Consider the following 62,278-nt stretch of genomic DNA (forward strand, 5'->3'; position numbering starts at 1 on the left):
TGGTCTCGCCATAAAACATGCTTTGAGATTTAGTGAGCCTTTACATGCCTTAGAAATTTTTATAACATTTGAGGGTCTGCTCACCTTTGCTTGGTCGAGCAGATCCTAGTACGCTAGGCTTTTGGTCTTGCCATAAAACAGGCTTTGAGACTTAGTTAGTCTTTACATGCCTTAGGAATTTTTATAATATTTCAGGGTCTGCTCGTCTTCGCTTGGTCGACCAGATCCTGGCACGCTTGGCTTCTGGTCTCGCCATAAAACAGACTTTGAGACTTAGTGAGCTTTTACATGCCTTAGAAATTTTTATAACATTTGAGGGTCTGCTCGCCTTCGCTTAGTCGAGCAGATCTTGGCACGCTTGGCTTCTGGTATCGCCACAAAACAGGTTTTGAGACTTAGTGAGCCTTTGTATGCCTTAGAAATTTTTATAACATTTGAGGGTCTGCTCGCCTTCACTTGGTCGAGCAGATCCTGACATGCTTGACTTCTGGTCTCGTCATAAAATAGACTTTGAGATTTAGTGAGCCTTTGCATGCTTTAGAAATTTTTATAACATTTGAGGGTCTGCTCGCATTCGCTTGGTCGAGCAGATCCTGGCACGATTAGCTTCTGATCTCGCTATAAAACAGGCTTTGAGACTTAATGAGTCTTTGCATGTCTTAGGCATTTTTATAACATTTGAGGGTCTGCTCGTCTTTGTTTGGTCGAGCAGATCCTAGCATGTTTGACTTCTGGTCTCGCCATAAAACAAGTTTTGAGACTTAGTGAGCCTTTGCATGCCTTAGAAATTTTTATACCATTACAACTAACTGAAATTCCTCATCGTTTCATTAATTACTGAATTCAACTTACACGAGATTGATTTAACATAAAACGAATAAATACAAGAGCAAAAAGAAATAACTTTAAAGCATGAACTAGTCTTACTGAAAATATTCCCTGAGGTGTGCTGCATTCCAGGGGCGTTTCACCTCGTGGCCATCCGCGTGGATAAGCTTATAGGCTCCGTTTGGTCCAAGTACTCCTTGTGTCGAGTCTTTCGTGTTCTGATTCACCCTCCTTAGCACCCAATTGCTGACCTTGAATTGTCGTATACACACCTTCTGGTTGTAATACCGAGCAACCATCTGCTGGTAGACGGCTGATCGCTTCGATGCTTGCTCCCTCATCCCGGTCAACAAATCCAGATTCAAGCACATCTAGTCGTTGTTTTCCTGCTCATCGAAGTGATCTGTCCGGTGCGTGGTCGTCCCTATCTCGACCGATACAACAGCTTCATGTCCGAAGGCCAAGGCGAACGGAGTTTCGTCGGTTGCTGTTTTGTGAGTTGTCCTATATGCCTATAATACACCTGGAAGCTCATCAACCCATGCACCCTTTTTTGCTCCAAGCCTGGTTTTCAAAAGCCTCTTGATTATCTTGTTGGCTGCTTCTACTTGTCCGTTAGACTGAAGGTGAGCAGGCGAGCAATACTTCAGCTCTATCCCAAGGTTCTGGCAGAAGTCCCTGAAGTTATGGTTATCAAACTACCTGCCATTGTCTGCTATCAGGGCATAAGGGATCCCGTACCGACAGACCAAGTTTCTCCATACGAAGTCAGTCGTCTTTTTCTCTGTGATCCTGCTGAGGGCTTCTACCTCTATCCACTTCGTGAAATAGTCTATTGCTACTATTGCATGTGTTGCTGCCCCTCGTCCCTTTGGCAACGGCCCAATTAAATCAATTCTCCATTGAGCAAATGGCCATGGTGAGGCCATAGAAGTGAGCTTCTCTGGTGGCTGGGTAGAGAAATTTGTAAAACTCTAGCAACTCCTGGCTTTCTCCTGCGCATCCTGGTGCATCGTCGGCCAGAAATATCCCTGCCTTAAAGCTTTGTGGGCAAGGGACCTCGCGCCAGAATGGTTTCCGCAAACTCCTTCATGTACTTCTCTTAGTACGTAATCTGCGTCGTCTTCATCCAAACACCGAAGGAACGGTGGTGTATCCCTGCCTTAGAGCTTTGTGGGCAAGGGACCTCGCGCCAGAATGGTTTTTGCAAACTCCTTCATGTACTTCTCTTAGTACGTAATCTGCGTCGTCCTCATCCAAACACCGAAGGAACGGTGGTGTATCCCCGCCGATATAACACCCCATCAATTATTGTGTACCTCGATGCCTAAGCTCTGATCTTCCGAGCTCGTAACTTATCTGGTGGTAATACCTCATCCCTAATGTATGAGATCATTGGGTCCATCCATGAGCATTTCTGATCTATCCGCAGCACCTCCAAATTCTGCTCGATGCTAGGGCTGGATTTCACCTCTAAAGGGACCGACTTAGGCAGTTTTGGATCTGCTACAGCTGCCAGCCTGGCCAGAATATCTGCTCGACTATTCTCCTCCATTGGGATTTGTATCACCTCAACGGCCTCAAACTTCCCAATCATCTGCTTGACTTTCTTCAAGTATTGTTCCATCTTCCCATCTCTCGGCTGAAACATTTCACTGACATGATTTGCAACCAGTTGGGAATTAGTTCGGATTTTCACCCTAACCGCTTTCACTGCCTTAGCCAATTCCAAGCCTGCTATTAGAGCTTCGTATTCTGCCCGGTTATTTGTGGCTGTGAACTCCAACCTTACAGCATAAGAGATCTTCTCCCCTTCTAGGCCTTCCAAAACAATCTCTACTCCAGACCCCTGCTCCTCTGAGGATCTATCCACTAACACCTGCCATCCCCGGTCTTCGTTGTTGACTGTAGCAGCATCCAGCTGGTCGAAACCTATTTCGGGCTTTGCGAATTCTGCCACGAAATCGGCCATTGCCTGGGCCTTTATTGCTGCTCGGGGTTTGTAACTTATGTCGAACTCACTCAATTCTATGGCCCATTTTACTAGCCGACCAGAAGCATCCGGCTTGTGTAGAGTCTGTCATAAAAGTTGGTTTATTATTACCGAGACAGGGAATGCTTGAAAGTATGGCCTCAGCTTCCGAACAGCAACCACAAGAGCAAGTGCCAATTTCTCTAACGGTGGGTATCTGGTCTCGACATTGAGCAGGGCCTTACTCGTGCAATATATCGGATATTGAACCCCTTCTTCTTCTTTCACCAGAACAGAACTCGTGGTATGATTCGATACCGCCATATATAGGAACAGCACGTTCCCATCCCGCAGTGTGGACAACAGAGGTGCTTACTGCAAATATTGCTTCAAATTCTGGAAGGCTTCTTCGCATTCAGGGGTCTATTATGTTTTCTTTTCTCTCCTTATCACTTGAAAGAATGTCTGGCACTTATCTGTCGCCTTGGATATAAACCGACTCAATGCCGCCAACCTCCCTGTAAGGCTTTGTATCTCCTTCAGGTTACGAGGAGATCTCATCTGTACGATTGCCTGGATCTTCTCGGGATTCACTTCGATCCCCCGATGACTCACCATGAACCCAAGGAATTTATCCGACTCGACTCCAAAGGCACACTTCTTAGGGTTGAGCTTTATCTTGTACTTCCTCAAAAGTCCGAATGTCTCCTCGAGGTGCTCGACATGTTCCTTCGGGTTTTTTGATTTGGTTATCATGTCGTCCACATACACCTCTATTGTTCTCCCAATCAACGATTTAAGAATTTTGTTCACCAACCTTTGGTATGTGGCACCCGTATTTTTAAGACCAAACGACATTACCCTGTAACAGAACAAACCCTGGTTAGTGATAAATGTCGTGCTCTCCTCATCCTGCTCGAACATTAAGATTTGGTTGTATCTCAAAAATGCATCCATGAAGCTAAGCAGGTCATGCCCGGCTGTTGAGTCAACCAGCTGGTCGATCTTGAGTAGGAGAAAACTATCTTTCGGGCACGTCTTATTAAGGTCTGTGAAATCTAGACACATCCTCTATTTACCATTAGCCTTTTTCACTAAAACAACATTCGATATCCACTCAGGATAGTTAACTTCCCGAATGAACCCTGCCTTCAATAGCTTCTCCACCTCGCCATTTCTAGCCTCATACCTCTCCTGGTTGAAACACCTTCTTTTTTGTCTTATCATCCGAGCACCTTTCTTTATTGCCAACCTATGGCAGGCGACCTCAAGGTCGATTCCCAACATGTCTGCATGTGTCCAAGCAAACCAGCTCCCGCTTCTGCTCATCTTTAAGCCTCGATCCGATTCGGATTGTTTTTTCTGAATCACCTTGTTCCAAGCTTACTATTTCCAGCTCCTCTACATGCTCATGTCTGCCATTCTTGGCTCCCACTCGAGTATCAAGTGACATAATCTGCATTGCTTCCCTTGATGCTGTGGAGTAACAGCTTCGGGCAATTCTCTGATCTCCTCGTACTATACTGACCACTCCATTCACCCAATACTTGAGAGCTAGATAATGGTTGCAAAGTACTGCTTTGGTCATCCTCAGAAAGGGGCAGCCTAGAATCATCTGGTAAAGACCCTCTTCATCGACAACTACAAAATCTAGTATCATAGTCTTTTCTGTTGGGGGGCTGCCAATTGTGATGGGAAGTTCGACCACTCATAGAGGAGCCAGCTTTCCTTCTCCAAATCCCTTCAAGGAGGTATTAGTATGCTCTAACCTCAGATCTACTATTCCTATTTTCTCCAGAGTTGACTTGAACACAACATCGACCGAGCTTCCCGTGTCTACCAGACTCCGGTCAAACTTCTTGCTAGCAGCGGTGGCTTTAATAACTAAGGCATCCTCATGTGGATATAGAATCCCTTCTTCGTCCTCATCTGTCCACATGATCGGAACTTGCCTGGTTCTTGCTCGCTTGGCTGTTGGGGTATTGAAGAACACTTATTTTCTAGTCATGGCATACCTAGCGTAGTTCTTCCTCGATATGTTGGAATCTCTGGCCAATGTTGGGCCCCCAATAATTACTCTTACCATAGGCTGCTCGTGGTTCATGTGCCTATCATTTTACTCCCCTTCACATGATGAGGCCACTATCAAGAAAGTCTCATCTACGAAATTGTCCAGGTATCGATTTCTCACCAAATCTTCAACATGAGTCTTGAGATCTCTGCATTCAGTTGTGGTATGACCGTGGGTGCCATGGAACTTGAAATAGCGTCCCCTATCTCTCCTGTTGGGTAGCTTTGTTATTGGGGTAGGGAGGTACAGTAATTCCCGTTCCTTTATAGCCTCATACACCTCGTCCAGGGGCATCTTCAAGGAAGTATATCGCCCATAATATTGGCTCTGGTCGATCATGTGTAACGCCATTTTCCTGTTGGTGCCGTTCTGAACTGAATGGGGGTAACGGTGCTTCTGGTCTACTTCCTCTACCACCATGTGGGTGTGGATGAGGATGACTATATGTTGGGTCATGCCTTCTTCATGAATCTCTGGCTGGTGATCGAGGAGGTTGCACTCTGCTGCGCTGATATTGGGGTGGTCTTTGATAAGGCTGGTAAGAGGTGACCCGGCCTCCTGCACCACTGCCTGAGGCATGATGATCCTTCCTCTTAATCGGCCCATTTCCTGGTAAGGCTCTCTTCTCTTTCCTCCTCAACCCTTCCAACTAATCTGTCTTAATCCGTGCCGCCTTTTCCTCCTCAATCTCTATGTCCCTCTTGGCCTGCTCGTAAGCGGCTAAATATGTCTAAATAGCTGGATTCCTCAAATTGTACCACAGCCATCCTATCTTCACCCATTCTTTCAATCCCCTTAATGCTTGAGAATGGTTGAAGGCTCCCAAATCGAGGACAGCACGATGGAACCTTTTGATGAATTCCCGAAGGGTTTCCTCCTCTCCCTGCTTCATGCTCGTCAGCGTCATCATATCATCCTCAGGCTCCTTTGTCCCACAAAACTGCTCTGTAAATTCTTGGCACATCTGCTCAAAGGATTTAAGGCTCCCTCGAGGAAGTTTTCGGTACCACTCACGTGATTTTCTCTCTAGAGACAGCGAGAACACCCAGCATCTTTAAGCTTGGGATCATCTTTGCACCTTAGTTATGTCGTTAAAGCGCTCTATGTGCACCAACGGATCGGTTCGCCTCGAGTATCTGAGGTCTGGGAGGCGAAAATCCCTCGAAATGACTGCCCTCATGATTTCTAGCGAGAGCGGGGATTCTCCATCCAGCATTATCCTCCAACCAGGTGCTCTGCTCCGTCCTTACATGTCATCTATTATCTGTGCTAATCTGCGCACTTCTTCTACCAGCTGTACGGCACGACCAGATTCACGTGCTGCGACCTGATCTCGCTCTTATTCAACATCATGCAAGTGTTGCTGGAGTTCTCTTTCCTCTGCATTCGCCATTCCATCATCGTTATCAAAGATTTACCTCCCTGGGGATTAATCTTCTCCTCTATGGCTTTCTCCCCGTAGAGATGAGTTACCCCCCTCACCACCAAATCTTCTGGTGGTCCGACCTTTCACTATATTGTCGTGCCCTGGTATTATTCCGCCATTTCTCACCCCTCCTCTTGAACTCCCCTTCGTTCACTTCTCAGCTCGTGTAGGATGGTTGTCAGGATCTCCATCTGTTTCTCCATCCGCTCATACATTGCTTTCTCCCGTGCTTCATTGGTTATCTCTCTCAACGTCACGGACTCGTTAAGCCTCAAGTCACCTCCTTGTGCACTACCTCCTCTTACATCCATTGTTCCCTCACTTCCTTTCCTCTTTCTCTCTCTATTAACAGAAGTTTTTTGCTCAGCTCCCCACAGACAGCGTCAAAATGTTGATGCGAGATTCTGGTTATCTGCTCGTCCTTGACCAGGATCTCTCCTCAACTAACTCTTCAAAGACTAGGATCTCTTCTCGTAAGATTTCCTCTCCGCAGACTCCTACGTACACAAAGACAGGTCAGAGAACGCCGGGTGTTTTCCCGACGTAAACCCTCCGATGCTCAAGTCAGAAACGTAGGTTTTGTCTTCTTAGGAAACAAGGCCACTAATATAATGGCTTTTTTATGATATCTCAAATAGAAAGCTCTCTTTTCTAGCTCTAATCTCAAAAAGTCTAACCTGTTTACCTTCGTTGGTTACCTTTTTATATGCTTCCTTTGACTTCGGCCCTTCCTGCAATCCACGTCCACCACCCCTCTCAACACTCGGAAGTGGGTGCGTCATTATCATAGTTGTGGCTGAGTGGACTTCATGCCTTGATTCTCAGGCAGCAATGCACGTCTTGCCAACCGTCATTGACCGGGGCCCCCCCCCCCCCCCCCCCTCTCAGCCTCTAGCAGGAATGGCCTTATGCTCCTAGCAGGAGGCCAACTCCCGCCATGGCCCCGTGGAGGGTGCATTCGTGAACGAGTAGAATATTCCTGTTCGGGGTCATCTGCTACTAGACTTCGGCTCAATATTCCTGTTCGTGGTCACCTACTACCAGACTTCTGCAGAATATTCCTGTTCTTAGTCACCTGCTACCAGAAATTTGCTCATCATGGTTGGTCTTGTCGAAGTATATCCCCCAAACACATTATCTTAAGAAGAAGGTTTCGGGAATACCCATTCCTCTCGCTGAGTATTTTGTCAGGGACTGTAATCTTTATGAGACAAAACCCTCTGAGATTTGGGATTCACATGGAAGACCCTTTTTAAATGCTGATGAGGATCTGTATTTCTTCACCCGCAAAGGAAGGATGCCGGTAAAGACATTGTAAGCGGCCATTGCAAAATCAAAATCGGCTCCAAGAAATGGTTTCGTTATGAAAAGAAAGGTTCTGAGGATCATGGGGCTTGGATCATGCATGAATACACTCTAGATTTGTCCAAGAATCAAGCTACCAATTATGTGCTTTGTAGGCTCCGAAAGAACCAACCAACTGGCCAAGATAAGAAGTACGGTTCTGCAAAGAAAAGAAAGTTAAATGATATTCAACACAATAGTAATCAATCTAAACAAGTGACAGATACTAAGGTGGAGAGGGTTTTGACCCACCAACAAAATCAGCAACAGAACTATGTGCACTATCAAGAAGTAAGTTGCAGCAATACTGGCATGATGAATGAGCAGAGCTTATCTGGTGGAATGGGCTTTGCAAGCAGTGTTATTGAACATTCTATTGTGACTGATCAAATGCAACAACATCAATATGAACAAATGACAGATATTGAGGTGGAGAGGGTTTTGACCCACCAACAAAATCAGCAACAGAACTATGTGCACTATCAAGAAGTAAGTTGCAGCAGTACTGGCATGATGAGTGAGCAGAGCTTATCTGGTGGAATGGGCTTTGCAAGTAGTGTTGCTGAACATTCTGGTGTGACTGATCAAATGCATAAACATTAGTGTCAACAGATACTAGTTCAGAATTCATAATGTCATTACGAACCATCTATAGAGATAATGATGAGTCATTTTGATAAGATGTTATCTATCCAGCAATGTGACTCCGGAAACAACTTGCTTCAAAGTGGAGAAACTGGTGGAGAAACCTTGGCCATTTCATTTGATTATGAAAGCAGCATTGATTATGAGTAGGAATCAATTCATCAGTTGCTTCAGTCTGACTTGGTGCTGGACTTAGAAGATATCTTGTTGTAACTGAATTATGAGAGAAATTTGTGTTTTATTAACTGTAATGATCCTTCACGATGTAATTTGACCATTTCGTCATTTATAAATTGTATAGCTTTATTCATTTATTTTGTTAATATGCATTGTATCATTTATATTGTTGATCTGCAAGTATCCCATCCTTGTACTTCTGTGGCATCATGCTGAATAACCACCATTCAATGTCAATATGATGCTCTCTATTGTAACTGGTGAATAAAAACTGAGAAAATTGCTTCATTGCATGTTCTGGTCGTAGTTTAATTTTCGCAACACTTTTAGGTAGGAACGCCATCTATCGACTAGGCTCATTATTTTGTACCCTACAAAGACTTTATTTGCAAGCTAGACACACCTCACATGCTGGAAATTTAGAAATAGAATGACGGAATTGCTTGACTAGCAAATTGACATCCATGTCAAGTAAGTATCTCATAGTTTATCATCTAACTATAGAGAAGAATTTGTGGGGAAAAACAAGAATTCAGTTGCAGGTAATCGAATTATTCCTTGGCCATGCGGCAGATGTTCCAAAGGGTTTGGAAGTAAATGCCATAAACGAGCGGACACAGTGCACTTGACCTGCTGCTGATTTTCCCAAGTGAAGCTGGAGATAGAGAAATCGTATTTAGTTAATTGTTAGAAAAAATAAGCGTAGCCAATTTGAAAAAAACCCAAAAATGTTTGAGTTAATTATATAAATTTCCCTGTAGACTACAGGTATTTTAATAATTTGTAGCAATTCATTTGTCACCAAAGAAACACATTTAATCAACTGGTGAGTCTTGTTCTTTTCTTTTTTTATATATTTTATTTTAGTGATCCTTGTTCTTTTTTAATTACCTTCACTCACAGTCAAGTGGCGCAAATGATAAAACACAGAGCTTTACTCTTGTTTCAATTGCAACTGGGATCAGGCAACTGGAAGCCATTTTCTTCTGATCATTTTCTTAAATTCAATAGTTTTTCTATACAACACGGGTTGATAGTGATACGAATGGATGCTGAAAGAAGGAGATTACCTCGCCACTCAAGAAGCCCGCTAAACATGAGAAGAAAATTTTTTGTCATGGGCTAGTTACATACAGTTAACATGAGAAGAAAATTTAACAACGTAGCTAGACTCGTTTGCTGCTGTGGTATTTACTGTGGCCCCTTTTTTTTGGGTTTATCTTTTTATATCACAGGTTTGTGAGTTGGTAAGTAAAAATGGGAAACGCAGACTTGCTTTTTCGTTCCTTGTGTCGGAGGCTGTGTCAGTTGTACTGGATCATGTATTTGGAAATAGCAAATGGGCTCCTCTCGCTGCATTTCTCCTGTCCGCATTTGGTTTTGCCATAAACATCTATGCATGTTTCTTGGAAAGAAGAAGAAGAAGCAACGTCAGAGCAATCAGATCACAATCTGATCTGCAGCTTGAGATAGTAGATATCGTGTTCTCTGCACTTCAGTTTATTGCTATATCGATCCATTTTATTCTGATGATATCAGATGTGAAGTCCAATTATAATGCATCTGTTCTTTTGCCGTTGGCCTTTGCTGTAACTGACTGTCGTCTTCGTTTTTAGAACCGGAGAAAATGTTGAGAATACTTCACTTGAAAAAGGGTTGGAGAAAAGGACAGCTTCTTTTGGTTCCAATGTTGTTGGAACTGCTTCTGTGAGAATCAGGCAGCTGTCTCAAGAGCTTAAGCGGTTGGCTTCATTTTCGAAGAGGCCTAATCCGCCTGCTCTGTTTGATAGCACCAAGTCTGCTGCAGCTCATGCCTTGGAAGGGTCTCAAGTTTCAATCATCAATCACGCACCTGTCAGAAATTTCTTGTAATCTGCCTATGTACGTCTTCACACAGCCCTTTTGGGAGCTTGAAAACAGACATTGCATAAATTGGAATAGCCTGCACAACTGCCTTCAGCAGAATCTCCTTGCCTCCCAGCGAAAAGAGCTGTGATTGCCAACCTTTAATTTTATTAAGCACCCTGGTTTTGACCATTGAAAAAAATTGATGCTTTCTCCTCCCCACCATAGATGGAAGACCAAGATATTTCTCATGGTGAGAAGCTACATTCAATTGAAAAAGAGCCTTGATATCCTCTTTGATGCGATTCTGTACACTGGGGCTAAAAATCATGGAGGATTTGTCAAGGTTAAACGACTGTCCTGAAGCTTTCGTGTGCTTGTCAGGGATTGCCTTTAAAACATGCATTCATCAGGAGAAGCTCGATATTAAACTATCATATGCTAAAAAAATAAATGAGTAATAGTTACATGATTGTAGTCGAAACCCACTCCATGAATTAATCTTCTTTCTGCAGCTTCATATGGTAAACTAGACAAGACATCAGCATAAATAAAAAATAAATAAGGGGAGAGGGGGCATCCCCGTCGCACGCCTCTCTGTGGATGAATAATGCCTCTGACTGTAACATTAGTTAGAAGTGAGAAAAATGATGAAGAATTGCACCGCATGATTAAGGCTACCCATTTACAAGAGAAACCCATCTTCACCATAGCTTTTGCGAGAAAAGATACTGATACAATTGTACTTCGAGAGGTATTTGGCAGGAACCTTTTTTCAAGTTTTCCGTTCAATGAAACAGATTTAACCAAATAGCACATCATTAGCATTTTTTTATATGCTCGTATGGAGAGAATGATTTTAGAATTTTTTTTTTTTAATTTTTCATATTACATACACTTGATATATGTATGATATGTGTGTGTATTCAGTTTGGTAATGGAGCTCCACAGTTGTAAAGAACATAAAGTGGTTTTGTGTTTGATTAAAAAAATATTATTACTCTCATTAGGATTGTGAATTGGTTATTTTTAAATTGTTCTTTTTATTTTTAAAATTTTCAATTTACTCAATTTTTATTTAAAAGACTAAAGAAAGGTTCATCAATCCAAGAACATATCTAATCAACTTGTTCGTCTTTAGTCTTTAGTCTTTTCTTCATTGATTCTTGGTCTTTTTTAATTGCGTTTATTCCCAATCAAGTGGGCACGAAGGAAAAAACGCAGAACTTTCCTTGAACATAACACACAACTTCACTCTTGTTTTAATTGCAGCTGGAAGCCATTTTCCTCTGATAATTTCTTTAAATTCAATATTTTTGCTACACAACAAGGGCTTACAGTGATAGGAATGGACTTTGAAAGAAGGAGATTACCTCGCCACTTAAGAAGCCCGGTAAATAAGTTTCATTCTCAACGGTGTCTAAATGTCGGACACCTATAATTTTTTTGTTGATGGTGTTATTAATTACTTGAGTTGTACTGCATTTTGTCATCGGCTAAATAGGTACAGTTAATACGAGAAGAAAACTTAAAATTAGATAGCTAACGTAGCTAGACTCATTTGCTATTGTAGTATATACTGTGCGGTTTTTTTTTTTTTCAATTTGGGTTAATTTTTTTATATCACAGGTCGGTGAGTTGGTGGTATGTAAAAATTGGAAACGCGGACTTGCGGTTTTGTTCCTTGTATTGGAGGCTGTATCAGTTGTGCTGGATCATGTATTTGGAAATAGCAAGTGGGCTCCTCTCGCTGCATTTCTCTTGTCCGCATTTGGTTTTGCTATAACTATCTATGCGTGTTTCTTGGGAAGCAGAAGAAGAAGAAAAAGAAGAAGAAGCACCATCGGAGTAATCAGATCACAATCTGATCGGCAGCTTGAGATAGTAGATATCGTGTTCTCTGCACTTCAGTTTATTGCTACATTGATCCATTTTATTCTGATGATATCAGATGTGAAGTCCAATTATAATGCATCTGTTCTTTTACCATTGGCCTTTGCTATAATTGCTGTCATCTTCGTTTTTAGAACGGAAGAAATAATTGAGAATTCTTTCCTTGAAAAAGGGTTAGAGACAGGACAGTTTCATTTTCCAATGTTGTTGGAACTGGAATCAGGCAGATGTTTCAAGAGCTTAAGCGGGTGTGTCAAATTCATTAGCGAGACTGATGGTGGCGCTGGTTGGGCAAATGTTGAGAAGCGATACGATGAAATTACGGCATCAACTAATGGGGTCTTGCCTCGTGCTCGCTTTGGCGAATGCATAGGCATGTGTACACACACACACACACACACACTTATATATATAGCATGATGCAACGTTAAATGTTGTGTATGATTTGTTTGTTTGTTTGTTTGCTGTTAATAATTTTATTTGTGTTAATGTTATGGCAGGAATGGACAAGGACTGGAAGGAATTTTCTGTTAACTTGTTTGATGCTTTAACTCGAAGACACAACATTCATGGGGATACAATCACTAGGGATCAGTTAAGAGAGTTTTGGGATGAGGTCAATAATCAGAGTTTTCATTCCAGGCTTCAAATTTTCTTTGACATGTAATGATTAATTCTTCTTTAATTTAAAAGGAAAAATTACAATTTTTTTTTTCCATTTTTTGGCATGTTCATTGCAAGTCATTCATCATTTTTGTTGTTTGTGGTGAAAAAATTATTGCAGAGTTGGTAAAAATGGAGTTGACAGAATCACGGAAGATGAGCTCACAGAGGTATGGCATGTTGAATAATTCCAAAAGATGCACTAAATTCAGTACTAATTAAGTTTGAATCATCAATCATGTGCTTGTCAGAATTTTCTTTTAGTTATTTTAATCATCAATTGTTATATATATCTACAGATTATCTAGGGATGGCAATGGGGAGGGGAGGGGAGGGGACCGATCTCCCCGTACCCATCCCCGATATTTTACGTATGTCCCCATCCCCTCCCCGTCCCCGTCAGAATTACTTGAGAGAATCCCCATCCCCTCCCCGAATAATAACAGGGGATCCCCGAGGGTCCCCGATCCCCGAATAACTAATACATTTTTTTTTCGATTTTGAGTTAATCATATTAAAATAAAAAATTCAAATAAAAGTAAAGTTCGAAATATATCTTACATTAATATCTATTACAAAAGTCACATACATTAAATTAGTAAGTAACGCAACATACAAGAGATACAAACTTATTTTACAAACTATCATGAACAAATTAATAGTCTAATACAAAATTGTTACAAATAAAATCAAATTTAGATTCAAAATTAACTTTTTCAATGGTGGTGTGGGCACTTTATAAATGTGGACTATTCCCTTTACAACACAATAGTTAAATCGGAGCAAATCAAAAGTAAATATTAGATTAGATTAGATTAGATATTAAAATTGTGATTCGCTGTGGGCAATTATAACATCTAAAATTAAATAAAAAATAGATTTAAGTTTAAAATATTTAAAGAATATCAAAATTAAAAAAAAATTTGGCTAATAGAATCTACTCAGTCTTTTTAATGTCCTAAATAAAAATTTAGAACTTTAATTAGCTAATTAGGCCTAAAAGTTTAATAATATAAATATTTTGATATTTTTTATTTTTACCAATATTTATAATTTTATAATTTAAATTTTATAATTTATTTACTAGTAATTTTAAAAAATTAAAATTAAATTAAAAATTAAAATGGGGAAATGGGTAGGGGATGGGGATTCCACCTCATCCCCGTCCCCTCCCCGAATAAGAAATTGGGTAAAAAAATTTCCCCGTCCCCTCCCCGAATAAGAAATTGGGTATGAAATTATCCTCATACCCTCCCCGAATGGGGAAAATCCCCGAGGGTACCCGTCCCCGTGGGGATTTTTGCCATCCCTAAGATTATCTGCCTCAGTGCATCTGCAGACAAATTCTTAAATACCCAAAAGAAAGCAGAGGAATTTGCTGCTGGGATTATGGAAAAATTGGATCCTTACTATCTCGGATACATCACGGTAAATAAAAATTTTAAAAAAATTATTTTAAAAAAATCTGAAGAGTTAAGCATATATCTTACAATTATATTGTTCAAAATTTGACCAGATAGACGATCTGGAAGCGCTTCTCGGCTTTGCCTCATACCCCCCGGTATAACTACCATTACTTAGTTACAAGCACCGGCGCAATCTTGAAGGCGGTGACGGATACTACCTGGCTTTATGGTTTTTCTACTTAAGAACATAGTTTTTACTTTAGTATGTACCTAAAGTAATATCCTCTATAGTTAACTTACCCTTGCATTGGGATCTTTAAAATTCAATATTGAAAAAGCAGTAATTTCAAATTAATAGAACACTGCTGAAACAGAATAATTTGATCATCTTTCAAATGACACGATCCCAATGATGATCATGTTTATACGGCACGTTCATTCCTGTAACAGAAAATAATTTGAGACTGCAGTCAGCTATCGCGATGATTGATCTACCGGCAATATTCACATGATTTCAAATGGACAAATTTATCCAATTTCGGTTCTCGCGCGAGCAATTTGACAGCTCCCTGAAAGTTTCAGCAAAACAAGCACTACAATTGTTCCTACACAAGTATGACCGATCTGGCTCCTGTATAAAAAAGCACGAGTCGGATTTTACGGATTTTACAGCCAGGAAATAGCAGGCAGCTCACACAGTGAAGATCAAAAGAAAATTTGTTTATAACATTCCTCTAATGGAGATGGACAAACTTTTCACCTTATTGTACCATGTATGAAAAAATAATTGTACCCTCTCCTCCGATCAAAATTCTACAATAAAAAACAAGAATAAAAAATAAGACAAAACTTAAGCCAAGTTTCCACTGCAAAGTTTGGGACTGTTTCTCACTCTAAGCGAGAATGATCTCGCCTATAAATTAAACTCATCTTAGGCCTCTATCTCATCTCATGTTGGGCCATTAGTAGATTTTTTTCTCATTTTTCTTTCTATTACCACTTCTGGTACAATTATATGATCATGTTCATCGTCGGCCTCCAGCAACCTTTCTCACAGCAGAAGGTAATGGGTCCTCATCATCAGACTGAATATCTCCATACTGCCACATCCCAATCCTAGCAGTCTTAGCTTCTTCCTGGAATTTTTCAAGATTCTCAAGGGCAGCCTGTCTGTCTCTGGATCCCCATCTCTTCCTCCTCTCTACCCTTGCAAGTCCTTCCTGAAAAATACATGAGGCGTAACTTACACAAACAAGCCAGCTTTATTTAGATTCATTTGCTCATTTTCCTAGAGAACAGTGGCAAGTTTCACATCCTAGAATAATTTTTCAAATGCACGTGCTCGTGTTCCTCAAATCAAAAGCCTATTTTATCAGAAATACCAAGTAAATCAAGGACTAGTAATCAAACCTGAACCATAAGAGTATTTATGCTAATCTCAGCATCCACAGCAACCAGAGTTACATGAAGAAGTGTCCCAGTTCCCTGTCCCTTGAGTTTTCCTCCAGAAGAATCCCTTTCTTCCACTAAGGCCCTAAATTCATTTGAACTGTTATACGTATGTTCATTCAAGAACTCAGCTGCTTCAGGACCATACTCATCTTCCAAGGCAGGAATCTTGATGTAGGCAAGGCTGCATAGCTGAGCAAGAGGTGGTGTCGACGATAATGATGGATCAATAGGCCTCAGCTTATTGTATGGAACCAACTCTTGATTTCCATAATCAATATAGAATACTTCAAATTTGTCGTTTACAGATTCAACCTTCTCCCGAGGTGCATTGACAATCTAAACATATCGGATCAGAGAGTAAGCAAAACAACACAGGAATCCAAACCAAGTTAAAATCTTGAATTTACTGAAGCAAGGAAGATGACAGAAGGCAATTGTCCTAATGCATGCAATAACGGAAAACACATTAGCATTGCATTGGTATCAATGATTTTTAGTTTTTTTAAAATTCTTATAATACCAACTACGGACAGAACTCAACAACCAGAATTTGAGTAACAGAGAAAATAAATTGCCAAACTTTTGACGGTCTTGATGTATCCATATCCAGAATTTAACATATCAAGCAACCATGACCAGAAATTTGCAGACGCTTAAGCCCCTAAATAGTAAATTGCTTTGCTTCTAAGTGAAAAGAAAAATATTAGAGCACTTATTTTGATTTAAATATGCTTCCTAATATGAGAGGGAAAAAAAGAAAAAGAAAAAGAAAAAGAAAAAGGCATTCTTTGCCACATTATCTGATCATGTTTTTGGTTCACTCTCATAAGCTTTCTAACTCCCCACTCGTACTTCCCACACCCACACATACATTCACTGAGATTTGCTTAAGATGATTATAAGCAGAAAGTCCTAAGCTTGTATAATCAGCAGGGAGTGCTATGATATCTAAGTTTTCGCTGTAGCAAATTGTAAGGGAGGTAAGAGTTCACTGACCATAGCTCGATTCCAGGAATTATCTGCACTAAATTGAGCAAGAACAATTTCGCCCTTCTTAGGGTTAAAAGCACCAATTACAGGAGCTTCTTGGAGATTCAGAGAAGCAAGTTGTTGCTGAACTGAGGCAACTTTCTGATCACCAACTTGCTGAACATAAAATTTTCCACCTCCCAAAATTTCTGTAACCACCACCTGAAAATAGAGGTAAGCAGGAAATCATTTACTATTTAGAACACAAGAAGAGGACAATACATGATGCAATAGTATCAAAATCACCTTTAGCACTTCTTTCTGTTTGCCTTCTACAGCTGCACCATTGGACACTTCCTCTCCTTCAACATAATTCTCCCATATCTGCAATAATATTTCAATTAGCAGAATCAACATAAGAATGAAAGCAAAAAAGACTTACACTATGATTCTTACCTTCAGTTTCTGTGATTTAGCAGATTTTTCAGCCTGTTCAAGAAGATGACTGTCTGGGATCCTGTCACTGCCAAAAGATGTTTGTAGCTTTGCCAGGCCAGCTTCAAGAAGAATCACTGCCACGTTGGTCCTTGACTCCCATAAAGATCCCAAGAAAGTGCCGGTTCTATCAACTGTTTCCACTTCAATCTGTATAGAAACAAATAAATATAGATTAAACTAAGTATGGAGAGCAACCGAGAATATTTAAAGAAGTGAAGTACCTCAACATCTCTCTGCAAAATCTTTTGTCTCATTAGTAAAAGCGCTTCATTTGAATAGCGCTCGTTACGACCGGGACATCGGACACCAGAGAATGAAAAGGCAATGCTACATGTTTCCTTGGGAATCAACACCTTAAAGCGGTGGCCACTGAGGACATATTCAACAACTGCAGGAATTCTCCTACTCCGTTGAAGGAACGGCAAAAAATCTCTAGCTTTCTTGACGGGTGCCTGTTAAAGACATTCAATTGAGTAAATGATAAAAAAGTCACTTGGTTTCGCGATTCATTGAATGAGAAATATTTTAGTTGATCCTAACCATAGTCAGGTCTTGTATGTGCATGACTGGGGGTTCCTTCGAAGAGTAACACCCTTTCTTCCCAGCTTTGGCACGTGCTTCAGCCGCAAGAAGGGCATCATAATAATTTGATCTTTCCTCAAAATCTCGATGGTTAATCACATTGCCAAGGCCACGTGAGACTACCAGCTCAGCAACATTCACTCCAGCAGGCTGGCCAGCAGCATTAGATTGGGCCACTGCCGATGCGTCATCACCCTCACCCTTAATGGGAGACAGGAGGAAGATTGATCCAAAATCAATTATTCTTGTTTCTGTAGCCCCCACAGACTCTTCCCCAGCTGGCCCTTTAGCTGCAGCTTGCCCTTTGGTCCCAGCAGGCCCTTTAGTCCCAGCAGGCCCTTTAGCCCCAGCCGCCACTGGTGCTGCTTCCACAACAACCTTCCTGGAATATTCCATTTGAACATTCACCTAAAACAAAATAAATAATAAAAGATTATTTATAATTTCTATCATCATTCAAATTATGTTCAAATGAATAATAATCCTTTCTTTTCCCAAGGAAAAAAATAATATATTTGAATCAAATGTAAGGAGAAAACAAGGACAAATTGCCCGTTAACCTTAAAGAAAAGTAAAATAAAGAAACTTCAAATTCATTCCAATGAATATTTGTACTTACTTGCCGGCCAATGAGCCGTGTTCTCAGAAACTCCCTTGCTTCCCTAGCATAGGCAGCTGGCTTTTCATCTTTACGAGGATTACCAATTTTGGGACACCTAATACTAGAAAGATTTACTCGTCTCTCTGCCAATGCATTGCCATATGGGATAGAATCATCAGCCACAATAATGCAGTCACCACTAACAACCTCCACAACCTGAGAAATGAATACAGGTAAATTTATAACCTATAATATAAAACACAAAATACTACTAACAAAGGGATTGTCTGAAACATATATTACCTTGCCTGTAAAATTCTGGTCGTGAATAGCCTTCGAATTTGATTGTGGTGGCACATAGTTTGTCCACATCCTCAACCGGGTTTTCTTGGCTTGAAGGTCAGCGGCCTTTAGCCGTCGTTTAGCATCTTCTTCCATCATATTTGCACTCCATTCAATATATTTTGCTAAGCCCTAAAGGAAAGACAGAGAGTCATATCAAATAATCTAAACCCATCATAGATAGTAGTATATTACCAAGCATGTAATGCTACTAAGTAACATTTACAATAAAGCAAAGCAGCGGCTGAAACGAATTGTGTGTTTCAGGGTATTAGAAGAAATTTTACTTAACTAAGAAAAGGCACCATTACACAATTTAAAAGAATAAACAAATATTATTAAATCAAGGCACATTGCATGTTCACAGCCACAAAGGAGTAGAAACAGGGGAATTTTGATATTTCCTGAACTGTCCAATAAAAATTAAACAGTAGAATTCAACATATTGGCTAGGCCCTAAGGAAAGACAGAGTCCTATCAAATAAGCTAAACCTATCAGGGATTTTACCAAGCATATAATATTATTACATAACAATTACAATAAAGTACAGGCAGTGGCTGAACGGACTTGCATGTTTGAGAACCAATTGAAGAAATTTTACATTAACTTAAAAAAAGCACCACTACCAACTTTACAGAATAAACAAATAATATTAATTCAAGCCACATAGCATGTTCAGAGCCAAAAAGTATAGAAACAGGAGAACTTAACATTTCCTCAGCTATCCCATTTCAACAAAATACAATACATACCACTGGCAGTAAACAATGAAATAGTTGGGCATAAATTGACAAAGTAGACAAATGGCAGACCTTGCCTACTTCTAAATATTTTCATTTTCAAAGTTGTCTATTTTGTCAACACACATATTAGATTCATTTTCAATATTTTCTACGTGAATTGGTGCACTTTTAAAGTGTCAACATTTCCTCACTTTTCATCATAGCTCCACATAATGGAGCATCTATGAGATGTCATGAACAAGAAAACACTCTAAAAATACCACCATGGAAGCTAGCATCAAACATCACAATCCTCAATTCAGCTACAGTATAAAGTTTTGCAAATATATACACGCACAACATCAGAGGATGATAAGATAAGAGTTTATGCACATACATTTTCCACGAGCTCCATTGCTAGGTCCTTTGCTGTTTCCCCATCAGGATAAAACACTGACCCAATCAAATTTTTGAATTTGTCAACACCTTCCAGGACAATACGGACCTACCAAAGAATCAATTATGAATTTAGGCCATCTAAACAATGTGGATATAAAGAAGACAACTTTATTAGAAATGCACATACCTCTCTATTCAAAACACGCATTTCCGTAAAATATTTGGCATCTAATGCAAATGGTTCGTCAGTGGATTGTTGTCCAGCTGAGGCTGTTGAGGCTGCAAGTCTCTGAGCAGAATTCAGAGGAGCTACTGCTTCAGCCGCCGAAACATCTCCATTGGTCTCCTCAGTATCTGTGTCGACAATAGCTGCAGGCCTCCTAGCCACAGCTGGAGCCTTAATTGAAACAGGAAAAATGAGAAATATAGACATCAAGCAGTACTGGTCTCGGAAGGCATAAAAAAAAAAGTTAAATAAAAAATTTACATGCAAACAATCAAGGGGCATCATGTTTACCTGGATTCCAGCAACAAAAACTTGGACAAACTGAAATTCTGGAAGCAGGTATACACGGAGAGTGCTGCCATCTCGAGCCTGCTCAACAATACCTTGCATAGGTCTTCCCTTGTTTGCATCTAACAGAGCCATAGCATTGAAGTTACTAGAATCACCAATGGCAGATGGTGGTAGGTTCCTAATGGAAGCCTCAGCAGCACCTGGTACCTATGATCAAGAAATGAAGACAGCTCATCATTTATGCATTAATTTAGGCAACAATTTTATTGCTAAGCCAGTCATTTTTCACTAAAAGGTAGACTGCTCACAATGCACAAGCCCAATCACATTAGACTCAAACTTGATGAAAGCCAAAATGCAACATCATTAATACAAATGATGGCCGGATTGGTACTCTAGAATCCTTGATCCTAGTTAAGCTATAGAAACTTCTTTTATTTCCAGGGTTCTTAGGAAAATTCTTTCATCATGCGTGCACCTAACTAAGACATTTTCGTGGTGATACTAATCGTTTCAGTATGTGCAAGAAAAAAAGAGACTAATAAACTTAGATCAAACAAGGATTAGGACTCTGACAAAAGTGATCATTTAAACTACTTCTTTAATGGAAAGTAAATCCAATAAGATAATTTTAAACATATAACATTATGTCCTCTACAAGATAATTATACATGAGATTTGATCCATTCATTTAATGTTGTTAAAAAAAATTCTGAAAAAGTAATTGACGGAAAAAATACTATTTAATTACCAAGAGCGAAAGAAACCATTTTTAAAATTTTATAGAATCAATAATTCTCAAAAACTTCAGCATTAACATGCAACTGAAAATATTGCACATCAAAATACGTTTAATGTCATAATGTGGTGTCTTGTAAAGTTTTTTAAGAAATTTAGGCTTTGAACATTTCATTCTTAATGCAATACTCCAGCATTGCCAAATATTTCTTATTAAATATAATTTATTTAGCCCTTTTTTTTTTTAATTTCAAATATCATCTATTTCAGCAAAAGCAAATATAAATGAGGTTCTGAGTTCATACATCTTTTAGTTTCTTCAAAATAAATTCAATTGCCACTAGATCTCAACTTTTTATACCCAAGGAACATAAGAAAAAAAATTAGATTTTACAATAGAATGCATTTCAGGAAGGGTTAAAAAGAACCTTGCTCCAGCGGCCAAGACCTTGTAGCTTTGCTTGCTCTTCGAGACGTAGCAGTTCTGCAAGGAAAGGACTTGCTTCCCCCTTCTGGGAACCCTGCTCCTTAACCTGCATATATCACGTTCAGCAAATAAATACTGAGGACCAAAACACAAGTCCAAACTCTCAAATCTGGGAATGGAAGGACGAACCTTTGCCCAGCCTTCTGAGACAACCAGCATTGCTACATTTTTGTCACCAAGGATGACCGTGCCAAATTCTCGGCCTATGTTGGGTACAGCATAATCTACTCGGAATGTGACCTCCTGCATTTGATACACTCACAAAAATTGATCTAGAGAGAAGAAAAACTAATGAAACTAACTGACAATGATAGTAGAAAATAAGAACCTTTCCTATGCAGAGCTTCCTCAGAAATTCTCTGCTGTCCCATGCAAATGGCTCATCTAAACCACCTCTGCGGGCCTAAGAATAAGACAAATTATCACAAAAAGGTTCTCTTAGTGTGGAAACTGAAAAATTCACGGAATAAAAATATTGTAATCCAAATATTTCAGAAAGATGCTACAAATTTGTAATACAACCAGAGTTTTTTTTGTTATTATTATGTACTCCTATTTTTAACTTTTTTATGATAACATTTGACAGCAAGAAGGAGTAGCAAGGTCAACAGTAATAGTAGAAAACCCAGAACTGTTTATAACAAGATGTTGAGAGGCCGCGAATACAAATAATTATATAATAGATTCTCACAAACCTATAAAATTTCTCCGCTGACATTTAACTTTAAGAAAAATTTCAGGTAATAAATTAGAGAATGTAGAATAGCACTCTAACCACATACAACATTGTGGATAGAGAATGATTACCAGCCGAGGTGTAATAATAGATGATAAAGTGAGAGTTTTTTCCCGTGGAGGTCCAGGATTCGGGTTGGACAAGGCTGTTATCACCAAGCTGTCACCAGATGGAACAGCTTTCACTCTTGCTCTGTACCATCCTCCCCCGGCTGCCGCTGGCGTTGCCATCTGAACAGTAAAGATCTAAACGAATTAATCTCTAATCCATACGTTTTTTTTTCATTAACAATATTCTGTGTATCAAATCAGCATCAGTTAAAGAAATAACTGAAAGAGAATATAAAAAATAACAAATTTAAATAAGAATGAAAATTAATAAGAGAAAACGCACACGAAGAACAAATTCATATCAGATCCGTAGCATTGAAATCATCGAAAGTCCAAAAACGCATTCAATTATTATTAAAACGACACGCAAAAACAGAACACATGAGATTGATCCTATCAGTCACTAATAAACAGCTCGATCTATCAATCGATCAAGCAAATAAACATTAAAGCATCGTCGTCTCAAAACAAAAATAACAGAAGGAATTTCAAAACGAGCGCGAATTGCATGCAAGTCTGTTACACGCACATTCATCATCACAACATTAAATCAAAACAAACAAAATCTCGAAAAAATAATCAAAACAATCAAAACCTGATCTGCGTCAAACAAAAGGAACACTAAACCAAAAAAATGAAAAATAAAAGTCACAATTCGTTACGTTACCTGGATCAGATAAAACGGTACGTATTGGATCTAAAGAGAGAGAGCAGAATAATGATAAAATGTAAATGAAAAAATGGAGTATTGAGAAAATATAAAACAGAGACGAGAGACGGATTTATACGGGAACGGGACGGCGGATCATAGAGAGAGGAGACAATGCGCTAAACATGGGCATATAAACAAGAGAGCAATACTGGCTGAGATGAATGTACCCTCCTTGTTTGAGGTAATTACGGAAATACCACAGAGATACAAATTCTATTTTGTTTTGGCAGAATTTCAAAAGTATATCTATCTAAATTCCAAATTTCAAAAATGAAAAAATTGTAAAATATAAAAAAATTTTAAAAAAAACTTTTTTTCCCCAAGAATAATGGTGATGATACGGACGCGAAAACCGGCCTGATTAATGACGTCATTTTGATAATTACCAAATTTTCCTATTTGTGAAATCAATATGTGCGGGCCAATTAATTTGTCTGGGTGCTAAATGTGAAGCCTAACTAGTAATTATTCTCTAATCTTGGATAGCGTGCTCTTAACGACCAATTACCGTCCGTCTAAATTTTATTTAATTTAAATAAAATGTATTAATATTTTGCTACAATAGTTTAATTTATTCAATATCTTACTTTATTCTTTTTTTTTTACATGTATCTTATTTTATTCTTAAATTAAATAAATGTCCATGCTGATTGTAATATTTACCAAATGAATTATAACCTACGTTATTTCATTAGCTTTCGTTTGAAATGAATTTCATTATTTTAGTAACATAGCATTTTGTAATTAAAAAAATAGTTTTCTGTTATAGAGGCGTTATGGGATTACAAAAAGAAATTTCAGATTAATCCACTTTCCTATCTCCTTTTTTGTTGGGTTAAAAACAAGTTAGCTTTATTATTATTAGATGAGTTGATTAGTTCTTTTTTTAAAATAATTTAGTTTTACAACTAAAGTTATTTATTGTTAAATTAAATAAATTTATTATTATTTTATTCAACTCAAGTCTTATCTAGGGATGGCAAAAATCCCCACGGGGATGGGTACCCTCGGGGATTTTCCCCATTCGGGGAGGGTACGGGGATAATTTTATACCCAATTTTTTTTTCGGGGAGGGGACGGGGAAAATTTTTTACCCAACTTTTTATTCGGGGAGGGGACGGGGATGAGGTGGAATCCCCATCCCCTACCCATTTCCCCATTTTAATTTTTAATTTTATTTTTATTTTTAAAATTACTAATAAATAAATAACAAAATTATAAATATTGTTAAAAATAATAAATATCAAAATAGTTGTATGTTGGGAAAGTGGTCACCCTTTGCCGGGAATTAGTTGAAGAGTATTAATTGAAGTTTTCACCAACTGTTTATTGCTTTGATTATACTGGTAGTAGTTCTTCTACTAGATCTACAGGGGATTCTTATAAGAAAGCAACCAAATGGATGACAGGTTTTAATGATTATGTAAACAATGGAGATTGTGCAGTTGTTGCAGATGAATTAGATTCATATTTGGATGAGAAAGTTATATCTCGGATGGAAGATTTTAATATTTTGAGTTGGTGGAAGACAAATGCTAATAGGTATCCTACATTAGCTCGAATTGCTAGAGATATTTTGGCAATTCCAATTACAACAGTTGCTTCTGAATCAGCTTTTAACACTAGTGGTAGAGTTGTGAGCTCATACCATAACAAACTTCATCCAAGCACATTGGAGGCCTTAATGTGCTGTCAAAGTTGGTTACGAGCTTACAATAGCGGTATGAGTTTATTTTAATATGATTAATTTAAAATCGAAAATAAAAAATGTATTAGACTATTAATTATTCGGGGACCGGGGACCCTCGGGGATCCCCTGTTATTATTCGGGGAGGGGATGAGGATTCTCTCAAGCAATTTTGACGGGGACGGGGAGGGGACGGGGACATATGCAAAACATCGGGGATGGGTATGGGGAGATTGGTCCCCTCCCCTCCCCTCCCCATTGCCATCCCTAGTCTTATCTATTCTTAAACTAAATATCATTTTTTGAGTGGTAGCTGTGCCAATTAAAAATGTACAATCAGAAGATTAGATTTTAGGCCGCGGGTTTGGCACCTAAGGTGGTCCAATGGCGTGACCCTTATTTTAAATCGCAGTTGCTGGTATCTTCCTTTATGCAAATATTTGACTTTCTAGGCAACAACTTTTCGAATAGGCCGATCACAAATATCTGTGGCAAAATAACAAATGGGTATGTCACTTTTACTTTTGTTTCAAATATAGATATAGTTTGTTCGTTTGTATCGAAAAGGTCCGTCATTTCCTATCCACTGACGCGACGTCACGTCACCCTATCAAACTAATTACAAATTTGCAATTTCAGCAGGAGCCAAGTTGATACATCCGTCGGTGGATGTAGATGATATTATCCAAAAATTTATTCAAAGCAAACTTTTCAACGAGATATTTTCTCTTTCTAAGTGTTGACGGCGAAAGCGTCTGATGCTGACGCGCTCTTATCTCGAGTGGACGTAGATGATGTAGGCGCGTGGAAGGGAGACTTTAGTGCGGAGATTGGTGCCTGTCGAATGTAGATCAATCCGATAAAAATGGTCAGAGGTGTTAGATCTCAAGCCTCAACCACCACGACAGTCCAGTACAATTCAGTTTTATTTTTACCGTTAAGTTACTATCTATGGTGAAAAGAACAAATCAGATTTGGTCACTGAATCATTTTGCTGCTTACCTCTCTTTATCCGTTTTATCTTTTAATAATTTTAGTTTACTCATGTACCATAAAAAGTAAAAATCAAAACAGCTTAAGCATAATGGAAATGCCTACCTCCAACTAGGTCAAAAAGTATACTTTACCGCTAACTCATGATCATGGAGACTGAAGACCCGCAGGAGCGGTAATATTCATGTCAAATTTTACTAATAAATTTTGACATTCAAATTTCATAATCGGCGCATTGAATAAAGCGGATACAGGATTTGATTTGTTTAGACGTGATTAATAAATGAATTTTATTCAATTTTTTTTACATGACACGATTTATTTAGATATGTTATGTACGAATAGTATGATTAAGAGTCAGTTTGGGAATACTGTAATTTTTAAAATAATTTATATTAGTTGTGCTGTAAAAATAATCAATTGTGAAGAAAATCAGTTAAGTGTTTAGTAAATTTTATTTTCAAAAGTACTGTGAATTTTGGAAATAATTATGAATGTTTGGTATAAAATTTACTGTTAAACTGCTGGGAGAAAACAAATGACTAAAATGTACATAATGTAAAATAAAATATATTTATACATATAATTTGTTTGTTTCTCAAATTATAATGATTATAATATAGTGAAACAAATTAAAAATAATAATCATTATAATTTATTAGTCATTAATAATAATAATCATTATAATTTGTCAACCCAAACCATTCATTTTGTGTCGAACCTTGTCGAGTAATCATATTGGAATTCAAATTGCTCTTCACAACATTTGTATCAAGCGGAGATACTCGTGAATATATTGTAGAGAAACAAAAATATTACGATTTAAAAAAAAAATTATACACAAATCCACAATAGTATACACCACGAGGAAAATATAAATACTTCATCGTCTAGCCATCCTCGACTATTACAAAAGAAAAAAAATAAAACTTTAGAATAACAATAAAAAAATAATAATTTATAAAGAAAAAATATCGTATATTATTTATAACCTCAGAATCCCGTGCGTCATCAGAATTGTCTGTTTACTGTTGGTAGTCATCAACAGCCACCTCATCCAATTGAAATATTGCCATCCTTAAGTGGACCGAACTACAGATAGTAATTGGAGTTTATTTTAATTTAAAATTTTGACTTTAGACTGCCAAAGACAATCTGAATTCAATGCAATTTACTGTTATATCATCATGTATTGACGAATACGAGAAATTTTTAGGAATATATATATAGACACACACACACACATGCATTCTCCTGTTACATTCTTGATGTATACCTTTCACCAACCCAATAAAAATAATACATGCTCTCGATATGAAAAAAATTCAAACAAATGAGAAAGTAAACATCAAGACCACTAAAAACTTTCCATATGATACAAAATAAATAGACCATTTAAAATGATGCCAAATTAAAGGGATACACAGTCAAGAAGACAGCCTGAAAGAGAGAATTATCTTGACTGAAAAAGGTTTTAACATATCTCAATGAATGAATGATATTTACCATCTTTAATAGAGGAAAATCAATAATCATTAAATGTTTTGAAACCAGACCAGATAATTGCAATTCATTGTTTCCATCTCAGTAATTATCATTTCCAATAATGAGTGGTCTCTTTTCCTAATTCGATTTAGACCACAATTTCATCGGCAACTCAGTATTACACATGTTTGCTTTTCTTTGCAACCCAGATAACCAAATCACAACTCGTTACCTTTTCCCAGAATGGCACCATGGAATTGATTGCGGAATCTTTTGCTGCCCACTTTTAGATAATATGGTATATGGATAACAGAGGATTGAAGTACTCGTTTTAGGTCTAATCTTGAACCATCCACAATTTGGTCATTTGCAGAATCAATAATTGACTTTCTACCTTTCTGCCAAAAGTGCTTTTCCTTTTGCCCAAAAACCCTCATGAATTAATTTTCAAGTGCTCTAAGCTTTATCCAATTCATTATCCATGACCCCAGAGTCACTTCAGAGGCTTTTCTGCTAATCGCTAAAGACATCATAATTCTACTTTGGCATTCCTGTTTTCATTTTTTGGTCCCATACACAACATTTTTTTCCTCCTTTCTATGAGCGACAAGCACATAGCTTTTATGAAGAACATAACACTTGATTAAGTCCTTACAGTAATTGGGCATGAAAAACATTGACTTTTAAGAAACATAAATTTCAATCCCACTGGCACTATTATCTCTAGTTTCTGTTACTTGAAACAACTAATCATGCCTTCCACATAATCACGTTTCATACATAAATGTAGATACTATCTTTAGCACATAATACTTTTACACTATTCATACCGTATGAAAAAAAAAAAAGTAATCAGATGCACTTCCCAATAATGGTGCTGAAGGATGCATACACATTGGAACTCTAGATAGGAAACCTTCAAAGATGTAATATTCTGGGAGGGATGGTAACTGTAGGTGGATTTGGGATGATGTCATTTGGCCCCAGGTTATCGATAGGTGGGCGTTGCTTGTGGTGATCTGTGACTGACTGATATGCTATTGCTAACGCCAAAGCCTGCATGTGGGAAAAGGGGAAAAAGAAAAAAATCAATTTACTCCTCATACAGAATGCCTCAGGATCGCTGAAGCAACTTCAGAGATTCTTTTATATGACACACTAGATAGCAAAAAAAAAAAAAAAAAAAGATTTGGGAATAAAAAGCTCACAATTGAGAGAATAAGAAAATAGTAAATACAAAGGTTGAGGTTGGTATGGAGCTTACAATGTGATCATGTTTAGGAGGAGCATAAATGCCAGTAGTAATGGTGGTTCTTCTTCGAGATCCACTTGGAGGTGGATTAGATATATTTTTGAAACCGGCTGGAACAACAATTACTGGCAAACCAACCAGATTTCCCAAGCAAACCTTCTCCCAATCAGTCACGTTTCCAATGAAGGCATCAACAGTGAAACTTTCTTTCACTTCCCTAATTAATTTCCCTCGTGCTCTCTGTGCCTGTGAGAAGTGATAAAAAATTCTTAATATTTAATACATTTCAGAAAGTAAGATTGTATATGTTTCTTCTCAGTTCTCTAATTAATCACTTTTTCTGTAGGAATCATTAAATTGGCCATTCCTGATTGAGAAACCTTACTTCAGCGTCTAAATTGCCACTCATGCTCTTCAATACAATTGATGATGAATCACATATTGACTACAAATCATTATAACTTCTAAGAAGCAGTTCTGCAGTTGAGAATATAATGATTCACAGGTCTGTTAGGTAGCAATGTGAACCAGGAACTAATACATGGACTTAACCCAAAAGGTCATGAACTAGATATTTGCATGAAATATAGTGACTTGAATCATGAGAAATGGTCTAAGTGGGTAGTTTATTTTTTCATTAATCATGGAAATTATCTAGTTTTTCCCTTTTTTTTTTGCCATTTCATTTTCTGATGCAGACTGAGTAGACAAACTAACCTGCATATAATCTACTGCAGTAATTATGCGGGAACGGCGTAATTCGACAGGCCATTGATCCTGAGCTTCATAAACATCATCCTTCCCAGAGCGTTGCCACTCATCAAAGTGAGCCAACATGTCGACATCCATTGTGAAGTTTAGGATTCCTTGAACAGAGTCAACTGTGTAATTTAACTTAAAAGGAACCATTTTAATGCCCTTTTCTGCCAGAACTTGAACAACCTAGCATTTTCATCCGAAAAAAGTTGAAGTTTTAGGGAAAACTAAATCTAAATTAGTCTAGCAGGTGAACAAACTCAACTGAATCCAACAAATTTACAATGCCAATGACCTGAACATATTTGGTACCAGATGGGAGATTATTAATTTACAGTCAGTTAGTTAAACAATTTTCTAGCTTCGAGTACTAACTTGTCTTGAAGGCAAGACCTGATAATATGGGGAACAAGTAAGCACCGTACCACCATGACCATATGAGAGTTGGTAGTTAGTTAACACTTAATATAAAATAAAGAAACAGCCCTTCTAACCTCCATCTCAGCATCCTCAAGATAACCAACTGTAAGTTTTGTAATGTCAACTGAGAATGGATCGGCAAATGGAAAGTCTCTTGATGAGAGATCATCTGGATCCTTTCCTTGAATAGCATCCAAAACAATTGTGCAATCAGCAGCACTTCTACAGAATGGTCCGAGCTTATCCTGTCAAACACAGGGGATTTAGATTGAAACCACACTGGACCAACCAAAAGAAAAGGGTGGGAGAAAAAGGGAAAATGACCAAAAGAAAAGATTTTGGGATATACAAGGCTTTCTGATATACTCATCACACCAGTTCGACCAACAGTTCCAAAAGTTGGGCGCAACGCTGTCACACCACATCGAGCTCCGGGGTAGGTCATGGAACCAGCTGTTTCTGAACCAATTGCAAATGGCACCATACCTGTTTAAAGAATATACTTTCTTATTGCTAGCAGTTCAAGACTTGGCAGCAACTAAATATGGTCTAGGTTTGCTAAATCAAAGATGAGCAGAAAAGAAACAGACTGAAGGAAAAGCAAATATTTAACAATATGAAAACAGAAGAATACCTGCGGAGGTGCAGGCAGCAGGACCAGCCGATGAACCTGTTGAGAATTCCTCAATATTCCATGGATTCCTTGTCCTACCACCAAACCAGATATCATCATATGCCAGAGATCCAGAAACAAGCTTTGCAACAAGAACTGCCCCAGCAGATTTCAACCTGTAACAAAGGGAGTCAAAAAATCAGTTAGCTAAATAGAATGTATCCTCTTCCTACATTGAGTAATACAGTTTCAGATATGTCCAATACCTCTTGTAAACCCAGGCTTCGGTGTTGAGAACTTGATTTTTAAAAGTTGTCGAACCCCAAGTAGTCTTGTATTGAGGTACTGCAATTATATCCTTCAACCCATAAGGTATCCCATGGAGAGGTCCTATAAACAATTCATTATGAAATCAAATATTAATTAAAAAATGAGTAAATATGAAAAAGAGAACTGCATCCAGATTTTAGTAAACATTTCAGAAAATCAGAATCTGACTGCAAAGCTCCCCCAACAATGAAATGAACCTTCGCACATCATATTAAAGACAAACTACTCCATCCTTTTCATTTAGCACTCGATCAAAACTTAATGCCAATCCATCTGTAAGATCTAATTAACAGGTTGTCAATCCTTAATAGTTGGGAACTGTCAAAAACTTACCTTGATAAACTATTCAGATAAGGCAATTTCTAAAAGTCAATGAGTTTCAAAAGGTTAACATCTTAACAATCGGTTGCTTTTGTTGGGTTAAGGTGATGGTTCTGAAAAATAATATTTGTGAGGCACCATACCTCCACTCTGAAACCTCTCCCTGCTTGTATCAAATTGATGGTAAACTAACAAGAATGAGAATATTCCTATTAATTTTGGATTATCATGATAATTAGATAGAAGTCATACCCAAATATTTTCCTTGAGCAAGCAATTCATCAGCTTCTTTTGCTTGCTGATAAGCTAATTCATCAGTATAAGTAACCACAGCTTCAAGAGCAGGATTGTACCTGATTTTTTCCGACACACACCAATGGTATTAGAAAAGCAAACTTAAATATCAGATAGCTAAAGATGTTGATTAGTGCATTTTCCATTCTGTTACCTCTTTAATCTCTTCAGAAATATTCTAGTAAGCTCCTCAGATGTAATTTGTTTTGTCCTAATAAGTGCCCCTAATTCAAGAACCTGATGAAAGACTCCACAAGTTGACATGCACGAGAACGGAAACAATGAAATAAATCATAGACTGAAACTCTGTCAATCACTATTAGACCCTAAACTGACTTACACTCATGAAGGCAATGTCTTCTTCATTCTCTGGCTTTTGAATGTCAGAGATTGAAGGATAATTAAATATTTTGCTTGCTTCTTGTTCCTGTTCAGTACCCCAATCCGGATTAAAAGTCAAAACAGATGGGTTATGCAAACCTCCATTCTCGGAAGCAATTAGTTTCCTATTGGCTCTGATTATAGGTAAATTGAACTCTGTTGCACCTTTTGCAATCTCCAACACCTAAACCAAAAAATGTTTAATCAACTATTGTTATTATGGAAAAAAAAAAGAGAATCAAAAGTAGGCCAAGTGAAATCTAATTGTACAATGTATTTAAGAAATCACCTTTCTTTCATTGAAGAAGTTGGAATCAAGCAATTCAAAAGTACATTTAAGCTGCGAAGCATGCATTGCTTTTTCTGAACATTCACTACTATTTTTAATGTCCTGATCAAAGAACGTGACAAAGTAAGTATGAAACATGGAATTCAAGGACAAAAAATCAAATGAATTCCCCCTGCTGCACATTAGCTTTTGATAAGTGTTACCTGGACTTCATATTACTGGAATGAATCAAAACTTTTTGAGACAACATTTCCCAGAATTTTCTAAAAGCTCTCACCTGCCGTGCAAGTATTAGAGTACAAAATTTAATTTTCTTCAAACAAGTTTTAGTTGCAAGCAAAAGGGAAGCCACGCTTAATATGTTTCTATTACTAACTACGTGTTACAAAATTTTACTCCTAATGCTAAATGTTTCTAAGTTCTCATGGCGATTGCGAAAATTCAACCAATGTCATTCTATAATTACAAAATGGGCTAAAGGGTATGGGCAAAATTTATGCATAAATGACAAAAATGTATGTAAAGAGAGAGAGACTCACCATTTTATTGCAGGGGCTACTAGAATCACTTAGAGAGTGAAACTGGGAGAAAGCAGCATAAGAACCCACAGTAGCAGCCAGTAAAGAGAAAATTACACAGACAAAGAAACGTGTCCCTGCAAAATGAAGCGCAGGGCACGTGTCCCTTGACATGTTAGCCACGTTTTTGTTTTTTCTCGATGATGAAGCTCCCTGTTTATTGCCACAGAGACGGAGCTGTACTCTGTAAGCGGTACTGTAAAATGGATTTCTAACATCAACCATTTTTTCGTTGACGATGCTCGTGCTTATTAGGCAACATAGCAGCAAGCGTCACTCTCACGGCACTCCAATTTCAGAGTCAACGGGTGCATTGATAGATCCGGACGGCAAGCAATGCTGTTAGAGTCAAGATTCGTTTATTCAAAACGAAAATGTTTTTTCTTCTAGCTTTTTGGTTTCTATGTCTACGCCATCGATAATGTAATAAATATAAATTTTTAAATTTTGATCGATGTCAAATATTTGTAAATAAACTTTTTAAAAATATTATACTAGTAATAAATTTTTTTTTAAATTATTTATAAATTAATAAAAGAAAGAAAAAGAATTATAATGAACCAGACAACCTCCTTTTTTTTAAATTTAATTTGAATTCATCGACTTAGTTTTAAAGATTACTAATTACTTATTAATTAACTAATTATTTATGTACTTAATTAAACCAATAATAAAAATTAAAATATTTAAATCTAAAGGTTCAGAACAATCTCATTATCAACACACACCATAAAAAATCATACCGCATTATAAAAAATTCTTTTTTTGTTCCGGCACTCCCCAAATTTTAAGTTGCTTTTAGATTTGTTTAGGAAACATATAAAATCAATATTAACTTTAATTTTAATTTTTGTATCTGGACAAGAACTTTTTATAAATTACACTTATATTAAAAATAAACACTGAAAATTCATACTAATTTTTTTTTTGTTTTAATACTGATTACAATTGGACTTGCTTTAGTGTTCTAATTGAAATCATTATTAAAAAATAAAAATTTTCGGAAAAGAAATTAATTTTTTTTGGGAAAAATTTAATCAAGCTTGTAAAGTTGTAACTTTGAATGATCGGTTTTATGCTGGGCCGTCCGCCGTATAATATTGGTTGGGCCTGCAGTTTTCCAACCAAGGGCCATCTTTGACGGGCAAACCTGTCCCCATATTTCTCTTCTTACTAAAATAATAATTCTTGCAGAGGAAGCACGTTATATACGTCTCTATTCAGAAGCATTAGAATCCAGAGGCCTTGATAAAAATAAAATAATAGCTTAGGCTTTATGCTGCAAATATTTATATTATACTCTCTCTTGCAGCCTTTGCATTGGAAAAGATTGAAAGCTTCTTTGATTTTTGAACTTCAAGAGGTACTTTCTTAACTCTTCTTCTTCGTATGAGTATTATTTATTATTAGCTTAATTTATCTGTAGTTCTTTTTTTTATTCAATGCCTTTTCAGTTCACTTCCCCCCCCCCCCCTCCTTTCTGGGTTTTGCTTCATCTAGCATTGTGATTGAAGCTTGAATTAAACAAAGGGTTTCTCTATAACTTGTTCAAGTTTTTGTTGAGTTGTGAGTTGGGTGTTTCTTTCATTGATCCATTTAGTTACTTGATAGGGTTCAGGGTTTATTCTTCTAATTTTTTTCTTCTTTTTTCCTGTGGTCTGATGCTTATGTTTTAGTTTATTAACTAAAATGCTGGATTTAATTATTGGGATTATATCAATTTATTATTAAAAAAATGCCCTGAAATATGTCATCAATTCGTCTGCACATTCGAACTTTATTTCTACGCTAAGCTTTGCATATAATAGCTTATACTTGACAGTTGATAAAATAAGAAAAAGTGGATCCTGTTCTCGTTTGACCATGTTGATCTCTTTAATGCCTTTATATCTACAGGGTATTATACTAAATTAAAATGTATGAAGTTTGTAAAAGATTATCTGAAGTAAATTGCCGACTTCATAAGATTTTATTACTTTTAAATTTTCATTTTAGATTTTGAAGAGATTTCCTCGTATAGTTTGGTTCTTAATCTTGCCTCTTTTTGTCAGCAAAGTAGAAAGTGTATTTGGAAAGCTTCATTTTATTCTTTTATGGTCTTTTTTGGTTTCAATATTATTATCCAAAAGGTGAACATGGAATATTGGAAAAGCTGTTGTTTCCCATAGCTATTTTTTTTCCCAGCAGCGTACTTTAAACTTAATAAATGTGGAGTTTTTTTATCTATTTTTATTATTGGCATAAGTTTCACTTATACAAATTTTTTGTTATCAACAATTTGTATCTTTTAACAGTCTATTAGCATTGTAGATTCTAATGACCGTCAACTGTGCCGTTGGGACAACGCATTATATTGATTCTTGTTTTATCTTTTATGAATTTTGCTAAATCCAGTTAAGAAATACAACTTTGCCGTAGGATTCTTCATACTAGCCACATCATGCTTAAGGTCCCAGATCATCAGGTTGCAGGTCACAAAGCTGGCAAGGGAAAGCTTGGACCCCTTGTGGATGATTCAGGATGTTTTTACAAGCCTTACCAGTGTGATGACCGTGGCTCAAAAGAGGTGGCTTTCTACACTTCCTTCTCTTCCAATACAAAGATACCGGATCACATCCGCAGATTCTTCCCTGTCTTCTATGGTACTAAACTTGTAGAGGCATCTGATGGATCCGGTCTCTCTCCCCACATCGTGTTGCAGGATCTTGTCTCGAACCGCAACAATCCATCCATCATGGACATTAAGATTGGTGCGAGAACATGGTATCCTCAAGCATCTGATGACTATATTGAAAGGTGCTTTCAGAAAGATAGAGAAACCACCACCTCTTTATTGGGTTTTAGGATATCTGGGTTGCAGATATACGAAAACAAAGAATCTGGATTCTGGAAGCCAGTGAAGAAACTTGTCCAAGCATTTAATGTGGAGGATGTTCGATTAGTTCTTAGGAAGTTTGTTTCGTCAAACTCACCTACCGATTCAAATTCAGTCCCAGACTGTTCTTTTGCACCAAGTGTTTATGGTGGTTCTTCTGGGATTTTGGCACAATTGTTGGAGCTGAAGGAATGGTTTGAGGTTCAGACCATCTACAATTTAAATTCTTGTTCAGTTCTTATGGTATATGAAAAGGAGTCATTGTTGAAAGGAACGAGTCCTGGTGCTGAAATCAAACTTGTTGATTTTGCTCATGTTATTGAGGGAACAGGTATTATTGATCATAATTTTTTGGGTGGGCTCTGCTCTTTGATAAAGATTATTTCTGAGATTCTTACCGGTCCAGATGAACATACAAACAAAGCTTGTTTGCAGGACATGGAGAAGAACAGTGTCATTGATAATGGCACAAATAAATGAACATCTACACCACAATGCCAAGTTGTATAAGTGTATCTCTTGTGACTGCTCTAATTTAGGTTCTGTTTATGCTCAAAACAATCTTTTATTAGATAGGGCCTTGATTTGTTGATTGAGAATGAAGAAACCATTTCAATTCATTTATTGATTTCCAAGTATTTCTACTCTCTTATTGCTTCAATTTTAGCTGGAAAATGAAACGAAACAAAACTATTGCCTATTGATTGTCCCAGTCTCACTATGTTAGCTTGTTTATTTTCTATAACCTGTTCACGCATGTCCATGTTTTCTGTGTGAGATAAGAAACTGTTTTTGTATCCACTGGTGCTTCCTTCCTGGAGTCTTTCTTCACTGTGGACATCAAAGATTAATGCAATTTCTGTATTTCAGATGTCAGGTAGTAAGAATCTTCTAGGTACATTCTATTCAAATTGATCTATCAAAGGAAATATATTTTCAATTGGAATTCTTTATACCACTGTATGTGCCAGGGAAATTTAAACTGATGTGTGTATGTTCAACTTTTTAATTTATTTTTTCATTACATATACATTGCTGAACCTTAATATTACAGCCTGAATAAAAATTACTTTTTCAAACATTTCATTGAAACTCGATGTACGGATATGCTACCAATAATTGACAGCATACCTTATTTGAATTGTAAGAGCCATATTGGCCTTCCAAGTAGTACTCTAAAGCCTAAAGCTATACATAGTAGCAGCAACAATTGGAGTTAGTTGCTTTCCTGTTATGGCAAGAAAATTAAATTGAATTGCTGGATCAGAAAACCTGAAACTGATTTTCAAATGAAAGGGTAAGTGTCTGGGGTCCTTTGCTAGTGACCTGAGAGATCAAACAGCAGCATCAACAATGAAAAGTTTTAGTATTTCACTCAAGCATAAAGGACTCACAGCCGTCAAAGCTATTTTGAGATAATCTTTCTTCAAAGCAATGCTCTTCTTACAACATAATCCATTTGGTATCCAGTAGTGAACTCCAAGCCTCAAAATCTAACTTCAATTTCTTGCAACCTATTCAACACCTTTAACTGTATATATAAACATTCATAAATTATAAAACATATACATTCATCATCCATCATCACTTCACACTAGTGTCAAAAAAATATATATATACAAAAATGAATTCTTCTCTTTTCTTGTACATAATCTGCTTCACTTGCATTGGCTTCTGCCGGGCAGATTTTGATAATCTTCAGGATATCTGCCCAACTGATACAACTAAGAAACAAACCATTTTCATTAATGGTTTGCCATGCAAGAGTCCAGACCGCATATTTGCTTCGGATTTCAAGTCCACGAAACTAAGAGATGCCGGCGACACAGATAAATTTCCCTATTCCTCATTGACCCTCCTCACTGCTGCAGATTTCCCAGGCCTTAACACTCTTGGCCTTTCCGTTGCTAGAACTGACCTTGATGTGGATGGCATGGTGGTGCCTCATACTCACCCTAGAGCCTCAGAGATGCTCTTCGTTTTCAAAGGTGTTGTGATTGCTGGTTTTGTTGACACCAACAGACAGGTTTTCCAGGTAATGCTTAAAGCAGGAGAAGTGTGTGTGTTTCCCAGGGGTCTGCTACACTTCGGCTTTAACGTTGGTTATGAGTTCGCAACTGTTTTTTCAGTGCTTAATAGCCAGAATCCTGGGGTGGTCAGCATCAGTGATGCCGCGTTCTCCGATTTCGATACCATTGACGACCTTGTGAGAAAATTCATTACCGTTTCTATGTTGGACGATAAGAGTATCAGAAATGCCACACTTTCAAGATTTAACAAGCTTAAAATCATGAAACACCACATTTGAAACGTGAACAATCATACGCCTTCATATATTATATTATATATAGTTATGTGTTTCATTAATTGTCAAAGACGCCATATTTGTTTGAGTGTCTTGCAGTGCTGACTTCAATCTGAGAGCAACTAGATTGTATATTATCATCTCGTTTCAAAGTACCCATTATCTTATTTGTTGTAAGATGAGTTTTTGCCTATGATACCCATTATCTTATTTGTTGTAAGATGAGTTTTTGCCTGTGTTATTAATTTTTTTACCCCCGAAAATAAACTCCCAAAGGATGTGCCAAACAAGTACCAACCCAATCAAAAGGTCCTATGTAATTAGTTGCACTTAAAAGGTTTGCTTTTTGTCTAATAAATTAAGGGTGCGTTTGACACATTGTATTGTATTATTTTAATGTTGGTGTATTATATTATACTACATTATATTAGTACTGTATTATAATAATGTTGTACAATATTTGATGTTACACTGTATTATATTATTTTTTTTGTGATTAACTTAAATTGTATATTTATAAAATAATATTTATTAGTACCTAGAAAAATACAAAATTTAAAAATTTAACATTATTTTTTTAGTATAAATAATGTAATATCAAGTTATATTCTAAATTTTTATATATTATTTATACCAGTTATGGTGAAGTACGTGGCGTTGTTATACCAGAACTACAACAGTTAAGACTGTTCTTAGGACCAGTAGTCCGCAAGCTCGGGTTTCCAGCCGATATACCTCTGTAATCAAAAACCTTTAAAACATTTTTCTCAGGTTATACAACCCAAAACAGACTTTCCTTTAGTCTAAAACAGGGTACCAAACCAGATAAGAAATGATCAAAAGTTTTCTGATGCACAGGATCCTTAGAAAAGGCAAGTGCAGAGCATACTTCCTTAGGTTTTCAAAATGAACAAATTTAATTCTTTATTCTTTTTCTTTCTTAGGACTTCATTTGCAGAGAGAGAGAAGAGTTTTAGGGATTCATGGTGTAAGAGAAAAACACGAGTTTATTTCTTTCAAACTTCTATATCTTACAAGCAAGGGGAGAATCCTTTATATAGAGGAGGATTCTTGAGAAGATAGGACAGGACCCCTATCTTTTACATAATTGCACAACTTTAATTATTACAAAAGACAAAAGTGCTTTAATAATTAAAGCATGACTTGGACAAAAGTATTAAAGTAAAAACAAACTTTAATAATTATGCAAACATAAAGCGAAACATCATTATGACAACAAGACAAACTACTTTATTGAAAGCAACAAGACAAACAACTTTATGGAGAGCGGAGATTCATGTACTCGTCTTCGGATGAGCTTTCGGTTTCATCTGGGTCCGTATCACCAGAGTGAGGATGCTTTTGGAAGAAAGTTTTGGAGAGCTTTGGATGCTTACAGGAGGGACCACGGCATGGTGGATAAGGGCAATTATAGTCTCTGGGAGTACACTTCGGAGTATACTTAGGGGAAGTTTGGGTGGCTTTGTCAACTTTGGATGGTTGAGCTGGTCGTTTGGAAGATTGGGTTGAGGGTCCTGGTACGGAGGGGCCAGGTTCATCCATTGTTGGTTGGGGAAACTGGTGGAGGTGTTGGCTCAGAGGAAGAAAATCTTCCCATGGATCTTGTGAGTCTTGGTAAAGAAAGTCAGTGTAGTCTGGTCGTTCTTCTTTGATGATGATGCCAGTGGACTTAGGTTTAGATATAGCAGATGGAGTGGGTATCATGAGAAGGTCATGTTGTGGACCTAAGGAGGTGTGAGAGATATCTTTAAGTGGCGGAGGTTGGTGGTTTAATTGGCAAAGGTAATTGTGCAGGACGTCTTGTATGTCATTTTCAATCACAGCTATATGTGGTGCAGTGAACCATTCATATACCTGATCTTGAGTCCAAAAGAGATGGGTGTCTGGATGTTGGAAGTATGGCCTGTGAATAATAAAAACTGATGTGAACATTTGTGCTTCAGGGGCAGGCATACGGTCAAGGTTGTAAATTTCGGACAGTTGTTGCAGTTTCTTTCTCCACCATGGGATGGGGGAGAACCATTCAAGTAGGGTCCAGGTAAGGGAGGTGGCGTTATCTGGATTAAGGAGGTGGTCCAGAGTGGGAGAAATGGGGAGGACTAACTTGGTTGCGTAAAGGACTGTTAGGCACCAGATGTACCATAACATGTCTTCAGTGGTGTCCCTGGCCGGATCAAGGGTTAAACCGGTAAGGAACAGATTTTCCGGGTGGAAAATGGAAAAAGGAAAAGGGTCGGTGACAAGGTAGGCTTTCATGAAAAAGCGAAAGAGAGCTTTTCTTGCAAATTCTTGGATATCAAAAACAGAAGAGAAGGTTTTGTTGAAGGGAAAAGTTTTCTTGGTGAGAGCTTCTGGGGGTAGTGAGGTAGCCATGGAGATAATTGGAAAATGGTAGGTGGTGGAAAACAGGGTGAGAGGGTCTTGTGGTTTAGAGAGTCTGGAGAGCATATCAGGGATGAGGTTCTGGGATCCCTTTATATGCTTGACTGAAAAGTCATATTTGGAAAACCAATCTTTTAATCTGAGTAACATTTTTTCGGGAACAGTTTTACCTTTGAAATGAAAGATATTGGGGAAGGCTGAGCTGTCCATTCGGATGAGAAAATGGTGTCCAATCAGATGATACTCAAACTTTTTGATGCCATTCTTTACCGCTAAGATTTCTTTAAACACGCTATGGTAGTGCTTCTGTGTTTCAGAAAAATGTCCACTAGCGTAAGCGATAAAGTGTTCCTTGTCATTGAGTTCTTCGAGGAGGATGGCACCCCATGATTCATCACTTGCGTCTGTCTGTAATATGCGCTTGCCATCAGTAATCAACTTTAAAGGAGGCGGATTTTGCGCAATCTGCTTGAGAGTAGTGACAGCACGTGTGTGGTCAGCATTCCATTCTGGGGGCTTCTTTTTCAATAAAGCCGAGAGATGATGAGTGTGATGGTCCACATGTGGGAGGAAATCACGGAGGTAATTGATAATGCCGAGAAACTGTTGGATTTGCCTTTTGGAAAGTTGCTGATCTGGAAAGTGAAGCAATTCTTGGGCAATGTGCTTTCCTGGCTGGTAGTGTCCATCTTTAATGATCATACCAAGGAATTCAATATTATCTGTAGCAATGGTGCTTTTCTTGGCCGATAACATGATTCCATGACTTTGGATAATATCATAGAATTGGGACAATAGGTTGCGATGTTCTTCATGCGATCCTGAAAAAAGCAAAATATCGTCAATGTAAATCAATGCATGATGCAAAATGGGCTGGAAGATTTGGACCATGGATTTTTGGAAAATGGAGGGGGCAGTTTTGAGGCCAAAGGGTAGGACGGTCCATTGGAAATGGGCATTGGGAATACAAAAAGCGGTTTTGTAACGTTCGGAGGGTTCAATGCCTAGTTGCCAAAAACCAGATTTTAAATCAAATTTGGAAAAGATCTGGGCATTTTTGAGAAAAGTAAACATGCTTTGTCTGCGGGGTAATGGAAACTTGTCATCTTGTAAAAACATGTTTAGGGGCTGATAATCAATGACTAGGCGTTTTTTTCCTCGGACAATTTCAGAATGCTTTTCAACATAAAAGGCTTGGCAAGCCCATTGGGAACTTGTGGGCTCGATTAAACCTTGGGCTAACAATTGTGAACATTCTTGTTGGGCTAGGAGTAAGTCAGAAGGACTCATTCCTGGATGGGTAGCTTTAGTTGGGTTAATGTCTTCATTGAGTTTGAAGGGTAACTTAATGAAGAAAGACTTATTTTTCCACAATGGATTTGGATGGGTGAACTCAGAATGGGACTCTGGACAGAAACTCAAAAGTTTGGTTGAAATATCCTGGTAAGACTGGGGAGTTTCAGACAAATTGTAGAGTTTCAGAATGTTTGTGAATGGTTTGAACATGGACTTGACTCGGATTCCAGTGGGAATGATTTGGAGGTGTTTGATTTGGTGAAGGATGTCAAATCCTAACAAGATATCCTTATTAGGAAGAGTGGAACCAATAACCTTGGTCCAAATGACACAGTTTGGGAAGATTTGAATACCAATGGATTTTTTGGTAATCAAAGAGGTGGTGAAGAGTTTGCCATTGACAGCTTTGAAATGTTCTTCAGACTGGGTCCAATATTCTGGTGGAAGAATATGGGGGTTCAACATGCTTCGTTGGGCACCAGTATCTATAAGACCAATTGCTGGAATGGGCCTTTGGAATTTTGAGGGCAAGATCTGGAGTTTGATGGATGGGATAGGAACTGTAGTATCAAGGGAGAGTAACTGTTGGTGGAAAATCACTTGAGACTGGTCACTATCTGAGTCAGAGGAATTTTGTAGTGCGAACACTGTTTCATCGTTGGGTTCATCTTGTTCAGAGAAATAGAATTCCAATTCATCTTTGGCAGGAGAGTAGTCTGTAGTTGCTTGAAGATGCTCAACCAACCGGATGGCCTTTTCTCTTTTGTTGGGACAATCTTTGGCATAATGGCCTTTTCTCTTGCAGATGAAACATCTGCTTGATTGCTTTCGTTTGAATTCTCTGGAGGAGGAAGATTTCTTTCTGAAGAACCGGTAGGGCCTTCGGGATCTGCGAGGTTTGGATGAAAAGTCTGGAGTTTTGAATTTCCGAAAATGCCGTTTTTTCTTTGAACTGCAATCGCAATCCTTTTTCTTGTGGCATTTGATCTGCAAAAAAGGCTTTTTGCAAGCACTGCGGAAAGGTTCTTTGTCTTTCAACAGTTCTTTGAAAAACTGTTTTTGCTCGCAAAGTTTGTCAAGACAGGTTTTGGCAAGCTGGAAGATTTTGCCAAGGGAGATGTTGTCTAGGGAAAGATTGGATGCTGTAAGTTGTCTCTGGATGTCAGGTTGGAGTTCTTCGGGGAGGGAAGCCAGAAAGACATGCTTTAATGTCGGCTCATTGAATCCATTAAGCTTATAGAACAGCAGGGACATTCGCTTATAATGGAAGTCAAGATCCTTAGCATTGAGGGAGCAGCATTTCATGTTGAGGTAGTCTCGTCTGGCAGCTTCAAAGACTGCAGAAGGGTCGCCAAGGAATTGATCATGAAGTACAGCAAGAGCACTTGAAACTTCTGGAAGGTCAACAAACTGTAACTGGCGATATTGTCCTAACGAATCAAACCAATCTCTTAGAGCACCCGTAAAACGAGTAGCAAATTCTCTAAGGACTGATTGAGTTGTTGCTCCTGTTCTTAGCATCTGCAGGTCAATCCAGGCAGACATTTCATTGAGTCGGTCACGCCATTTATGAGATGGAAGATCATCAAATGTGAACCATGGACCATTTGACGATTTTTGACTGGGTGGATTGGGCTGGGCTGGAGAAGGTTGGTTTGTGGCAGAAGATTCAGGCATTTCTTCTTCAACTTCGGAGGGAATATCAACATATGGTTCTGTATGAGAGGTTTGGCCTTGATCAGGTTGAGCCATCAGGATTTTGGTAATATCAGCATAGGACTTTTCAGAGTCACTGGTGGATGCTGAAGATTCTGAGTCGGTTTCGGTATGGCTATCTGAAACAGCTAGATTTGAATCAGAAGTTTGATCGTCAGTAGATGAATGGATGACTGCGTGAGCAGTAAATTGGTTCATGGGTTCTTTATCTTTTGATTGGGCAGGGACTGATAAAGGAGCTGGTGGTGATGTCGGTGTAAAAGTAGGAGATGGTTGGCCAGGGATGGTCAGAGAGGAAGGATGAAGAGGGGGAGGTCGAGGCTGCGGTCTAGGTTTGGGTTTAGGTTTAGGTGGCGGTGGCAAAGGATTGTCTCTGAAAAGAGTATGAGTCATGCCAAATAACTTGGAAGGGTCATATTGTTTAATAGGAGAGAGCATAGAGGCAAAAGGATGGTAAGTTGGACCGATAGAAGGAATAAGAGGTGAACTGGTGAAAAGGGTAGGTCTCTGTTTTTCAGATTCAATCTGAGCAAGTTCAGCCTTTAATCGCCTGATTTCCCTCTCTTTTTGGTCAAATTCGGGACCATTGTATCTATGGGCTAGCATGGCTCGTAACTCTGAATCGAGTTGGCCAATTCGAGAGTGAAGATTTTGGTGGATCTGCTGCATCTGTGCAGTGATGGAATCAACTTTTGTCTCAATCTGTTCAGTTCGCAAACTGATGTTCTCAACTTTTGAATTGAGATGCAACAAAGAATCATTTTGGGCCCTGGCATTTTGAGTGTGCCAGTTGAGGACTGATTCAAAAGGTTTAGGGGGCTCCAGGTGGCCAGTGGAGGTAATAGGTGAAGGGATAAAGGGTTTGGACACAACATTTCGTTGAGAATCTGTATGGGGTTCCAAAGGAGGAAAGGAAGAAGAGTAATCTGAAGAAGTAGAGGAAAACATCATACAAGCCAGTGGTTGGACGATAGGTGTTGGGTGTGAGAGTGGTGATGGAATCTCAGATTTGCAATGTTTGGCAATCCATGTGAGTTCTTTTCGGTAGATGGGTAATGGAGCCGGTGGAGGTGGAGGATCTGATGGTGGTTTAGGGTCACAGTGGTGACATGGGACAGGAGGTTTTTTCTTTTTGGGTTTCTTTTTCCTTGTGGTTGCGTAATCATCGTCTTCTTCCCAATCATCCCAGCAGGGACAATTTGGGTCACACATGCCGGAACCAGGGGCATCCCATAGGAAATGGCCATTGTGTTTGGCTGGATAAACAGGGTAGCCTTGAGAATTAAACCCTGTAATGGGCAGATCTTCCTGCGCTGTCTGAACAGCTGTGATCATTGAAGAATAGGTAAAGGAGAGCCTAGGAGGCTCTTGTGGAGCACTGGGAGGTGGTTTAAAAGTCATTCTGACTGTTCCATCTTGTCGTCTTTCAAACATGCTTTCAGAGGTCTGAATTGGAGCTGTATTGTTATGGAACTGTTCATAGTTGGAGATCCATTCAAGAGGCATAAGCTTGATGAGCTCATGACGGGGAATTTGTCGTGGAATCTGGATGATTGTCGGGATCTGGTCAGATTCTGCTAACACCATGAGGGTGTCAGAGTGGTGTTCTGGAGCGGGTAGATCTAAGGCATGATTTTGAAGCCTGTAGACCAGTTGGTGATGTAAAGTGGCAATTTTTGCAGAAGAAATTTGTTCAGCACCTTGAATCTGAACTTGGACTTTCAAGGTTGTGGGCAAATTGGGGTCTTGGAGAGAAAGATTGAAATTGGGATAGAAAGTGAGTAAAACACTTCCTGCATGAAGGGTTGTGAGGACAGTACCGATAACAGCATCTTGGTACTGTTTAAACCGGGTATCAAGCATAGCAAGTCGAGCGGTAACCGGTAATCCTTTTCTCCCATGAAGGGTAAGGATTAATCTGATGCCGCCAAGATGGAGATGAGTATAACCTTCTCGTTTCCAGTTGGAGAGCAACTCGGAGGGAATCTCCAGAGTGACATATTGCTCAGCAGAGGTGGCTTGAAGAGCACACTGATCCAGGCGGGAAGACTGGATGTATTCTTTAGGGTGAGGGCGTCTGGTAGAGATAAGGGTGCGGATACTGCGGGTAAAGGAGCTAGGTCGTTTATACAACTGATAAGGGCTGAGGAGAGGGTAAGAAGATTCACTGATTTGGGCGGATTCAGGGATGTAGGAGTATTCTACAAGATTTTCAATTTTATTAGTAGTATGAGAAGTGCAAGATTTCGGTAAAGAAAGAGTGGAAGAAAGAGTAACAGGAGGTGAAGAGGAAGTGGATGCCATGAAGGAGAAGTTCTCTCTGCGCCTGAAGTTCTAGAGATCAAAATAGAAAAAGCCTTAAATTATACCATTTTGGGCAAGAAATCGTGAATTTAGAAAACATGAAATTTTCAAGGATGGGTATGGCTCTGATACCAGTTATGGTAGAGATATATTAATTTGATATATTAATTATTATATAATTAAATAATACATTATTTAGTAATATTTTTAATATAATAAAAATTTAAATATAAATAATAAATTATTAATTTATATTAATATTTATGATATAAAAATAAAAGAAAATACAAATTTATATTATATTATATTAAAAAATTATATTATTTATTATTATTAAAAAAAAGAAGCAAAAGCAAAAGTTTAAAAAAAAAAGCAGCAAATGCAAAAGCACAAAAGTTAATGCGGCAAACACATACCCCTTTAATTCCTTATAAAATTTTGTCAAACATGCTATTGGTATTAAGTTAATATAAACAGTATTTTAATACCCATTAATACTATAACCAAACATATCCTTTAAAGATTTTCACTTTCATTAAAATGACAAAACGTGTGAATAGTTAACGGCTGTCACAGATACTTATCATCATATTTAGGATATTATTATCTAAAATGTTCTTTTTTACTTAAAAAAATAAAAAAATAAATAATTTTTGCAAATTGACTTTCCTATTAGATTTTATTTAAAAAAAAAAAATCAAATTTCTTTATTTCTCAATTATCTATTGATTCCGTAAATAAAACTTTTACTCCGTGAGCGCTGGAAGCACTTAACAGGCGCAAAAGGACGGACTATAAAAGGAAAGTTAACTCATTCGAAATTTCAAATCAAACAATTCCGCGCCAAAGGAAAGGAAAGAGAGAGAAGAAAATTGGAAGAGAAATGGCGGTGCTGTGTTTCGTCCTGGATTTACGTAGCCTCTCTCCTTCATTACTTGCAGATCTTAAGCAGGTGTAGTAAATTCACTAATCGTCCCGATCATCTCTTCTCATTTTTGCTTCAAATGATTGATCGATTGATTATAATTGTTGATTTTCTGGCTTCTATTTGCAGCTGTTGTTACAGCTGGCTAATCTCTACGCTGTTTCACCGTCTTTGAGCCAATCAAACGCACTCTGTGATCGAATCGGCTTGTGCTACGTCTTCAACAATCGCATTTCTTCTTCCGTTGAGGTACCTAAATTTGTACGAATTTAATTTAAAAATTTTCTCATGTTTATGTAAATTTCTTGTTAATCAGTTTTTTTTTGGTCAAATATTCATATCTGTTATTTTCGTGTAATTTTTTTCGCTTTGCTTTACTTTGTTTTTAAGCTTTATATAAATATATAGTCGAAATTGAAGGTGAATGTGATATGTCTGTGTTATTGTTTTTCTAGTTACGGTTTATTTTTTAAAATGGAGATAGTAATTCTGAAATCTAAAAAATGCATGAGATATGTTTGTGAAATTTTCTCCTCTGAGAGAAACTGAATGAATTGAATGTATGTTAAACAGCTAAAAGTTGCATATAGACCAAGCGGAAACTTGAGTCTTCGTGATTTCCACCACGCTGTTAACAACTTGCCTACTGATGCATTTTCGCCTGAATTTAAAGAATCTGGAGCCCTCCGATGTTGCGGTTATCTGTCTCATTTTACATATTGTTTTTAACAAATGTTCTGACTAATTTTTAAAAAGTTGTCTATAGTGTTAATTCATTTGGTGATTGGTGACAGATGCAAAACTTTCAATTGTTTTTAGCGATCAAGTTCTGTACTCTTGGGGAGACAAAGATATTGTGAGAAAAGTGATAGTCTTGAGTTCGTGTTTACCTGAAAATGTAGACTCTGCCTTGAAAAACACTCTCCTGGTGAGTTTGAATTTTTAGGTTATTTTGTGTTTCTGTTCTTCTGGTTGGTTGCTTTTTCTTATAATAATATCAGAACTGATTTTTCCACAGGATGCAGCAGATAAGTGTGTATCAATTGAGTTTGTGTTATTTGAGCAAAAATCGAGCCATCTCTGTGACATGCAAGAGCATATCAACAGTTTTATTGGATGTATTTCTGATCTTGACAACTGCTCGTTTCAAACATATCTTCCAGGTTAAGCCGTGACATGATGTATATGTTTTACATTCTCTGATTATCAAGAAAGATCCATCATATCTCCCTCTAAGATTTTTTCTTGGTAAACCTTTGGTCACCAGCAGAAATGCTCACCTCTCATGTATGATGTCTATGGAGTATTAATATGTTAACATATTTGCAGACGTCAAGGTATTGCATGGCCTGGTAAAACGATGGCTACAAGATTTAAAGGATGACATGGAAGAACCAATACAAGCTCGTTTTATCTTCAAGAGCAACCTTTTTGGTTCACTGAACCAGATAACCTGCAGCTTGTCTGCATCAGTCAATCAGATTATTGATGGATTTAGTCCTTGTCAGGTATCGTCAATCTTTGTCTGCATTCAATGTTTTCAGTGGTAAAAGATCCTTGTTTTCAACCCACTTCATGCACTTTGGACAGCAAGATGTCGATCTTTAGTTGTAAACCACATTTATATAGATATATGGACCTGATCTTTGCTATTCAGTAAAAATATTCCTTTGAATTTTTGCAGACGTGCAGGTGCCATGGCATTCCACTCAGCAGTACAGTAAAAAATAAAATCAAAGAGCCTTTATGTCCCATCACCAGCCACGATCTGGGAAAATTTGATGTGATTGAGAACTCTGTAAAGGTTGGAGAAAATACAGTGCTGTTTATGCCCTCGTTCCAGAGCTCTGTGAAGCTCCAGCGAATGTCTTCGCCCATTGACTTTAAAATTATAGAGAGGACTCCCCTGGGGTCTCTAAATGAAGGTAATTGTTAAGCAAGATATTATCTTTGAGACATGGGTAAATACTTTGAGCTTCTTTTAGTTTTCTGCGCTGCGGGGCTCTACCTTAAGCGTTAAATTTTCTGACATATTGCTTTTTTGGGAAAAGCAAAGATAGGCTACATCTATGATATATGCATGAGTTGGAAATCTTACACCTTATAACCATATCCTGATATTGTTGTGCAGTTGATAAATTCAAATTACAATTTTTTATGAAACCGTGACTCAGATATCAATTTGTACATATTCCTTTCCATTTATAATATCATATTAGAACAGTTACCTGAATGTGCTTTCTACATAGAGTACTACGGTAAAAGAAAAAGCTGATATCCTGTTTCTTTTTCCACTCCTATTTGGATGTTATATGGTCTAACCCAATCTTCATTGTTCTGGTCTAGATTGACTATATTTTCTGATTGGCAAGAAATTCAGTGCTGCTAGATTCTTATTCCAGCACTCTCTCTCCCCCCTCCCCCCAAAAAAAACAATGCTTTAACTGTTAACTCTCCCTGTTCTGGCATTTTAACGTAGGTGTCATAATTGGAGCTTCCTACGTTGTAACTCCATCAGTTTGTCATGAGATTGAAACTACTTCAGATGAAATAGATCAAACAGAGTTGAACTCTCAACGTGCGTGAAAGGCTATTCTTTGATTTCCTGGTTTTCAGTGGGAGTGTTTAATAAATATGTTATCTCAGATTTCAGAAATTCATTTTGGTCCTCAAACTTGAATTTACTTATCATTCAACATCATGGATTATCTGTGTATTTCTTTATAAATTCTTTCTTTCATTTTCCTAAAATCGGGCTGTAGTTGGGCAGTATTTCGAGGTCTTTGCAGTGCTCTACATTCACTTGACCAGGGTTTGTTATGTTCTTCATACTGTAATGTGGAGACTATGAGAAAGGCTATGTTCCACTGCTATTATATTCTGCAACCTTCAGAAAATGGACCAATGCTTCTGAGGGTAAACTATGAGCTTCTTTCTTATTAGCTGATAAACCATGTATTTATTGGTTTAAATTATCCTTACATGATTTGTCGTTCTTTTAATTGTAATACAATGTAGCTTGTTTTCTTATGTAAATTTTCTTCGCTAGTCTCTTTTTATCTGCTCTTCTGCTTTCTTGTATCTACAATAATTATTTATTTATATAACTTGCAGCGACTTGCAGGATCAGAGGAAGTCTTGCCTGTCCCTGATGTCAACCAATTTATTGATTCTTCGGTACCTAAGGAGATTGAGATAGCCATTCAAACATTTTTATTGAAGGTTGAATCCTGCCTTCATAGTTGGAAACTGTTCTCTCTTGCTTTATAGCATTTTAGTACTCTCTGACAGCAGTAAACCACTTTGATGTGACTCAACTGTTTCTCATCCTTCAAAAACTCATTCCTGTAAATGACAAAAGATCCTAATGGAAAAGAATATCCATATTTTTCAATTAGCTTTGGTTTCCACATGCATCAAGCTGCAAATGTCAATTACTGAGTCATAACTTGTGTGGTTAAGGCCTATTTATCTTGTTTTTAAATTAATTGCATAGTAACTCTTACTTTATGGATTGTAAGTGGAGTGATAGTTTAATCATAACAAATTCCACAAAGAATACTACCAATGATCTTGTCTGAAAATGAAAAAGAGAATAGAAATCTACTATTTGTTTTGGTCATTGCAATCGTCGACATGGACTAGTTAGATACAAAAGTATTAAGGTAAGGACCAGTTCAATTGATAACCAAGCTATAGATTCATGCTGTATGCAGGATGGACTAAGGTTGACATAGATAGGCTTTATTTTCATACCTTTGCAGTTGGCTTAATCAGCATAAGCTACTGAATCTATTTGTTTCCTCTAAAGATGGTTATGTATTTACATATATCTTTTTCTGTGGAGGGATTTTTTGAGTTTATGATGGCTGGCATAATCATGTTATTTAGTCTTGTCCTTTTTAAATTGCTTGCAGATACAATCAAGAGACTACAATCCAGTTGTTCATGAGAGAGGTTTCCATCCAAAACTAAACTCACTTGTAAAGGAGAGCTTACAGTTTGGGTAAGTATACTCTCTATCTGCTATCTGTCTCGAGCTTTTTGTAAAAGAAACATTCAAGCACATGACTTAGTATCCCCTCGGAAGTTATGCTCTTATCCTGCAACATTTGAAACCTTTTCTTCTAAATAGAAATGGCTAGCCTGAACTTTATCCTTGTATCGCTGGCTAATAATCTTTCTAGTGAACCTAGATACCAAGTTTAGCCATAAGAATGCCCATCTAACTAATGGGAAGATAGAATACATGCTCTGAGTCTATGACCCCAGATTTAATTTCCAGCCAGAAATTGTAAAATTATATTTCATGGTCATCTTTGTGAAGTTGTTCAAGTTAATCTGTTTAAAGTTGGAAAAAGATACATTTTGAAGTGGCTGAATGTAGAATGTCATGTAGAATGCGTAGGTTCGGTTTTGTCTTCCATAATTGATTTCTTACTTTGTTTGTACTTAATCTAATTGCTCCATCTGGGAAAAAAATCTTAATAGATCCTCAGAAAGTAATCTGTTTGCTTTTTAAACATATGATGATGGCCGCATTTTATGTACTGAAGTCATTCTTGTGGTCATCTGTGCACTTTGCATGCTATAGAAAGCTCCACCGGAAGATTCCAGATTGTGGATGTTTTATTCAGGCAGTTTATGATTTCTAACCTGTTACAATAAGTTGATTACTAAAATTTGGTTTGGGAGCTCAGTTTTTATTACTCAGTGTTCATCGTGGTTACTGTCGCTAGGTTTTTTTTGAAGATGTGGCAACCTGGGTGATAATCTAATGAAAAATTCCTGATAATTTACTCTTTTTACATAATCTTCCAGGTCACTACCTACTGAATTGAGTGACAAAAAATCTGAAGTGAACTCAACACGACCAGATTCTGCAGAAGTGCCTCCAAAGTCAAATTCAGCTATTGATATTGTGGTCTTGGAAGAGGAAAATGCAATGTTTGATCTTACGGCTGGAGAGGACAAAACAGCTGCTAGTATTGCCGAAGAATGGGAGCAGCTTGTAGTTAGTGAAATCCCCAAGAGATTTTCTCCCTCTTGTGTATCCAAACCCAAGTTGGATCACTCCGTTCCATCGCCACCAGATAATAATAGGCAGCTGGATGAAAAAACTTCAAGGATATTAGAACGACTTGAGGTGCCAACACAGTTAAAATCAAAGGTGGTTTCTCCTGTTTCCACAAGCAGCAGCATCTCTGATGTATGCATGTCAAAGAAGAAACCTCTAATCCCTTTCCAGTCGAGCCAAGCTTCTGACCAAGTGACAACTTCAAGTCAGCTAATGAAACCCAATTTTCAGAGGCTTAAAAGGAAATATAAGTGAAAAGAAATTCATCCTCGTCTAGCATGGAGTTACAGAAAAGTTCCATGAGGTCAGTGTGTTTACTTCCATTCTTATTAGCTTGTTACCTCTGTTCTGAGAACCCTGTCCTCTAAGAACGCTGTCTGCAGAAACCGTACTAAAAGTTATATTCATAAAAAAGTTCTATTTTAAGGAAGGATGAAATTAAAACGATTGCATGGCAATCGATCATAGACTGAGGTTCATTGTGTTCCACGGTTTCTAAAACTTTAAGTCAGTTACCGTTAGATCTAAAACCTAGTGGCCTACAGTTTCAGCTGTTGGGGCACCATGGCTCCAAAGTTTTGCTATCAGTTGCTTACTCTATGTTATCATGTGTTTGTGTCTTTGTAACTGGTTTTGTATCACTAAATCTCTTTGCATTTTTGCTGATTAAGAGTGACTTGATGATGATATCAGTCCCGCTAATACGTGGACATCCGGAAATTATGAATTGTACGGATGTGAGATGTTAACCGCTAGATGAATTAAATGAACGGGATTTACTGTCAACGTGGAACATGCGGCTGAAAAAATAACTTGAAATACACTCGGGCCACAAATAAAATGAAAAAGAAAAAGCAGATGAGTTCAATCGCTCCTCTCCGCTCTTCGAAGGCAGAAATTCTAAAATATATCAGAGCCACCACGTCATTTATAAAATAAATAAATAATATTATGACGTATATATATTTAGTTTAAAAAATTATCGTGGTTATATTAAATTTAATTATACATAATATATATATATTAATTGATTATAATATATCAGAGGTATTTTAAAATTTTTCCACCAAATGGTGTTTCTTTAAACATAAATTCCACAAAAAAAAATACATGATTTACATGTTTAGGCACCCACTTTGATCTAATTTCATAAATTCCGTGGAGCCATTCATTATCATCCAATTGTGCTTTTTTCATGTCATCCTTCCACCTTGTTTTAAATCCTTCAACAGTCTTTGAATCCCATACATGTTTCTGAGAAAACTTTCTTCTTTTTTCTTTTTTTTTCTAGAAACATTTCTGAAAAAATTTGTAATGCTATATACACCACTGCACTCAACCTCCTAGAAAATTAATTTAAAATGTGCCATCTTAAAATTAAAAAGAAAATCATAAGCATAAAAAAAGAACAGAAAGATTAGAAAAAGAAAATTACATGCTTTTAGCAAGGAAAAAAAAAAGGAGATGCAATTTGCAAGGGCGCTAGAGGGGTACTTTCCATTTGTTTGGAAAAGTATAAAGATAAGAGAGAAGACCGATTGAATTCCTCTTTTTTTTTACCCCCATTTTATACATGGGTCTCAGTATATAAGATGTTTGATTTAAGTTTTTCTTTTTTCTTTTTCTTTTTTTTTTCCGAAGCAGTGGGTCTTATGTTCATAGCAAATCTTGTCCATTCAATTCATCCAACGGCTATCATTTCACATCCGCACAATTAACAACTTTTGAATACCTGCATATTAGCGACACACACATATACATATTGTGAAGTAAAGTACGACATATTTTATTGTTTTATTTTGAATTGCATCAAGGTATTGTGTTGTTTATCAAAAGTGAGAAACATAAGAAATTGGGTAAAGTGTACTCCGAACTAATTATTCAATACATACTTACATTTTAAAGGGCTTACGACCCCATTCAATTGACATCGCAACTTTAATTAATCAAATAAAACAACAAATTACTCCAACCAAAAAGAAAAGAAAACAAAACAAAAACCCTTTTACATTTGGCTGTTAAGGACTGAGTTGGTGGTGGCTGCCAGGCTGCCATTATTAGTGGTGGCTGCCAGGCTGCCATTATTACTATTTCTCACAAAATTATTGGCTTGGACCACAACTTTTAACAAAAGGAAATGGCTGAGCATGACTTTTTTGCTAAACCCCTTTTTCGGCCTATATCTCCCTTGCCATGTGTTGTGTGTCCAGTGTGGTGTGGCCTTGATATCAACTACCCACCAACCTTTGTCCGCTTGATATTTCTAATGCTCTCTATTAGTGATTTTGCAGCAAAATCAACTGGGTACCAAACAAATATTGATATGATTTTTCTATAAACATAAGGGCCAGTGGGCCATGCCACAGGCTTTGTACGAGAAAACGGAGTGGAAGAGATGATATATAATGGTGGAAATCAGGAGGGACTTGATCTAGAAGTTTTCTTTATGGAAATCAAACTTGGTGCTTGTCTTGTGAGAGAAATCCAAAGCTAGGTGTCGTAGCTCTTTTGTCAGTGCCGGTGCCCCGCAATAGAAAACACCTGCATTTTGGACAAACAAACACACACACACACACACATACAACACAATCCTTAGTACCCATATCTTAGATATGTAAGTTAAGATGTGTATGACATAAACATTAGGTAACAAAGTGGACTTACCAACTCTAGAATCAGGGTGATTGAGAGCAACGCGTTTGTACACATTGCGCCAATTAGGCTTGGCGAAATGTGACTTAACGCGTGTTCCAGAGACAACGTCAACGCCATTCTTGGCGTGATTGAGGGACTGAAGCATGGCAATGAGAGCTGAGCGAGCATCACCTTCTTCATAAACACTGGTGCAGTAATTGTGAAGCTCTATGACATTGTTGTGGTCCAATTCAGCCACCTCATTCATCACTCCCTTAAACCAATCGAACGAGCCTTGCTCTCTTGTAACCCAATAGAAGTATGCTCTTCTTGTCCTGAATTGGTCCCTTCTTCTGTGTCCAGAAGAAGAAGGGCTCGTGGTTGTTGTCGATGATGATGATGTTGTGTTAACGCCGGTGTCACGACCGTTTTCTAAATCATTTTCTTCTTCTTCCTCTATGGCTTTCATGTTGTTCACTATGTCTTTAACAATGCTGATCATCGGAGTTGCTCCAATTCCCAGACCAACTAATAAAACCACCTCATACTCTTTGTAGTCTTGTGCTGGAGCTCCATATGGACCGTCAATCAAAACTCTAGGAAAACTGTTCATTAACATTATAAATAAATTATTAATATAAACACATATTTAAGGACATATAACTCGAGTTGTGACATACGCTAAGATTTGTATTCTATTTTTATTATTTTAATTTTAATTCACGCATTGATTTGTTGTGAAACAGTTTATACATATCTAGAAGATAATATCAGAAAGAAATATAAAGAATCTGCAAGTGTTGATGTAAAGGATAACATATGCACTTTAATAGTTAATATGATATTTTCAACTCACAGTGGTTGAGGATGAGATCACGCTCGTGATGCATATTATTTTTAATTTGCTATCAGTCTCTATCAATGAGGTGCATCCTACCACCTTGCTCATAAACGACATACATATTTCAGATAATTCTTGTCGTTCGTATGACTAAAATCCCAAGCAAGATTATTAATAATTACAAGGTTATTCTAGTGCGTGATTAAAGGTGACTTTCAAACCGATTAAAGTTTGGAAGCATTTATAAGTCGCCCATGTTTTACATGACCCACTTCTATTGCTTACCATGGAATTAAATAATTACACTTGCTTTAGTGCCTGTCAAAATGCATATGCTCATCTTATTGATTTGTCTTGTTTAGACTTTATGGAGGCACCATCAGGAGTCGTATGAAATTACGAATAATTAAATAAAAATGATAAAGTTAGTTGCAATTAGACAGCACAGATGGTATATCCCATGATCAGGAAATGTCAGAGAAAGATAAATCTTAACCTTATCAGTTAGGCACTATAATGATGATAGGTGTTAATAGAGATAATTAATTAAAAAAAATTAGGGTGGCTGTAGCTCTGTGAAACGCATGTAAATTAAGTTGGCATAAAGATGGATTTAAAGTTTAAGTTGACAATTTTAACTTTTCTAGTGAGAATGTGAGATTGACTTACTCAGGATTGTTATGTCCCTCGGCTCGGAGGAGTCCACTTATTCCGTTTGGAGGTGGTCGGCATACCTAACCAAAAATAATAAAAATAAATCGAAATTCAACTCCATATTTATTTATCATAACTATGTAATTTAGATTTTTTTTTTCAGATGTCCATACTTTTTAAAATTATGTTGAATCGGTATTTCAATAAGTATAGCATGCACTTGAAAATAATGCAATTTGATTATCTGCTATGTTAACTAACAAACCTCTGAGAAAACTGTTCTGAGTTGACGAGTCCAGTCACCAAGAGTTCTAATGTGAACACTGAGGTAGTCATCATCCGGGGCAGAAGTTATTGAAAATGGGTGCCTGCGTGTTGAAATTTTGAGTGAATTAGCCACTTGAACTAAAGAAATCGTTGCCGGCAGAATAAACAAATAAAACTTAAACCAAACGGGGTTTGTATAATTGTAAATGGATATGACTTCAAGCATATACCATTCGAATGGGGACACAGCAGCACAATTGACAAACATGTACTGCCCACTCTTGTATCTGAATCTATCTGGCTTTGACATGTGAAGAGCCAGCACATTTCCAGGATAAACAGCCACCTGCAGGTGCAACATAAATAGAATAACAAATTTAATCACATACATACAAGTAAAGAATTCTTTATTCACAGTTCACATTTCTTTAATTACCTTTTGTATGGAAACTGCCTTAATGCTTGACCTCAGTGCCCTAATCAACCGCTCAGTGGCATAAAGACAAATTGGAATTGCCAAGTACATCCATGTCTAAAAACAACAGAATTGCAGAAGGGCAAAAAAAATCAGTCGGGCTTCAAAATGAATCAAATAAGTAATAGAAAAGGTTCAGGTAATAATTATAAGGAGGGCCTCACCGTCTTCTTGTACCATTTTTTGGTCAAGTAAAGGTATTGGCCATGCACAATGAGCAGGGTGTAAACGATGACAAAAAGGTGATGAGAATACCAAAAGGCATTGAACCCAGTGAGCTTCTTTAACGGCTTTGGCAAATTGAGCTTGTTTCTCCGGAACCATGGGGTTGCAAGTGTGAAGGCGATAGCCATCAGAACAACCATCACAATCCCAGTTACCCCTTCTACTGACTTCACAAAATGCCAGTAATTTTTGGGCTGATCCCCAAAATATGGCTCCATTGGCTCATACTTCTCTTCACTTGCATTTATAAGCCGAGGGAAATCGCATGCTAAATGTGAAATAGCATGTATTCCGACCCCAATTGAGATTCCAACTGCTATCACCTGAAATCAAAAGATTCCCAGTTTCAGATTCCGATGCTTTTGGGCAAATATGATACAATTCTTTGTGAAGATTTGAGGTTAATCTAAGTTTAGTTACCTTGTGGAAATTGAGGTTGTCATCAAATGGAACAACACCACTGAGTTTGGTCTTGTTTCTGAGCCATGTAATGGTGTTTCGACAGACGGGTAATAAAATCAGAGCCATGTTGAATTTTAGCGTCTCAGCAGCACCTTTGGCCATGCACACGCAGTGTCCCATTACTTCAAATGCAGCTCTGTTTTTATACTGAATGTATTTGTATGTAAATAGCCCTGCCATCACTCCAATCCACTGTGCCATCACCCACACCCTTTGCCAATTGTCCAGTAAAAAGTACATGGTGCTGTCGCAGCATCTCCTAATTGGGTTGTCAAATTGTGTAGGCTTCAGCTTCTGGCTCAACATGTGGCTCAAGTTTCGACTCTCACCACCTTTAACAGATTGCGCCGGTGCTTGTAACAGAAGCATTTCCAGGTTGTCTATCTGATCAATTTTCAACAGTACGATCATCATCAATTCGCTTGACTCGAGATACATTCTAACTCATCAGAATTTAAAAAAAAAAAAAAAAATTATTTACCATGATGTATCCGAGATGGTCAGGATCCAATTCTTCCATAATAAGAGCTGCATATTCCTCTGCTTGCTTCTGGATATTTGAGAGCTTGTTTGCTGAAGCACTGAGAGTGATAATCTGCAGATGCGTAAATTAATTTCACACTAATTTATTATTAGAATAAAAATAAACTAAAAGAAATTCCTGACAAGCACATGATTGATGGCTCAAACTTAATTAGTCCTGCACTTCAAAAACTTAATTAGTAGTGAATTTAATGCATCTTTTGGAATTACTCAAGATGTCATACCTCTCTGACTTCATCTTCCGTGATTCTGCCATCTGCATCTTTATCAACCCTGCAATAAATTTTTCACCACACAATCAACAAAAAGATGAATGACTTTCAACAAACATGCAAAAAAAAAAAAAATTGTAATTTTTCTTACATGTCAAAGAAAGTTTGAAGCCTGGAATCAAAACTCTGATCAGAGATCTGATCCCAAAACTCTCTTAGCTGATCCTTAGTGATTGTATCCCCTTGAATATTACGTCTCCGAGTAAGAGCATCAAACAACTCAACAGCGAAATCCTTCGAGTCCTTGTTCATTCCTGCCATAAACATCAAAACACACCAATAACCTTATTAACAGTAAACAAACAAATCATATCAAGCATTTGATGTTGTATCATGCTATATATGTGTGTACATACCTATGCATTCGCCAAAGCGAGCTCGAGGCAAGACCCCATTAGTAGATGCGGTTATTTCATCAAATCGCTTCTCAACATTAGCCCAACCAGCACCACCATCAGTCTTGCTAATGAACTTGAGCCCCTTCAAAGCATAAGCTGCAGCAGACTTGTTCCTATCAAACCGGGCAGGCGGCTGAGGCTTCTTCGCAAAGGAAGCCAAGCGCTTGAGCTCTTGAGACACCTGCCTGATTTTCGCGGAAGCCGTTCTAGCAACACTGGAACCAAAAGAAGTTGACCTTTTCTCTAACCCTTTTGCAAGTAAAGTAATCTCAGGATCTTCCTGAAGATTACTATGATCCCCACCAGCGGCCTTAACGCTGTGAACAGCCACCGAGTCGTCACGGACGTCGAGTGTGATCTCAACGTAAGGCTCATCGTGAGGTGACGAGCCTGAGCTTGATTCCGTCGCCAAATTAAACTTGGTGCTCTTCCTGCCAACTCTCTTGTTCAAAGGGCCGCTTAGCGGACCACTGTACGGGATCCTCTCGTTGCCAAGAACCTCTGTGTCCGAATGATGATGCTGGTGGTGATGATCCTCAGTTCCCATGTCTTCAATTTTCTTCTGCAAGTAAAATCAAACTAAAACAACTTATAGAAATGAGATCTTTTTTATTTTTAGGAAAAAAAAAAAAAATTCTTTGTGGGAAAGTAGTGGTCACAACTCACAACGTACGTGTATTTTCTTGCAATGGCTGGATGGATAATGTGTATATATATATATAAGATTTATAGAAGGCATGTAACATGAATTATCGTGTCACGTAATGAATTAGGGGCAGATATGTCTTATTACTGTTTTGTAAAATTACTGTAAAAACTGGTCTTATTTTAATATTTAATGGAAGCTCTGAAGAAGATTCATTTGAATTTGGTTAACACGTGCATGATATTTAATTTCTCTCCGTTTTCCGCCGTTTATGACTTCTTTTTACCTTTTTTTTTTTTTTTCGGAGATTGAGATTTTTTTTTTTTTTTTGATTGAGACTTGAGACTTGTGAGTAGGATTGGTCAACACAAAATCGTGTATGTGGTTCAAAGTTGAAAGGTATACATGGGATAATTAAGACTTTTGTGTAATTAATAATCCAATGATTGTTAGCAATTTTGGATTGTGTTATTCGATAGAAGAAAGGAATAACTACGTCCCATATGTCGATTTTGATGATTAACTAATCAGTAACTTAACTAAGATCAATACACAGCATGAGACGTAAAAAAGTTTGTGTGTCAATTATGCTTGTATATTTTGAGAGAACGAAATGAGTAATAACCCCCAATAGAGATTAGTACGGTTCAATTTAAAATTTTATTCATTCGGGTTTGATTGTGTAATAGTTCTCTAATTTCGATTAAGGTTATCGTTGGATGATCTTCATTATTAATCGATATTGATCTTAAAAAAGAAAAAAACAATAGGTCAATTTGTCTGTAAACCGTTAATCATTACATAATAAAAATTGAATAGAACTAGTTTACGATTATTGGATTCTCTTAAAAATATCTGTTAAATTTATTGAGTTGTTATAAAGAATCAAAACAACTAATTACTAATAAAATTCATATCCATAAGAGATATTATGTTAATTGTATAACACATTTGTAGTAGAACCATATATGTTTATTAATTTGAAATTTCTGTTCATCCACATAGAAGCATAAATGATTTTAAATATAGGCGAACAAGACGATTGTCTAAGGTTATATATTTTTTTAAGGTCTCATTTTTTTTAGTATTTTCTTAATAATTCTCTAATTAATAAAGATTTTTTTCTTCAAAATTATGTATTGTAGGAAAGCCTATTAGGCATATTTATAATTAACAATTATACTACAATTAAGAATATTTTTTTTTATAGAAAATCAATATTTGGTAATCTTAATATTAAAAGAGATATAATTAATAATGTTGTTTAACCATCAACTATTAGTCTTTCTAAGAAAAAAAAATTAAATTCTTTAACTTTTTAGTTTCCTAAGACAAAAAAACTTGATTATTTAGCACTGAAATCTTTGACTTTTAATATTCCTTTTAATTTCTGTTAAAAGCATATAATATAAAAATCAGTAGATAAAAAAATTTCTTACCCTTTTCTTTACAAAAAAAATTACGTTTATTGGTTCATTTAAAAAAGAAAAATTAGTTTCTTGAAATACAAAATCCATATCTATTATATGATAATTAATCAATCATCTCAATTTTTTACGTGCTGTCTTCTAAATATTTTATTTGAAAATAATATTGTTCTTAATTATTTGTTTGCTTTTGTAATAATTCTAATGGAAGTAAAAAAGATATCTTCTTGACTTTTTATTTATTTTTGTTTTTGAAATTTTTTGAGATCTTTTTTGTTGTTGTTAAAATTCAAGAATTAAAAATAAAATGAATTTTTAAGTCTTTTTATGTTTCTTTGAGTATCAAAATTACAAAATAACAAAACACCCAAAAAAAAATTTTGTTTAAAATCTAATAATCTAAAGTCGGCCCTAAACAAATAACTTTTTATTTTATTTTATTTTATTTATAGGGACTTGCTACCTTAGAACTTGTGTAAAGTGTATCCGTCTAATAAAAATAAAATGTAACTTGCTACCTATTTTCATTTCACTAATTTTTTTTGAGTGAGGGTACCATACAAAAACTATAAGATAGCGGTCCCGTTATCTATAACGGATTTGGATGTGCAGAAAAAGCGAGGGTTGAAAAAACTTTTCACTGAACAAGTGGGGCCCTAAAAACACATAATAATATCTAGGAAACATCAAAATAACGTTTTTCACTCTTTCACGAGTGTTCGCTTGCAAACTCACTCATTTTCACCCCAAAAAAGTCAAAAGCATGCTAAAATTCGTTGACACCAAACGCTTCCCAGCGAGGAAGGAGGGGGCTTCACTTCCTTTGGGTGCATTTAGCAAACACTACGTTCCATAAAATTACGTTGCATTAATTAATACAATTTACAATTTAATAGAAGGCTGCATTATCCTGCGTTTAATGCAACATTGGGCAAATTCGTACGTCTGAGTTCATTAGCTTCTTCTTCTTCTTCTTTTTTATCACTTAATTATCATAGTTAATAAATCAAAATAAATTAATAATATATTATTAAATTGGATAAAGGCTCTAATGTTGAGTAGAGATCGGGCACATATTCTGGTGTCTTCTGACGTAAAATTTGGTATATTTAGAATCCTCATGAATGTTGGCGTAATAGTGACGACCGATCTTTTTTTAATTAATAATATGAATAATTTATTTAATATAAATAAAATTAAACGATACTATTTAATATAAATAATAAAATAGAATATACATATATACATACTATACCAAACATTACACTGTAACATTATAATACTACCTAATTCAATATAAATAATAATACATTTTAATTAATGCATACAATATGCTAAAACGAACCCCAAATTGTGTAGATACAGGAAAGATGCCGTGAGAACTTGAATCCATTTAAAATAAAAAAAAAAAAAAAGAGTATCTAGCTTCTCTAATAGAGCCAAAAGCATTATCGTTAGTAACATTATTATATTATCGACGAAAAGTTGGAACTTTATGCAAAATGTTCTCCAAATATTGGGTAACATATGCTTTGCCTCTCTCTCTCTCTCTCTCTCTCTCCCTCTCCCTCTAGTTATTGGAAGAATTAACAAATAACAATGTTACGCACTCACAATGAATATTTAATTGATCTTAGAAAAATGATGGCCATTGTGACAAAAATCAATATGATGGTACCCGCCACTCTTGAAATTTTTTAACACGCATACGTTGGTTGGTTGGTCAACAAATGTGAACTTAATGGTCCAAAAATTGGCTGGCTGGCGCACCCGCACAGGGTTACATTTCTAGATTTTTTTTTTTTTTTATCTTCTTTCCCACATAAGTATAAACAAGTTGAAAAAAGAATACCACTTAGGTGGTCGCCTATTTTGTTACTAGTTTCAAAAGGGTCATAAATACATTGTGTATAAGCGGTGATATAGAATATTTAAACCATTATAGTGATGTACCGACATGCTTATAACTGAATAATAACATAACAACGCGGCATAAAT

The 62,278-nt window shown here is 37.2% G+C and overlaps 8 protein-coding genes across 13 annotated transcripts; 4 read left to right on the forward strand and 4 right to left on the reverse strand.

The window, feature by feature from the left end:
• Nucleotides 1-2,155: 2,155 nt before the first annotated feature.
• LOC107177794 (uncharacterized) lies at nt 2,156-4,739 on the reverse strand. Its single transcript, XM_015532230.1, has 4 exons — nt 4,570-4,739; nt 4,110-4,479; nt 3,254-3,712; nt 2,156-2,905 (listed from the first exon to the last, which is right to left on the reverse strand). Exons 1-4 carry the CDS (start codon nt 4,737-4,739, stop codon nt 2,156-2,158), a joined length of 1,749 nt encoding a protein of 582 aa, XP_015387716.1.
• Nucleotides 4,740-11,527: 6,788 nt separating this feature from the next.
• LOC112498834 (respiratory burst oxidase homolog protein D-like) lies at nt 11,528-14,515 on the forward strand. Of its 2 annotated transcripts, XM_052439277.1 has the most exons (6): nt 11,528-11,701; nt 11,938-12,574; nt 12,702-12,864; nt 12,986-13,034; nt 14,179-14,292; nt 14,381-14,515. In XM_052439277.1, the coding sequence occupies exons 1-6, from the start codon at nt 11,657-11,659 to the stop codon at nt 14,429-14,431; spliced, it is 1,059 nt and encodes a 352-aa protein (XP_052295237.1). In that variant the 5' UTR covers nt 11,528-11,656; the 3' UTR covers nt 14,432-14,515. The 2 variants fall into 2 exon arrangements, with proteins under 2 accessions (XP_052295237.1, XP_052295238.1); XM_052439278.1 differs by lacking the exon at nt 14,179-14,292 and having other exon boundaries at nt 14,381-14,514.
• A 454-nt stretch (nt 14,516-14,969) lies between these two features.
• Nucleotides 14,970-23,258, reverse strand: LOC102617109 (ribonuclease TUDOR 1). The gene is made up of 17 exons (XM_006484995.4): nt 23,092-23,258; nt 22,386-22,544; nt 21,907-21,981; nt 21,708-21,821; nt 21,520-21,624; nt 20,354-20,560; nt 20,024-20,233; nt 19,835-19,942; nt 18,676-18,846; nt 18,391-18,588; nt 17,730-18,179; nt 17,411-17,641; nt 17,148-17,336; nt 16,998-17,075; nt 16,719-16,913; nt 15,681-16,058; nt 14,970-15,490 (listed from the first exon to the last, which is right to left on the reverse strand). The coding sequence occupies exons 2-17, from the start codon at nt 22,542-22,544 to the stop codon at nt 15,296-15,298; spliced, it is 3,063 nt and encodes a 1,020-aa protein (XP_006485058.1). The 5' UTR covers nt 23,092-23,258; the 3' UTR covers nt 14,970-15,295.
• A 4,703-nt stretch (nt 23,259-27,961) lies between these two features.
• On the reverse strand, nt 27,962-32,952 carry LOC102616607 (uncharacterized). Of its 2 annotated transcripts, XM_006484994.4 has the most exons (13): nt 32,497-32,642; nt 32,161-32,234; nt 31,958-32,059; nt 31,628-31,852; nt 31,442-31,524; nt 31,246-31,346; nt 30,609-30,732; nt 30,364-30,518; nt 30,079-30,215; nt 29,804-29,974; nt 29,271-29,495; nt 28,566-28,799; nt 27,962-28,357 (listed from the first exon to the last, which is right to left on the reverse strand). In XM_006484994.4, the coding sequence occupies exons 3-13, from the start codon at nt 32,021-32,023 to the stop codon at nt 28,220-28,222; spliced, it is 1,659 nt and encodes a 552-aa protein (XP_006485057.1). In that variant the 5' UTR covers nt 32,024-32,059; nt 32,161-32,234; nt 32,497-32,642; the 3' UTR covers nt 27,962-28,219. The 2 variants fall into 2 exon arrangements, with proteins under 2 accessions (XP_006485057.1, XP_006485056.1); XM_006484993.4 differs by lacking the exon at nt 32,161-32,234 and having other exon boundaries at nt 32,497-32,952.
• Nucleotides 32,953-33,725: 773 nt separating this feature from the next.
• Nucleotides 33,726-36,048, forward strand: LOC102615927 (inositol polyphosphate multikinase beta). 4 transcript variants are annotated; one of them, XM_015532209.3, is made up of 2 exons: nt 33,726-33,898; nt 35,000-36,048. In XM_015532209.3, exons 1-2 carry the CDS (start codon nt 33,812-33,814, stop codon nt 35,888-35,890), a joined length of 978 nt encoding a protein of 325 aa, XP_015387695.1. In that variant the 5' UTR covers nt 33,726-33,811; the 3' UTR covers nt 35,891-36,048. The 4 variants fall into 4 exon arrangements, with proteins under 4 accessions (XP_015387695.1, XP_006485054.1, XP_006485055.1 ...); XM_006484991.4 differs by having other exon boundaries at nt 33,730-33,898; nt 34,935-36,048; XM_006484992.4 differs by having other exon boundaries at nt 33,730-33,898; nt 34,954-36,048.
• Nucleotides 36,049-36,962: 914 nt separating this feature from the next.
• On the forward strand, nt 36,963-37,892 carry LOC102615627 (germin-like protein subfamily 3 member 4). The gene has a single exon (XM_006484989.4). It carries the CDS (start codon nt 37,035-37,037, stop codon nt 37,716-37,718), a length of 684 nt encoding a protein of 227 aa, XP_006485052.1. The 5' UTR covers nt 36,963-37,034; the 3' UTR covers nt 37,719-37,892.
• Nucleotides 37,893-46,229: 8,337 nt separating this feature from the next.
• Nucleotides 46,230-52,100, forward strand: LOC102615342 (uncharacterized). Its single transcript, XM_006484988.4, has 12 exons — nt 46,230-46,386; nt 46,489-46,608; nt 46,933-47,056; nt 47,154-47,287; nt 47,378-47,522; nt 47,689-47,867; nt 48,044-48,284; nt 48,839-48,937; nt 49,130-49,275; nt 49,474-49,581; nt 50,277-50,365; nt 51,181-52,100. Exons 1-12 carry the CDS (start codon nt 46,318-46,320, stop codon nt 51,689-51,691), a joined length of 1,965 nt encoding a protein of 654 aa, XP_006485051.1. The 5' UTR covers nt 46,230-46,317; the 3' UTR covers nt 51,692-52,100.
• Nucleotides 52,101-53,281: 1,181 nt separating this feature from the next.
• LOC102615056 (respiratory burst oxidase homolog protein C) lies at nt 53,282-58,904 on the reverse strand. The gene is made up of 12 exons (XM_006484987.4): nt 58,166-58,904; nt 57,901-58,063; nt 57,762-57,810; nt 57,476-57,589; nt 56,953-57,378; nt 56,472-56,855; nt 56,269-56,364; nt 56,063-56,178; nt 55,831-55,933; nt 55,581-55,645; nt 54,101-54,675; nt 53,282-53,977 (listed from the first exon to the last, which is right to left on the reverse strand). Exons 1-12 carry the CDS (start codon nt 58,752-58,754, stop codon nt 53,868-53,870), a joined length of 2,790 nt encoding a protein of 929 aa, XP_006485050.1. The 5' UTR covers nt 58,755-58,904; the 3' UTR covers nt 53,282-53,867.
• Nucleotides 58,905-62,278: the final 3,374 nt, after the last annotated feature.

Source organism: Citrus sinensis, chromosome 4 (assembly GCF_022201045.2).
Source record: "Citrus sinensis cultivar Valencia sweet orange chromosome 4, DVS_A1.0, whole genome shotgun sequence".
Taxonomy (NCBI): Eukaryota; Viridiplantae; Streptophyta; class Magnoliopsida; order Sapindales; family Rutaceae; genus Citrus; species Citrus sinensis.

Excerpts from the sequence above, each read along its gene's own strand:
- LOC107177794 (XM_015532230.1), bottom strand. The coding sequence starts at position 4,739 with ATGTGGACAGATGAGGACGAAGAAGGGATTCTATATCCACATGAGGAT. Across the intron at positions 4,480-4,569 it reads ATAGGAATAGTAGATCTGAG|CCCCCCAACAGAAAAGACTA; the intron begins GTTAGAGCATAC and ends CACAATTGGCAG. Across the intron at positions 3,713-4,109 it reads ATGAGCAGAAGCGGGAGCTG|GATGAGGAGAGCACGACATT; the intron begins GTTTGCTTGGAC and ends ATGTTCGAGCAG.
- LOC112498834 (XM_052439277.1), top strand. The coding sequence starts at position 11,657 with ATGGACTTTGAAAGAAGGAGATTACCTCGCCACTTAAGAAGCCCG. Across the intron at positions 13,035-14,178 it reads CGGAAGATGAGCTCACAGAG|ATTATCTGCCTCAGTGCATC; the intron begins GTATGGCATGTT and ends GCCATCCCTAAG. Across the intron at positions 14,293-14,380 it reads ACTATCTCGGATACATCACG|ATAGACGATCTGGAAGCGCT; the intron begins GTAAATAAAAAT and ends AAATTTGACCAG.
- LOC102617109 (XM_006484995.4), bottom strand. The coding sequence starts at position 22,544 with ATGGCAACGCCAGCGGCAGCCGGGGGAGGATGGTACAGAGCAAGAGTG. Across the intron at positions 17,642-17,729 it reads ACATACAAGACCTGACTATG|GCACCCGTCAAGAAAGCTAG; the intron begins GTTAGGATCAAC and ends TGTCTTTAACAG. Across the intron at positions 16,914-16,997 it reads AACAGAAAGAAGTGCTAAAG|GTGGTGGTTACAGAAATTTT; the intron begins GTGATTTTGATA and ends CTCTATTTTCAG.
- LOC102616607 (XM_006484993.4), bottom strand. The coding sequence starts at position 32,760 with ATGGTTGATGTTAGAAATCCATTTTACAGTACCGCTTACAGAGTACAG. Across the intron at positions 32,060-32,496 it reads GTAGCCCCTGCAATAAAATG|GACATTAAAAATAGTAGTGA; the intron begins GTGAGTCTCTCT and ends TTCTTTGATCAG. Across the intron at positions 28,358-28,565 it reads CTCCTAAACATGATCACATT|GCTTTGGCGTTAGCAATAGC; the intron begins GTAAGCTCCATA and ends TCCCACATGCAG.
- LOC102615927 (XM_015532209.3), top strand. The coding sequence starts at position 33,812 with ATGCTGCAAATATTTATATTATACTCTCTCTTGCAGCCTTTGCATTGG. Across the intron at positions 33,899-34,999 it reads TGATTTTTGAACTTCAAGAG|GTTGCAGGTCACAAAGCTGG; the intron begins GTACTTTCTTAA and ends CCAGATCATCAG.
- LOC102615627 (XM_006484989.4), top strand. The coding sequence starts at position 37,035 with ATGAATTCTTCTCTTTTCTTGTACATAATCTGCTTCACTTGCATTGGC.
- LOC102615342 (XM_006484988.4), top strand. The coding sequence starts at position 46,318 with ATGGCGGTGCTGTGTTTCGTCCTGGATTTACGTAGCCTCTCTCCTTCA. Across the intron at positions 48,285-48,838 it reads CCTGGGGTCTCTAAATGAAG|GTGTCATAATTGGAGCTTCC; the intron begins GTAATTGTTAAG and ends ATTTTAACGTAG. Across the intron at positions 49,276-49,473 it reads ATGGACCAATGCTTCTGAGG|CGACTTGCAGGATCAGAGGA; the intron begins GTAAACTATGAG and ends TATAACTTGCAG.
- LOC102615056 (XM_006484987.4), bottom strand. The coding sequence starts at position 58,754 with ATGGGAACTGAGGATCATCACCACCAGCATCATCATTCGGACACAGAG. Across the intron at positions 58,064-58,165 it reads TCGCTTTGGCGAATGCATAG|GAATGAACAAGGACTCGAAG; the intron begins GTATGTACACAC and ends TGTTTATGGCAG. Across the intron at positions 56,856-56,952 it reads ACAACCTCAATTTCCACAAG|GTGATAGCAGTTGGAATCTC; the intron begins GTAACTAAACTT and ends TTTTGATTTCAG.